Source organism: Lytechinus pictus, chromosome 9 (genome assembly GCF_037042905.1).
Source record: "Lytechinus pictus isolate F3 Inbred chromosome 9, Lp3.0, whole genome shotgun sequence".
Taxonomy (NCBI): Eukaryota; Metazoa; Echinodermata; class Echinoidea; order Temnopleuroida; family Toxopneustidae; genus Lytechinus; species Lytechinus pictus.
Genome location: NC_087253.1, coordinates 25722160 through 25794248, shown reverse-complemented (window position 1 = coordinate 25794248; position 72089 = coordinate 25722160). Strand labels below are relative to the sequence as shown.

At 36.8% G+C, this 72089-nt stretch overlaps 4 protein-coding genes across 4 annotated transcripts; all 4 read right to left on the bottom strand.

The window, feature by feature from the left end:
• Positions 1–13041: 13041 nt before the first annotated feature.
• On the bottom strand, positions 13042–14343 carry LOC135155454 (putative nuclease HARBI1). Its single transcript, XM_064104427.1, has one exon. The coding sequence runs from the start codon at positions 14341–14343 to the stop codon at positions 13042–13044; it is 1302 nt and encodes a 433-aa protein (XP_063960497.1).
• Positions 14344–37359: 23016 nt separating this feature from the next.
• On the bottom strand, positions 37360–43840 carry LOC129268489 (E3 ubiquitin-protein ligase TRIM45-like). The gene is made up of 3 exons (XM_064104426.1): positions 43805–43840; positions 38182–39273; positions 37360–38109 (listed from the first exon to the last, which is right to left on the bottom strand). The coding sequence occupies exons 1-3, from the start codon at positions 43838–43840 to the stop codon at positions 37360–37362; spliced, it is 1878 nt and encodes a 625-aa protein (XP_063960496.1).
• On the bottom strand, positions 43647–51663 carry LOC129268607 (E3 ubiquitin-protein ligase TRIM45-like). Its single transcript, XM_064104989.1, has 4 exons — positions 51526–51663; positions 49096–50184; positions 48492–49013; positions 43647–46797 (listed from the first exon to the last, which is right to left on the bottom strand). Exons 2-4 carry the CDS (start codon positions 50164–50166, stop codon positions 46558–46560), a joined length of 1833 nt encoding a protein of 610 aa, XP_063961059.1. The 5' UTR covers positions 50167–50184; positions 51526–51663; the 3' UTR covers positions 43647–46557.
• A 15714-nt stretch (positions 51664–67377) lies between these two features.
• LOC135155452 (E3 ubiquitin-protein ligase TRIM33-like) lies at positions 67378–68526 on the bottom strand. The gene has a single exon (XM_064104425.1). The coding sequence runs from the start codon at positions 68524–68526 to the stop codon at positions 67378–67380; it is 1149 nt and encodes a 382-aa protein (XP_063960495.1).
• Positions 68527–72089: the final 3563 nt, after the last annotated feature.

Sequence of the window (72089 nt, the reverse complement as noted above, 5' to 3'; positions counted from 1 at the left end):
ATATGTTCCAGTTCATACATAGAAATACAAGTATTCGCGCATAAACAGTATAGCATACGCTCTTTAATATTAATGGTAAAAATCTCACCGCCACCATGGCCATTAGTAGTCAAATATCACACACATGTATATGAACAAAGAATCATTTGATTTCTCATAATATATCTAATAACATTATGTCTAAAATACAAGAACAAAAGTTCCCCCAAACAGGATAAACATGATAAAGATAATGCTTGATAATTGGGAAGCTCAAAAATAAAAATTGAGATCCATTAAATAGGCTTTTTGTGCCATTTTCTGAAATGCAATATTTTTTTTTCTTATTCGAGTTATGTTCGATGGCGCTTTTTGGATAAACAGCATTTTGTGGCGGCTTTTCGAGAAAATCTACTAAAATTGCATTTTTTCAGCTCCCTTGATTCTCTGCACCTAACTAACTAGTAATTATGAATAACCAGACGAAGAAGGGTAAAAACGACTACAAGCTTCGGAGCAACCCTCGTCAAAATAAGCCAGGGAAAGAAGATTTTGTGAATCTGGGTGTGGCCGATGATTCTGACACGTCAGGCAAGGGTTCTCCCTACGGCTCACCACGGCCCGCTTCCGCGGAATCCAGCCCTTCCGCCGTACACCAGCGATCGGACCCACCACTCTCTATGCAGTTCGATGTCTTTAAGCACGAAATAAAAGGTATGCTTTCTTCTTTAAATAAGGACATGAATGATAGATTCGATCACGTTTTGAGGGAACTATCCGGTTTTAAGCATGAACTTGAATGTGTTAAGACATCTGTTGTCGATATTACGGCTAGTTTATCTGACACCTCTGAAAGAGTTGGTCAACTCGAATCTGACAAGATTCCTAAACTATATGAACAACTGAAGAAAACTGAAAAAGAAATTGATGAAAAGCTCTTAAAGCTTGAGATCCATGATCGCAAGCTAAATCTCTTGGTCTAGGATTAGCCCCTACACCCAATGAAAATGTGTTTGAAACCCTCACTACGGTTTTCATGAACCTGCTGAATATCTCGCGAGACGTGGCCCAAAAAATTCAACTGGTAAACGCTCATCGTCTCCCGTCATCCCGTAGTAGCAACGTAGTGGCCCCGCGTAGCAACGCACCGCCAGCTATTATCGTACGTTTCGTCAAGATGGCTGACCGTGACCGGGTCCTCCAAGCGTTTGAACAACCGCGCCATGCTAGCGAGAGACAGGATCGTGAATCTCCACCGCAACGCATCGCAATTAGATCGGATTTGCCACCCAGCATGAAACGTGAGCGGGGTCGTCTGGCAGCGGCTGCGTACACGCTCCGCAAGACACAGCATCTTGCCACAAGCATTCGAGTAGTTGGATCAAGAGTTGTTCTGGTTACCAGGAAACGAAGCAACAACGGCGAACCTCCTGCCAGATGGGTTGAGTGGAAAGAGTAACTTTGCTTCCGCCGGAAATCATGTCCACGTCAAGCCTATAGTGCCTGTGATGTCGTTATGATATTATTTAAGAAAAAAATGAAATGTTTTTGGAATCTACCTTGTTGTTTATTTCTACCTTCGCGAAAGCTGTGTTACATTCTCTACGTAGAATAAGTAATATCAGCTTATTCATGTTATTCATGCAAGGAAATTTTAGGGCCTCTGAAAATTCTAATCTGAATTTACGAAATGAAATCTACACTCTAAAAAAAGTCATACTCGGTTCGAAGCTCGAGCCTATATATATATGATGCTACACCACAAGACAGGAATATTGCTACAGAATATTTTCTTCTCAGTTGAAGCATGAAGTTGATCGCTGCTACAAAAATTACTTTGTTCTTTTGATAAAATGTTCTCTTCGCTATCATTACTGGCAGTGCACTTTACTTCATACTGCTTTTTTTACTGGCATTACACTTGAACTTTAATTAATCTTATGCCGCTGAAAATGTCTGGTGTAATAATATCTGACCATTTTCTTGGAAAACCTAGAAAAAGGAAAAAATAGATATTTCAGTAAGTTTTTACCTTTAAACTCAGAAATATTTAAAAACTGATGCTCTAAGCTTGAGTAAGAGTGTAATTGTAGCATTATTGTCTTTACACAAGAGAAGAAACTAATATGTTTTTTTTTTATAAGACCTCTGAATTACTGCAAATGTAAGATGATGCAACTTGTATCTGATATTCTTGCTAAGAGGAACATTTACTCCACTGTTTAGAATAAAAGGATTTTGTTTTTGCTTTTTTCTGTAAAATCTTATTGGTCACCTTCATGTCATTACTTCACATAATTAATATATTGATTTGATACTTGAAGTGGAATTCCACAGAACTAAGTTCACTTGATTTAACGAGTTATCTTTAATGTTTCTGCAATATTTTTTTTTCTTAGGAAACAAATATTCCCCAATGGATTTCCTGTGTGTAACTACCAAAATAGTTTTAGCCATTTTGTATTTCTTACCATCTTGATTCTATAACGCCAAACATAAACACGGAATGCTCATGATTATCTTAAAGGTAAATGCTAGTTTTGGTAACGATATCAAAATGAGTTCGTACAGAATCCAATGAAATGACCACCAAAGTGTCTGTTTGTATAAATAAAACGCATGTGCCAAAGGATTCTGGAAGAAATTGTGTAATTGCTGAGAAATCAGCAAATAAGCACAGGATTCGGGTAGAGCGTCGGGCCCGACGCTCAAAGCAATAATTATACGCTGTCCCACATGCGCTTATCTGTGTTGGGGAAGTTCAGTCTGAACATTTTTCAGCGTAGATTTCAAGATTTCATAAAGTCCAGTTTATGTAACTGTACCAGATCTAGATCCTCGATGATATACTGACAATTAAGCCTGGTTTTACAGACTTTCTCATGAAATCAGAGTTTACTGCAACTACTGGAATTTCTCTTTAACTGATAACTCTTGAAAACGGCGTTTGGTTTTGATAATTGTAGAATTTTTCTTTTGCAGATTTGTATGTTCACACGTAAAAAAACTTGTAAAATGATCCTTGACTTGGGTGTAAGCATGGAGGTTTTCTTGAAAGGAGTTTTTTTTTTGGTAATACCAACACCATATTTCAACAGGAGGGCCAATTTATTTTTTTAATTTTTTTTCATCAGCAATTAGGATTACGTGATACTATTGAAAATGAATTTTTCTTTCTTTCTTTATGAAAAAAATATTCACTTTCTGAGGCAACAAAAATGTATATTTGTAGCCGTAGCTGTTATGAATTATTTTTATAGACGGAATATACGATAATGTAAACATACTTTGTCCTTTTAATATTTTATAATGAAAATTATGTGTACTAACAACTTTCATTCGACTATAATAGTCTAGAGGATGATCAGGTAGAATTTTGCTACTGCATTTCTTTTTTAAACTTCACTTGACAGAATAATTCTAAACTGATGCTGAGGTTGAATTATAGACTGTATTTGTCCTCCTGTGATCATGGTGATATTACATCGACTATTTATATGCAGAAGGGGTCAAGCTGTCGTCATAGGCATTTGATCTTTTTTTTTGCCATACTTTGAATTAATATATAGCATTTTCCAGATGTTTCAATTAACTTCGAATTGAAGTGTTATAGTAAGACTGTATGTCATCCTGTAAACTATCAATTGATATTTAGGCCTATATATAAGGAGCTAAATTCTGGCCTGTGATATTCGTTTTCAGAAGTCTTGGAAATCAGTTTGCTTTATTTCCACTTGTGATCTAGCCTCAACTCTGGTCTAAAATGATTTTATGTGATATTATTAATATCATTTGATGGTGAATTGCTTTTTTTTTCTTGTTTTTTTAATCATGGCCGACATTCACCACAGTGAGTTGTTCTCATTAATGATCGCTTGTGAGATCATTCTCCCTGTTCTTTTTTTCTACTATTAGGCCCATTTCTTTAATATAAAGCATGGTGTATAAGCCCATTCAGTGCGCCTATCATCCGGGCCACATTCTGACCCTTTTCTAATTCAATCATTTTGCATATGGATTTTCATTTTGTTTGTTTCTCACGTATAGCATGGCAAATTCATGCGTAGCGTGTATCCATTACTCCGATTTTAACTACCATGCCTACTCAAGTTGGCCTACTACGATATAATTTCTCCCATATGACATGGAAACGAAATGGCTGTGTTGTACTGATGATTTTGATTTTATTTGGTATTGAGCATGCAGTGCTTCTAGCTGTGAGTGATTTTCTCTTCCCTATCATGATTCATGATTTTTTTTGTCAATTATCACTAATACCTACTTGGAATAGACTTTTACTTGGCATGTAGGACTCTTATAGCACATCCCAGAACTTGGATCACGAGGAAATATCATTGAGGAATTAGTTATGTGGGATTGATTTTTTGTGAATAACTTGCCTTACCCTGGTCTTCAGTCCCACCAACCCACTCCCATGCTGTATGTTTATACTGCATGCACCATAGCTCGCTACTACTAGCTACATGTAATATACACCGTATATAGTCTGTCCTTGTGAGGAATTCCCCATTGCTAAGGAATACAGTGTCTCATTGTTGTGTGTGGGCTTTGGTGAGATCTGTGTGTCGTAAATCTGTGGCTTAGTCATCTACTTTAGTCCTACTACTCATTCTCATCTTCAACATGGCTCCTAGGGGAAATAAAGAGAAAAAGGAAAATGAGGGATCCACCGCTTCTTTGGTGTCCCTGGTTTTAGCGGACCTTCTTGGAGATGGCAGGCTGGTGGAGCTAGTGGCTTCACATATCGACACCAAGCTTGCCAGACTACAAGAGGTCATTGACCGACAGGAGGCGAAAATTTTTGATTTGGAGAGTCACCGGGATGACCAGAAGATGGAAATTCGGTTGCTCAAAGAACGACTCGCCCGGAAGGATGATGAAGTATCAAACTTGAAAAGGGACATTAACACCCAAGAACAGTACTGCAGGCGGAATTCTCTGCGCGTCTTTGGGGTTCCAGAGCACACAGGAGAGACTGCTGAAGATTCGGTTATTAAGTTGGTAAAAGAAACACTACAAATTGACATCAACGGCCATGACATTGACAGATGTCATCGGCTTAAGTCAAGAGCACCAAAGAGAAACCGGCAGGGTGAGGTGATCCCTGACCCCATAATTGTGAGGTTTGTAACCTACAAAAAAAGATCTGAGGTTCTCTCCCAGCGTCGGAAGCTGGCCAATTCCAGGCGGTCCATTCAGGAGGATCTTACGGCAGCTAACGCCAAGCTCCTGAAGGACACCAGAGATCATCCACGTGTCAAGGATGCCTGGACCCGTGATGGCCGAATTACAGCCCTGATCCCAACCAATGACCCAAACAGAAAAATGAAGAAACTCATTAACTCTAAGACCGATCTTGACTCTATTTGAAGTGACTATGCTACTCCGCTTTCTATTTGTTAATCTCGTGTTCACTTTTCTTTTCCATACCCTGTTAAAATTCCATGTATCTGGATTGTGCATTGTATTATTATTTTTATCTTTTGTATCTTTTTGTCTATACTCTTTTTTTTTTCATCCTGCAGTAGTTTAGTATTTAGTTTTTTTAGTTTTTTATAGTTTGTATTCTAATATGAGTATGAATTTATTTGCCTATGATCGCGCTTGTGTGCTCATAATTCTCATGTTTTCTCTTTTTGTAATGAAAATTTATTTTTCACCATTTGTTTTCTGGTTTCCTTTTTACTATGTAGCACTATTTTTGCTCTATCATCTGTTCTTGTATCTCGATGACTCAAGTCCCAAGTGATATTGATGGCCAGGGAGAGAATGATATTGCTGATTTCCTTAATTCTACCATGGACTATTTCGTCTACACTGTTGATGATAATTTTGAAACTATATTGCCTTCGTCAGAGTACTTAACTATTGACAAATTTAAAAATGGCTTTGTTAATGACAATTCATTTTCATTGTTTCATCTGAATATTCGTAGTATTAATAAAAACTTTGATCACTTGAACATTTTATTGCAAGAATTGGTTACCAAATTTTCAGTTGTAGGCCTCTCTGAAACATGGCTCTCAGATAATAGTAACCTTTATTCTCTTCCTGGCTACCACAACCCAGTCGTCAACTGCAGGCACAACAAAACTGGCGGTGGAGTAGCATTGTTTATCTCCTCAACCTTAGAATATCGTGTTACACCTGATCTGAATGTAATGAATCAGTCTCTTGAAACAGTTTTTGTTGAAGTGGTTATCCCTGGTCAAAGTAATTTCATTGTCGGTGTTGTCTACAGACCACCCCAAAGTAGTGTTGAGAAATTTACAGATGAGCTACAAGATCTGCTGTCAAATCCTGTACTTAATGGCAAGAGGGTTTGCTTGTTAGGTGATTTCAATGTAAACCTTATGCAGTATGGTTCCAATGCATCAGTGAATGGTTTTTTAGATGCTCTTGCGTCTTTAAATCTTGTCCCGCTTATCAATAGACCTACGCGTGTAACCGAAAATACTTCAACATTAATAGACAACATTTTCTCTGTTGGTCAACCATCAATAAAATCATCGATCTTAATTTCTGATATTTCAGATCACTTTCCAGTAATTGCTTCTTTTCCATTAAGTATAAAAAACTCAAGGAATATGAATGAAAATATTTTTTCTCGTAATTTTGGCTTTGAAAATATGCAAAGATTCAAGTGTGATTTAAATGCAACCGATTTGAGTGTTGTCTTAAATGAGTCTGACGTTGAAATAGCTTACAACAAATTTCTTGAATTGTTGACAACTCTATATGAAAAGAATTTCCCTCTCCTAAGCAAGAAACAAAAAGATAGAAGAAAATATCCTCAGATGCCTTGGGTATCCAAATCTTTATTGAAATGTATCAACAAGAAAAATAAACTATTTTGTAAGTTTAAACTAAGGAGAACATTAGGAGCGAAGCAGAAATACTCTTGCTATAGGAGTATTTTAACATCTTTACTACGAGACGCTAAAAAATCATATTATGATGAAAAGTTTAAGTCAGTCTTCAAAGATATGAAGGGAACCTGGAAAATTATAAGACAAACGCTAAATTCAAAACAAAAGAGTCAGGGTCCCTCTAAACTTTTAGTAGATGGGGTTTTGACTGAAGATCATGTACAAATGAGTAACGCTTGTAATCAATTCTTCTCATCAATAGGAAATAAATTGTCATCTAGTCTTCCCACAAGTCAAAAACTCTTCCATGATTACCTTGGTAATCGACTTCCCTGTTCATGTTTCTTTACTCCTGTCGTTGAAAAGGAAGTGATTGACATTGTTCATAATTTGAAAACAAATAAGGCTGCTGGGTATGATGGCCTATCTAATAAGCTTATTAAAGAAGTTATTGATGTTATTGTTTCTCCTATTACTCATATATTCAATTTATCTATTGTATATGGAATCGTTCCCTTGAGTATGAAGATAGCCAAAGTTGTGCCGATTTACAAAAAGGGAAACCCTCAGGAAATTGGAAATTACCGGCCCATCTCTCTTCTTACATGTTTTTCAAAAAATCTTGAAAAGATAATTTCTGTTCGTGTTATGAAATTTTTGAAAATTAATAATATTCTCGCTCCTGAACAATTTGGTTTTCGTGAAAAACATACCACCTCTCATGCTCTGTTACATTTTATTGACAAAATTTCTTCCGCAAAAGATAATGGGCTACATACTGTCGGTATATTCCTAGACTACTCCAAAGCCTTCGACACAATTGACCATGACATCCTTTTGTATAAACTATCTTTCTATGGATTCCGGGGTAAGGTTTTGGAGTGGTTCAAGAGCTACCTCTCTGATAGAAAACAGTTTGTATCTTTAAATGGTGTTAAGTCTTCTATGCAGTCAATTACATGTGGAGTGCCACAAGGTTCACTCCTTGGACCTATCTTATTTCTCATATATATTAATGATTTCCCTCAGTCTTCAAAAATCCTTTCATTTATCCTGTTTGCAGATGACTCAAGCATATTTTTTTCTGAAAAGAACCCCTGCAATTTATTGCAAACTATCAATTCAGAATTGATTTATGTTAACGAATGGATCATTGCTAACAGGCTTTCCTTAAATCTTGTTAAAACAAACTACATGTTATTCAGCAACACCCTAGCAACATTGCCAGATAATATTACAATCAGTGATGTTCAGATTACTGAAGTCTTGAGTACAAAATTCCTTGGGGTACACATTGATAGTAAGCTGAATTGGAAAGTTCACATATCTTATTTATGTAAACTTCTTTCCAGAAATTCAGGAGTCATTAATTCATTGAAGAGTATATTCCCAAAAAATATTTTATGCATGTTGTACTCAACTCTCATTTTGCCTTACTTGAATTATTGCATCCTTGCCTGGGGTAACGCTGCTAAAGTTCATTTAGATGGGTTATTTAAAGTCCAGAAAAGGGTAATTAGACTAGTATGTGGAGTAAGTTCACGATCTCACACAAATATTTTGTTTTATGAAAACAAGTTCCTTAATTTACATGACATATTTGATCTCAACCTTGGTTGCATTATGTATCAATTAAATAAAAGAGAACTTCCACTTGCCCTTGATTCATTATGTGTTAGAAATGACCAAATCCATTCTTACTATACAAGACAAGTTTCTTTTCTCCACTTGCCATTGGTCAAAACTAGTTTTCGGCTAAATACATTCGTTTAATACAGGGCCAAAATTATGGAACTCCCTTCCTTCTTCATTGAAGAAAACAGTTAGCCTTAGTGTTTTTAGAAACAAGTTAAAGACCGATTTACTGAAGAAATACTTAAAGCAGTAAACGAATGCCTGCTTGTTATATCTCGTCTAACTTTATAAATTGTATTCTTCCCACAATTATCTATGCAAAAATAGAGCTCTGCCTATTTTCTTTATATTTTCGTCTTTTCTTTCTTCTTTTTGAATTTTAGATTCTTATACTTTAGGTCTAATAGAATGTTTGCATTCTGCATTTCACCTTTTTGTTACTTTTTAGTGTATCTTTTGTAAATATGTATATCTGTACTTTGGTTATTTACTCAAATTTTTTGTTTGCTTGTTCTATGATGTTTTAAAATGATTGCTAATATGATTTTTTTAACATTCTGGTGGCCTATGGCCCACAAGCTAAGCTTCTTAGTAGGTCACCACGTTTCATTTCCGTCTGTTCTCATGGGTGTTATTAATGTTCCATAAAAAGTAGTGCATGTATTATGTATATTATCCTGTAATTATTTACTATTGTTCTTTGCTATTTACTTGTATCCCAATAATCTACTGTTGTTATTGTTGTTGCTTGATATTGGAATTGAAACGAAATAAAGATTCATTCATTCATTCATTGTAGGGAGAGATGGACACACTGAATTTGCATACTGTGTAAACACTTCATGAGCCTGATGTCATGCAGCAAGCTCACGTTTATTTACTACAATTTTTTTACTTTTCATTAATGTTCAATATCTTGCAATAAAATCAAGATAGTGTCTAATACCCCCATTCCACAGAGAATTGGGCTCATCGGTCACTCATCGGAAGCAAAGTTTTTTTCTTCCGGTAACCCACCGAAGAGTATCGTATCACACTCCGATGAATCCGATTTGTGTTTGTCGACTATCAGGTCAGTGTCCGACGTGTCGGGCGTAATCCGATGAGGCGAAATCGTCCGATGAAGGAACTAAGCTCAGAGCTTAGTTCGCCATCGGACGCCATTTCCGGTCGCAAATCGAGTCAGCGTCGGATGAATGTCGAGTCAGTCCGATGTGTGTCAGAATCGTGTTGTGCAACTATCGGACCTGTCTAGCCGACGTCCGACGGCAATCTGATGAGTGTCCGATAATTTACTGTCATCTGACGCTCATCTGATTGCAATCGGCGGTCTGCCCGACGCGCCTGATAGCCGCCCATCACCAATTCGATTCTCATCGGCGGTTAACGTGATAATTAGTACCGTCCGATTGCTATCCGTCGTGACATCGGAGGGTAATCGCTCATTAACCAAACTGCCATCCGACACATATCGCATAGCAAGCGGCGACATCTGAAGGCCAACGGACTATGAAAGGAGGGCCAGCCGACGCTGACTTCACATATTTTCTCGGACACTACACAGCACCAAGATCTTAAATATGGCTCCAAGAAAAAACAGAAATGTTCGAGGACAGAAGGCTAAGAAGAGACCTCCCGACACTCCACAACAATCTCAAGTGGCAGAAGAATCCTCTGTGCCTTCTCCTGAGGATGCAGAGACGGAGGATAGGCCTATTCAGGCCCCAATCACTGCTCAGCCACACGACTCTCCTTGTGTTATTGGTAAGTACAGCTGAGTTAGGAATATCAAAGTGAGAAAAGCAAGTCAATATGTTTTTATAATGAATTGAATTGTAATTTTGAAATATTTGTAATCAATTCTTATCTAAATATTTGAAGAATTTTTGAGATGGAATGGAGTTTTATGTAGGCCTAAGTCATGTAAAGCTGTTTTTTCCATTATAAATTATCAGGCACCGTGAGGCCAGGCAGCACTGCTGCTACCACCAGCATCACCACCGTCATCACCACCACAAACATTACTGCAGGTTCCACATCCACTGCCTCCACAGCTGCTACTCCTGCTACTGCAGATGAAGATGACGATGAAGATGAGACAGAAAAAGGCAGGGACACTGATGGAGAAAATGCCCAGCCCCTGCAAAGAGAAGGCGTAAGGCCCCGAGGCCTCCTGTCGTCCTTTCCGAAGAAGAAATGGTGGAGGTAGCTGAATTCCTCAATGAGAACGATAGCCTGTATAACAAATCAAGAGACCTCTGGAGGGACACCCAGGCCAGAGCACGTCTGTGGGATCAGCAAGGACAGGCCATGGACAAGACGGGGTTGGAGCTGCAACAGTGGTACGAGAGTCTGAGGACAAAGCTTGGACGGCTAAAGAAGAAAGCACAAAAGAGTGGATCTGGAGCTGAGGTCCTTACTGATGCCAACAAGCGCCTGCTGCAGCTTTTTGACTTCCTCACCCCTCACATGTACGTTGTGCAAAGGAGGAACATAGTAAGTGTAAGTATACTTAACAACAACAAAAAACCAAAAAAAATTGTGAAATACATCATATCACGAAAAATTAAATAAAATTTAACACAAAATTATTTTGAATTATTTTACATTAACTTTGATTTATATCTTAACATTTCCTCATCTCAAAACATTCTTTGCTTTGTATCTTTTCAGCTACAGGAACGTATTGAGGCCAGAGGACCAGCACCTCGGGAGGAGGAGGAAGAAGAAGAGGACCAGGAGCGAGGGGTGGAAAGACAGGTAGAGCCAGCCCAGCCAGAAAACCAGGAGGAAGCTACCACTAATCAGCAGTCTTTAGATGGAGCCAGCAAGGAAAGCACTCCATTTCCCAGGGGCAGCAGGTACAACAAGGGTAAGGCACCACAAAAGTCCCCGAGACAGCAGGAGACGGATGTTCTGGATCATCTTATCAAGAACCAGCAAAACAGCGAGCTGCTGATGGCGCTTTCTGCCCAGGTGTTGCGTACACTTGACAGGCCCCAGTCACAGCATCCAGACCGTGAGCAGTTCACTAACTACGTCGGTTCGGTGCTGCAGCAACTCCCTGATGACTTGTATAGGAAGGCAAACAGACTGCTGAGCAACTTGCTCCTTGACATACAAGATGAAGCCAGCACCAGACGCCAAGACTCTCTGTTCATGCAGCATCGACACACATCACTGCAACCTCCCTCGGATCCTCCAATAGCAAGACCTGGTACAAGTTCAGGGGTCAGTCAACCCCCCTGCGGAGATGGATGGCAGTCCCCACCACACCTTTGGCCTACCAACCCAGTTTCCACCAGCGTTTGGCACTCCATGAAGCAGTCCTACATGGCGAACGTGATACCTGGGATGAACGACCATTCAACGCCCTCCTACACCACCATGCAGCCACGTTCCGCCAGCGCCCCTTCTCTCTCAGCAGGCAGAAGTTCTAGGGAGTCAAGTGACTTTAGTATGACAAGCTTCTTGGCAAGCCTGAATGATTCATCTCAGACGCCCCAGCAGCAGCAGACCCAGCAATGTTCACAGGAAGATTAGGGTCACCAAATGCAGAGCAAGGATGGCAAAAAAATGAAAAGAATAAAAGCAATTGTGTTTTTGTTTTCCGGCTTTGGACTTTTTTGTTTATCAGACTTGTCATTAATGAGGAATGAGCCAGGAAGACGATGTAGATTTTTTTTTGGATTAAACATGAGAACAATACTGAGAAGGAAACGAACATAAATCGGTCTTTGTTTTCATTGATTTAGTTTTTAGGAGTTAGACCCTTTATCATTTATAAGTTTTTTATCATTGACTTGTGTTTTGCTATGTTTGTAAAGATTGTTTTTGTTGAATAAAGTACGCACAGGTTGCATATTAATGTTTAGAATTATCTTGCGTATGATTTGTCATTCTTGAGTGAAACAAATCATTATTTCCCATCAATCTCTCTCTCTCTCTCTCTTAATGCTTTGGTTAAGAAATGAATACTTGTATTCGACTCCATTAATAAATTCAAATTTGAAGATTTGGAACGTAGAATGAATCAAGAAATAACAATTCAGAAAATTTACATTGTTCACTTTATTGAACACTATGCAACTCCCTTTTTAGATACATTGCCTTGGCTACAAGCTTCTTTGGCAATTCAAAAACACATCATATCCAAGTACAATAACTGATAATAATACTTGATGCAACTCTAATGTAGTACAAAATATTTTGGCAACTCAGTTACTCAGAAACACATCACTTTCATTAACTGATGTTTTTTTTTTTTTTTATTGATTGATTTTTTAAAATCAATAAGGTTTTTTGCAAATGCAACCTCACGGCATTTTGATTGATTTTTTTTTTACACACAAACATATTAGTCGCCGTTCAGACGACAAATCATGAACATTGCTTAATAATTATGACAATTAGTAATGTCAAGGCTCAACATCCATTGCAGTATTCTAACAAATGCTGGCAACAAAATAGTTAATCATAATAATTGTCATCTTTATCTATGTCCACTTCAGGTAACAAAAGTTTATACTCCGTTATCTCAAATCATCCTCTCATGCCAAGGAACTGCTCCTCCAAGAGGATTGTTGAAGTACAGTCTTAGGGTTTCACGCTGTGCTTTGGCCTCTGCTGTGTCGCGGAAGGGTCCTCTTGGAGTTGGTACTTCATGCATGGGAGCCATGTTCCTCCATTCTCCTGGTATGATGTTATGGTCGGTATCCTCTGTATCCAGCTGACCATGGTGCATGGCTGGGTGCCGTATTCCAATCAGGTTGTGGAGACAGACACATGTTTCTATGATGTTACGCACAACATCAGGTTGTTGCTGTAGTGTTCCTAGAAGACACTGGAATCTGGCTGCTAGTATTCCGAAGGCATTTTCCACTACTCTTCGGGCTCTACTTATGCGATAGTTGTATATCCGCTCTGTACGATTCAGGTTCTTTCTCGAGTAGGGCTTCATCATGTGGGTTCGCAAAGCAAAGGCGTCATCCCCGATCATGAAATATGGCATGTTCTGGTTGTCATTGGTCATTGGCTCAGGTGGGGGGAATCCTATTTGACCACTCTCCACTGTCTCTTTGAGCTCAGATGCATTGTATATCTGCGCGTCAGACATGTGTCCTTGAGCACCGGTGTCTATCCACAAGAACCGGTAGTTAGCATCAACAAGTGCCATGAGGACTACTGAGAAGAAATGTTTATAATTATGGTAGAGACTGCCGGAGTTCTCTGGTTTCCTGAGTGCCACGTGCTTGCCATCAAGTGCCCCCATTACATGTGGAACGTTCCAACGCCTCTCGTATTCTTCAGCAATTGCACGCCATTCTTGTTCAGTGGTGGGACACTGGATCACTTCATTAGCATACTCATCCACTATGGCTTGACAGACTTCGGGGATAAACTTGCAAATGGTTTTTCGAGCAACCCTGAAACTGTATGACAGTGACGGATACCGATCGCCAGCTGCAAGGTGCCTTATGGTACAGGCTAACTTGAGACCAGGTTCAAGTGCTCTCCTGGCATTGGTATCGTCCTTCGTGAGTCTTGGTGCGAGTCTCTGGAGTAGTTCATCAAAAAATTCTGGCGTAACTCTCAAGAAATTGAAAAATGCCGTTGTATCCTCCATTCTTAGTTCATTCAAGAGTCTGGTGTAGTGCCCATATAACAGCCTTCTCTCAGCTTGCAGCCATGGTCGAACCCAATAACGACGTGGTCTTCTTCGCCTTTTTCTCAGCCTCTTTCTCAGGACCTGAAGGGCTATTGCGTCTTGTTGCATAGTTTGTTGCTGGAGCATAAAAACACAGCCCAGGGCTGCAGCGTTGCGAAGAAGTTGATCCATGTCTAGTATTGTCAGGAGGTGCAGCCTGCTTTTATACTCGACTGCCGATTTTGGCGAAAATCCGACCAGTATTGGGTCAGTGTCCGATTACCCTCCGAACAGCAACCGATTTGTCGGGTTGATGTCGGGAGAGTGTTGGAAGTGTCAGATTAGTGTCAGGCCACCCTCGAATTACAATCCGACCACATTCGAATGCCGATGAAAATGGCGGACAGACATCGGGCCGCTACCAGTCCTTCATCCGATTACCCCGATCAATGTAGGATCTTTATAGGATTTTACGGAAAACAGGGACCAAAAAAAGTGGATGTCGGGTGAATTTTCATCGGAACTCATCGGAGCGCTGACATTTTTGCAAAATTGGGATCAGATTGGCGTCAGATCAGGTTCCGATGGTCAGTGGAATAACTTGTAACTGGTAATTTGTATCTATTTCACAAGCTAGTAAGATTTTGTTGGGAACCGCTCAACCGTGTTATATATTACTTTTTGGTCTCCACAGGAGGCCATCAACTTTAAAAGGACTCACGTGCAGTTTGTTTAGGTTCCCAATTGGATCTGATTGGTTTGTGTGTTTAATTCACAAGGGTTGCTGGCAAATGCCTGATTATTTTTGTTTGTGTGTGCTGCCATCTAATCATTTCCCGCCGACTCCAGATTTTCCTTTCTATTTTCGTCTGTTGTATTACGTGTTTCTGTGTTCGTTCACCCGTCTCTGTGTTTGTTTGTTATGTAACTGTTCTGCACATTCTTTTCATTTACAGATTCTTCCTTCTTTCTTTTTTTTAAGATGACTACAAACAACAATGCTCCTTTTCACAACTTGCATAATGATGAATTTTTTGACACTTTTCAGTCTGATCTAAATACCAATTTCAATGAAAACTCTAACAATTTTTTCATAGTTTTATTGCCCAGTCCATGAACTCCTTAAACAATAATCTTGATTCTGTTTCCGATCCAAATGACAGTACTTATCAGCATGCACCTTCTTTATATTACACTGAAAGCCAGATTGCAACTAAACAATTAAACAACACTAACGATTTTTTTATGTTACACTGCAACATTCGTAGTGCCAACAAAAATTTTGATTCATTGCGTTCCCTTCTCCTTAACTCGAAGCTTAACTGTTCGGTTATAGGTTTATCAGAAACCTGGTTCACTCCGGGTACTGAATTATCATTTTTTTCAATCCCTGGCTTTAATTTGATTACTAATAACAGGACAGACAAAACAGGTGGCGGTGTATGCATGTATATTTCTGAACGGTATGAGTATAAATTAAGACCTGATCTGAACCGCATGGATAATTCTATCGAAACTTTATTTATTGAAGTAATTGTTCCAAATGACAAGAACATTGTAGTTGGAGTTGTATACAGACCCCCTAACTGTCTACGTGATGACTTTTTTATCAATTTCAGTGAATTATTAAACCATCCCGTCATGCTTAATAAAAATTGTTTTTTACTAGGTGATTATAATGCAGACCTCTTAAAATATGATTCTGATTCATTTACTCAAAATTTCATGGATTTATTACTTACAGCAGGTTTTTTTACCAGCAATTACTAAACCTACCAGAATTTCTGGAAACTCAGCTACTTTGATTGATAATGTATTCACGAATGCACGGGGTGCGCTGTCATCTGGTATAATTCTTTCTGAATTATCAGACCATTTTCCTGTATTTTTACATTTTAATCTCAATACCAACCTTTGGGTGAACTTAAATTCTTGTATCTCACAACTTGATTTTTCTGAACATAATATGGGGCAATTCAAACAAGAGCTAGAAAACACAGACTGGTCGGGAATCTTCACTTTACAAAATGCTAACGATGCATTTGATTCCTTCATGAGTATTATTTCTTCTAAGATGGATCTTTGTGTTCCTTTGATACGGAAAAAAAGATCAAACTACAAAAAGATTCCAAGATCCCCATGGATCTCCAAGGGCATTTTACGATCCATTAATAGGAAAAATAATCTTTATTTAAAATCTATTGTTAAACCATGTGATAAGAATAAAAAAAGATACACAGACTACAAAAACATTCTTACTGGAATACTTAGGAAAAGTAAGAATATTTATTTTTGCAACCAGTTTCACTTATACAAAAATGATATACAAAATACCTGGAAAATAATCAAGGAAGTCTTGCAAGGTAAAACTAAAAAATCTACTGTTTCCAAAATAAATGTTGATGGTAATTTTATAAAAGATCCACATACATTGGCAAACACTTTTAATAATTATTTTTCTAGTATTGGCCCAAATCTTGCCAGAGGTATTCCTAACCCAAGAAAACACTTCAGAGATTTCCTTCGTGACCCCAACCCAAATTCAATTTATTTTATTCCTACAGATGAGGCGGAAATTGCGAACATAATTCATAACTTAAAAAATAAGCAAAGTCGTGGTCATGATGGTATTAATAATATCTTGTTAAAGAAGAATTGTGAGTTAATTGCTAAGCCCTTGACATATATTTATAATTTATGCATGTCTACCGGTGTTGTACCTTCATCACTGAAACTAGCTCGTGTTATTCCTGTATTTAAGAAAGGTGACAGTACGGTGTTAGGTAATTATCGACCAATATCCCTATTAACATGTTTGTCTAAAGTTCTTGAAAAACTTATATTTGTTCGCACATCGAAATTCTTTAATATGCATGATTTATTTTATCCTTTACAATTTGGCTTTCGTGAGAATCATAATACTACACATGCTTTATTAACTATAGTTGACAAGATTGCTAGGGGAATCGACAATTTTGAGCATACTGTTGGGGTGTTCCTGGACTTCTCCAAGGCTTTTGATACCATTAATCATGAAATATTATTATACAAACTTAATTATTATGGAGTCAGAGGAATAGCCTTGGAGTGGTTCAGGAACTACCTAGACAATAGAAAACAATTTGTCTCTATCGAAAATACTATCTCCGAAACAAAAATGGTTAACTGTGGTGTTCCGCAGGGCTCTATCTTGGGTCCCCTACTTTTCCTTATATATATTAATGATTTTTGCAAGTCTTCCAATATTTTATCTTTTACATTGTTTGCTGACGACTCTAATATTTTTTTCTCCCACAATGATCCACGCCATTTACTTGCCACCATTAATCATGAACTCGAACAGGTTTCAGAATGGATCAAAGCCAATAAATTATCACTTAATCTTCAAAAAACAAACTATATGCTCTTCAGTAATATTATAGATGATCTTCCAGGCAATGTTATTTTTGAAAATACTAGCATGCAAAGAGTTAACAGTACTAAGTTTCTTGGTATAACTATTGGCAGCAATTTATCATGGAAGGAACACGTAGATAACATTTGTAAAATAATTTCGAGAAATATTGGTATTATAAATAAAGTAAATTTTTTCTTCCCAACCCATATATTATTTAATTTGTATTCAACTTTGATTCTGCCGCACTTAAACTATGGCATAATAGCTTGGGGGAATTGTGCTGACTACCTCGTCAACAGAATTCTACTTTTACAGAAAAAGGCTTTGCGTATTATTTGTCATACAGATTTTCGTGCACACACTGATGTACTTTTCTACAATCATAATATTTTGAAGGTCGGTGATTTATATAGTTATAATCTTGGAAAGCTTATGTATACTTTAGATAGAAATGAACTACCAAATATTTTTTATTCCATGTTCACTAAAAATGTCAATATTCATCATTATCCAACAAGGTCCGCCGGACTTTTTCACCCACCAAGAGCTAGAACCATCCTTCTGAATAAAACATTTATTTTTACCGGTACACAACTTTGGAACTCTCTTTTGGAATCCGTGCGCAATAAACCGACACATTTTAGTTTCAGTAATGGGTTAAATAAAATTCTTCTCCACAAATATAAACCGCAGATATCCAACGTCTCTACTTAAGCAGCATTCTCTTTTTGTTTTTATTTTTTTCTTATTTTTTATTCCCCTCTCCTCACATTTTCATCTTCTCTTTCTATTCTTGATGTGCAGATGTCTTGTTTGTTTTGTCTGTTCTGGTCTTTTGGCTTGTTATCTGTAGTGTTTTTTTTTTTTTTTTTTTTCTCTGTCCTGTTTTGTCCTGTCTTGTCCTCTTCGGTACACTGTCTTTGTTTTGTTTTGTGTTTTTTTTTCTCTGTTAATATTCCCGCTTGTCTTGTTATATTTATCTTACATACAGTGCCGGCCGCAGGAAACGTCACGCCCGAGCACGCAAACACCCTAGGGGGCTTTTGCGTCTAACCGAGGGTATTCAAGGGGAGCCCCCTAGGGTGTTTAGCCGCGCCCGCAGTTTCCTGCGTGCTATATAATATTGGCCGTGCCCGCACTTATCCTCGGGTACCCTAGGGTACGTACATTGCATTATGTTTACATGTGCATGTACTTTGGTTATGTTGTGATAGACCGTTATATTTTTAAACTAGCGTGATCAGAATCTATTCTAGATTTTTTTTTTTAGATGTTATGTGTTTTCTTTTCTTTCATTTTTTCATTTCTGTTTTCCCTTTTAATTCTTTTCCCCTATTCCCTCTTTCCTTTCTTCCTTCCTTCATGTTTTCTTCTGTCTTTGTTTCTTTCAAATAATGAAGGAATTATTTTTCTTTCTTTCTTTCTTTCTTTCTTTCTCTTTTCCTCCATTTTTCTTACTTTTCTCTTTTTTCTCCTTATGTTTTTGCTTTCACACATTTATTCATCTTCCCTTCCTTTATATTAATTCTTTCTTTCTTTATTCATTTCAAGTAATGACGGAAACTGTTATCTGTCTTTTATTCTTTCTTTCATCCTTTTATTCAAACTTTTTTCCTTTTAATTTTTCCTTATTTTTTCTTTCCTCTCAATTCATTTCTTGTTTCCTAATTTTTTTCTCTTTTGTTTCTTCCGCTCACCCTCCCTTCCCCTTTCTTAATATATTTTGTTAACAAGTTTAACATTGTGTAGCCTTTTTGTTGATTTCTTGGCCTGGCTCGGTCGATCCGATAGTACATAGTACTTTGTCGATTGTCCCGTATTTAATTTTGTGAAATCTGGTCACCCTTGCTGGAACATCGAATTTATTGTTTTTCATTTACCGCAATGAATCTAATCAATTAATCTAATTTGATGCATTAGGTAAACTTATTTTCCTTACGCCTTACGTGGGAGGCATACATGTATCATACAAACTTGTAAAAAAAAATAGGACACAATTGTGATTTAATGTCATGGAGATCAATTCTTTATCTTTTGTGATAAGTTTTTTTTTCTCTCCAAACGTACCCATTCCTCTCCCTTCAGCGTGAACTTTACACCTAATCCCATCTCCTTATTATGAACAGTGTAAGAACTAGAAAACATTTGAAATATTTTTCCTTGAGTTTTAACGGGGTGCACAGGGTGGAATCAGGAAAGAAGAAAGAAAGGCATATCAACAACAAAAAATAATTAAAATAGACAAAAGACATTAATAAGCAGACATGATTTTTTTTGTAAATCAAAATTGACAAGTTATTAACAGAGTGAATGTTAACAAACATTAATGACAAACTTAAAATAAAACAAAATTATGAATATCAAGGGCATTTGCGAATTCTCATTATGTTAAAACAAACGTGCGGTCAATATTGGGATCGTCAATTCGTTGACATGGTTGATAAAACCCTAATAAAGGGAATGAAAGGTACGTGAAAACGAATACTAGTATGACCAAGATCATACAGAGTAGACGTGCAAAAAGCGAACACCAGCAAAACTGGTTGTGCTCATCGATTTGTTATTTGGTTCTTTTGTTATTGTCAACGGTCTGGTAGAGTCTTGCTCCCCGCCCACACCTTTGATCTCCTTTGATCACATCCGCTTCCCAATTTATGACAGGATGTTCGTAGAAATGGGGGGGGGGATTAATTTGTTGATGCGTTAACAACAATAAATGAGGATGTTCTTTTCATTTCGGTTCAAATCGGGTCTCTAAAACCCTCACCCTATAAAAAGTATAAATTTACCTAAATGGAACAGATTTATCTTTTTGCTAAAACATCTGATTACATTACCTGCACTCTATTGCGGTTTTTAAGTTACATTGGTAGATATTCGAATTGGGAAGAGATGAAAGTGGTGGAAATAATAAATGAGAAGAAGGAAGAAATATACTTTGTTATATGAATTGGAAATGATAAAACCAAGTCGCAACTTGGTATAATACAGAATTCAGTGTTATATGGCAGCTAAAACTAATAATACATGGCATTTGTAAAGCGCACTTTCCATCTTGATTGGATGCTCAATGCGCTTCAGAGCAAAGCAACCAAAACTATTTACATAATGTAACTATTTAAAAAAATTCTAGCGCATTTAGCTTCAATGTTTAAACACATACCCTAGTAAAAGTATGTTTTCGAAAGCTACTATGAAGTAGTGTGTGGAATGGGTACTTAACGAGTTAATTATCACTTGCCGACAAAGCAAGAATGGAGCAGCTATACAAAGCATTCTTTTCTTTTCTTAAGAGTTTTGGTGGGTGCTCACGCAAACGCTAACTATCAAACCTAACAATTCTTTTGGGGGAACAAAGGAGTCAGTCAAGCCAAGTTAAAGAATGAAAGCCCCGTCCCGGTTCACCTTTATATAGTCGTAAATCCTTTTAATCATCACGCGTGAGCATTACTGAGTAAAACAAGTTTTATAACTAAGTACTGCAGAACTATATGGTATCCATATTATTATGAAACAATAAGCCCCCTCTATTTTCTCTTTCTCCCCTTTCCCCTTCGTTTCTTCGCTCCCTTCTGCTTCTCTCACTTTTTCTATTTCCTTCTCATTTTCCCTCCATCCCTTCCTATTTGCCTTTTTCTTTCTTCTTTCTTGAATGAGCGGATGTTAATTCGGGACAAGTTTTTAATTGATGCAACGAGAGCAGGAAATTGTGAGCATGGTGAGAGAAAATAATTACAAGATTGAGCGCAATAATGTTCAATACTTGTCATCAGCGTAAAAATGGGAATATGCGAGTTACTAACGTATTTTCTGACATGAAAATCTGGACAAATTCCCAAATTTTTCTTCCCACTTTCTCTCTTTTCCTCTACTTTTTCTTAAGTCCCACTTCTATTGTCCCCTGTACTTCTTACCTTTTCCTGCGCCCTTCCTTCTCTTCCCTTTTTCGCTTTTTTACTCCATTTTATTATGTCTCCCTTCTTCATTTTATTTAATTTCCCCCTCCTTATCATTCTCTCTTTCTCATTCTGTCCTTCCTTTTCTTCCTTTGTCTCTTCTTCTCCCCTTCGATTTTCAATCTATTTTCCTTTTCTCCTTCTCCCTCTTTTCTTTCTGCCTCACCTTCCCTTTTTTATCCCCTCTGTTTCTCTTTCTTCCCTTTCCCCTTCTCTCACTTTTTCTATTTCTCTTAACTCTTTCCTTCTCGTCTTCAATCCATCCCTTCATTTTCGCCTTTTCTTTCATGTTTGCTTTCTTCTTCTCCCTTTTATCTGCATCTCGTAGATCCGCGCATGAAAGGCATGTCAGGGTATATAAAAAAGGATGACCATGTAGGGAAAGAATAGAGTAAATAGTTCTAGGACGACCTCTGGAATGTAGGGTCAACATCGACAAATACCTGCTCCTTCGTCAGAAACTCATTTACGATCACGACTAACCATGTCAGTGAATGAAATAACGGACAACCCAAAATTTGTAATTTTCATAACAGATTTTATCCACGATAAATTATCGAAAACTTATGCTTGATATGAGATAAAAATCACATGCAGTCTTGAACGAATGTGTCAAATCAGACCTCCTCTTTCGACCAAGAATGCACGGCTGAACATCCTAGGGAAACACCCTAGGATAGACGCGGGCATTATCCTCGGGCGCTCCCCTAGGGCACTCATGTCCTAGGGGAGCGGACGCGGGCGTCTTCCCTCGTCCGCTCCCCTCAAATGTCCGCTACGGGCTACCGCGTTCGCCCTAGGGGGCACTGTGACGTTTCCCGCGGCCGGCACTGTACAATATTTGAATCGTTATCTTGTATATATATATATATTTGTATACCATGGGTATGAATATATTGTCTTGATTGTATTAATTTTTGTATATTGCATAAACATACGAAGCTTGACCCCATTAGTAGTCTTCAAATATTTTATTGAACATTGTTAATTTATATTTTATTTGATAAATTTTAATCAGTTATTTATTTCAGGGGACTCACATAAACAAGCGAAGCTTTCCAGTGAGTTCCCTTTTTTTCATTTCTGTTATTCATATTGTGTTTTGTTCCTACTTACTTTGTCAATTTGTTTGAAATGAAGAAAAAAATAAATTCAATCAATCAGTCAATCAATCAATGTATGAAGAGAGAGACATTTTTTTTCTTTCAATCTTTATTGATAAAAAAATAATCACAGTACAAATCAAACAAATCAAAAAGATATTTACATGATTAAACAGAGCAGCATTTACGTACATGTAGGTATATACTTGTCAAGACAGATACATAGAACAAATTAGATATCAAATCTCCACTTTTTAAAATGTACAGGTAATTTACCATTTTTCTTTGCCAAAACATATTCAATATCCTTAATACCTTTGATACGAGCTTTGAATTCCAACATATTGGGGGTTTTGTTATTAAATTTACAAAAGTGAACATAATATTTAAAAGCAAGGAAAATGAATGTTAGAAAATTATCACCTTGAATACCAAAAATCTTTACAAAGGGGGAAAGGATAATATTCGAATGTTGTTTTTGGTTTATTATAGATAAAAGATCGTCCCATACAATGTTAACCACCGGACAATCACAAAATATATGTACAATTGTTTCAGGGTCTCTTTTACAGAATGAACAGTTTGGGGAATATTTTCTCTTGATTTTAGATAAAAAAGCATTAAGGGCAATTGTCTTATGAAACACCTTGAAATAAAATGATCTGAGGCGGCTATCAATAGTACTCTTAAAATTCAGCATATGTATTTTCGGGGACATCCCGATAGACCGCGGGTCCGATAGACCGCGGGTCCGTTAGACCGCGGGTCCGATAGACCGCGGGTCCGATAGACCGCGGGTCCGTTAGACCGCGGGTCCGATAGACCGCGGGTCCGATAGTCCGCGGGTCCGATAGACCGCGGTGTGTGTAAAATTATGATCAGGATCTATTGAATTCCAATGTCATCAAGAGGTCCAAAGGTCAAATCATACGAGGCCATGGGGTTCTATCAGGTGCGGATCCATGGGGGGCCGAGGGGGAACTGCCTCACCCCCAGCTCAAAAAAGAGGGGGTAGAGGGGAAAAGGGAGAGAATAAAAAAGAAAGAGGAAGATGGGAAAAGAAGAGAATAGAAAAGAGAGTAAGAAGGAGAAAGGAAGAGAAGAAAAAAAAGAGAAGAAAAAGGGGAAAGGAAAGACATAGAAAAAGGGAAAAGAAAAGGGGAAAGAAGAGAAAAAAGAGAGGGGGGAAAAGGAAGAGAAGAAAAGAAAGGAGAAAGGAAAAGGAGGAAAAAGAAAAAAAAGAGGAAGGAAGAGAAGAATATTTAAATAGAGAGGAAGATGGGAAGAAAGATAAGAAAAAATAGAGATAGAGGAAGAGGCCGGGGAAAAGAAGAAAGAGAGAGAGGGAGGAAGGGGTGGGAGAGAAGAACAAAAATATTAAAAGAGAAAAAAGGGGAAAGGGAAGAAAAAAAAGGGAGAAGTAAAGGGGGAAAGAGAAAAAAAGTGGAAGAGGGAAAAGAAAGAAAAGAACGGAGTAAGGAAAAGGGGAAAAAGAAGAAAAACAGAGGGAGGAAGAGAATAATATTTAAAGAGAGAGGAAGATGGGAAGAAAGATAAGAAAAGAGAGAGAGAGAGGAAAAGAGAAGAAAAAAAGAGAGAGTAAGGGGGAAGAGAGGAAAAAACGAGAAAATAGAGAGGAAAAGAGGGAAAGAAAAGACAGAAAAAAGAGAAGAAAAGGGGGAAAGAAAAGAGGGGGAAAAAGAGAAGAAAAGGGGGAAAGAAAGAGGGGAAAGAAAGAGAGAAAGAATGAGGATAAGAGAAAGAAAAGGAGATGGGAAACGGAAGAGGGAGATATTGACCTGGACGTCGATTTGATGGCGCCAAAATGACGTTCGAACTATGGGGCGCCGAACTGATGTTTGAACTGGGAGGGGGGCGCCAAATTGATGTTCGAACTATGGGAGCGCTAATTTGAATTTTGACAATAATGCGACAAATACATGTTTCAGAGAGGGGAGGGAGGGCAAAGTTATATTTCACATGGGGGCGCCAAGTTTATGTTCAACCGAGGGCTAGAGGGCTTCATGCAAATTCATTTTCGACCGGGGCTCAACATTGCTCGTATTGCCTGTTTATACTGAAATATATGTCCTGCCCAAAAAACTTAAATTAATGCGGCTGAATTAAAATATCCCGTTTTTACAAAAAAGGGCTATTATCAAATTCAGCTCGCGCTACGCGCTCGCAATATTTGATTAATGAGGTATGCATCCTCTGCTTCAATCCCACATGTAATTGTTAGTGTTTTTCAAGTCAACATACATAGGCCGATCCAGGGGGCAAAGATTTTGCCCCCCCCCCCCATGGTGGCGCAAAAAAGGGGTAAGAAACAGAAAAAAAGAAGAGAAAAGGGACAGGCAATTAGAATAGGAATTATACCTTAGTCCTTCTTAAGTCAGTATATAAAAAAATTGAGCTCGCGCTTCGAGCTGGCATCAATAAAATTGTTTAGTTATATACGCATCCCGACCTTACAGATTTTTATGCTAACGAGAAGCACAAGCTGAAAATATTTGATATTCTAACCTGACAACTGAAAATGTATTTTTCATTTAATCATTATAAAAGTTTTCAGCTAGCACTTCGCGGTCGCATTCATTTCTTAATAGATATGCATCGTGTTCATCATAACAACTACTAACATAGGCGGATCGAGGCCAACCTCCCCCCTATTGACAGAGCAAATAAATTGGGAAAAACGGTAAAAGAAAAAAAGGGGAAAGAAAGGAAAAACAAGAAGACGAAACATAAAAGGAGGAAGACGAGTGAATAAAATAAGGTCAGGAGAAGACTTGGAAAACAATTTTTGAAAATATTTAATGTCACTATATTAAAGCTTCGCTCGCGCATCGCGCTCGCAATGCCTGTTCGATGAGATACATATCTTGCTCAATAGGCTGATATGTCTATATTTTATATCAATATACAAAACATAATTCAGCTCGGACATCGATCTTTCATTTTGTTTTATTTACCAATTTATGTTTTTAAGTGCTCTGGAAAATGTCCGTTTTATGGTTTGAATCAACATTTGCAACATTTTGTGCGCTCGCACTATTTGCCAAGTAGGCCTACCTATTGTATTTTTGTTTTTCATATAAGATTATCTAAATATACCTTTTCAGGTGTCTCGATCGTAAAAAATAATAAAGGCCTATGAGCTAGCGCTGCCTATATATTAATTCTATAACAAACTACTCAAATCCCCTCATTAAAACATTCCGGATCGCGATTTGCGCTCGCATTATGTGCTAAAATTATATCAACCAAAGAATCCTATTCATGATTACAAAAATACTTAAAATATCCAGTTTTCAGGCCAAATGCACTGTCAACAAATTTCACACACTCATTAGGCTTAATATGAAATAAAATTTGTATGAATTCATAACAACTAAATTGTCCCTTTTTCAGAAATAAATATTAACAAGTTTTAGGAAAAGAAATAGAAGATAGTCATCATTCTTATATGATGACAAAATGTCCTTAGGCCTAAAATGTCTCGATCCTAGGTCAAAATAATAATAAAATATCAGCTCGCGCTTCGCGCTCGCATTATTTATATAGTTCTATCAAATTTTCCTATATACACAGTGTTGTAAACAGTGCTTAAATTGACCCTTTTCATATCGGAGTTTCAAATATTATTTTCAGCTCGGGCTCTGCGCTCGCATGATTGATTTTTATGATGAAAAATGAAATGTATTCAGATTGCCAGGATTCTGTCTAACTCTAAAACACGCACACGCATGTTTTTTGAGATACAAAGCTTGATCTTATTCAAAACGTGCTAAAATTATCCAGTTTCGAATCAGAATATCAAAAATTTTCAGCTCTCGCTTTGTCCTCGCATTATTATTGTAGGAAGATACCAAAAATTACCCATCCTTTTTCATGATTGACAAACATGAATCGAATGTCCCATTGGGGATTTGAAATCTCATCTTTTTAGGTTGGAATATAAAAAATGTTCAGCTCGCGCTTCGCGCTCGCATTATGTTGCTTATAAAGTTAATTTAGGAAATGACTGTTAGGACATGGGCGTTTTGCCCTCCCCCCAAAAAAAGAGAGAATCAAGACTAAGAAAAAATAGAGAGAAAAGGAAAGGGACTAGGATAAAATATAATATTATTTTCCAAATATTATGTCAAAATCTATCACAACCTTGTATTCTTGTAATAGAAATGTCAACATATTTGCTTGCTCGCTTCGCTCACTGGCAACTTCTTATCAATTTTATGCGATACGCCATATTTGGTATTGAGGGAGAGTGGAAATACTCTCATTTATTTCTGTCAATAATATATACATGTAAAAACATACAAATATCATACATTATTATACATTATTTTGAACATAAATATACAAATATAATCATGAAACATTAAGATAAGATTTGAAGAAAAAAATAATGAAAGAAAAAGGTATCCCAAAAAGCCTCAAAGGCTTGCAAAAAGGGAAACCAAGAATAAAAACATAAGAATGGTTATAAAAATGATTTACAAATAGAATATAGTACCGGAATGCGTCGCCACAACAGTAATATTAGAGTTTGATTGCAATGATCGGCAGGCACGTCGTCAGTATTTTCTTTCAAACCAAAACACTGACGACATGCCAGCCGGTCACTAAGTGAATCATTAAGAAAAAAACAAAAATGAATACTGCTGCGACGCCACATTCCGGCCCTCTAAAATGCCGAGTGGAAAACTGTTTAACGGTTATTTAGGTTGGAGAGGAAGAATTTTTCGAGCCCCCTCGAAATTGTTGGCTCATTACGGCACTGGGACAACCCCTCTCAAAGAAAAAAAAATCAACTTTAAGCGGCCGATCGGGGAAAATATGGGTGAAAAAAATGGCCCCTCCCCACCCCCCCCCCCCCCTATAGGCGGGAGCTTGGTCCGCCCCTGACTTAGGCTTTCAGGAAAAAATACAGGAAAAATAAAAAAAAATCACATCGCGCTTCGCGTTCTCATTATTTATTTAGGCCTTGTGAGATACCTCAATGTGTTTTTAAGAATAAAATCTAATATTTTCTTTAACGTCTACCCCCTTTCCATTTAATTTATTTTTTATCTTGGTGCCCTCGCCCCCCCCCCCCCCCCCCCCCCGTGCACCCATGCTGAATAAATACGCCACTGATGAGGATAATTAGTCGAGATTGCATTATTCCCAAGAGGTTATCATTAATATTATTGAAGGGTATACTAAAACAACAGTACAGAAACTATACAGCTCCCGTTCACACAATATTCTAGTAGTGCCTATACATTGGTGAGTAGTTAAACCAAATTGAAAGCCCCCAAAATCGCTCTTGCTTCGCGCTCCCATTGATATTACATTATATATTCATGGATTTTTTTTCAAGAACACAGTTAAAAGTGGTCTTTATTTTTTTTTAAATGTGATTATAAGATAATTCAAAATCCATTTAAGGCACTTAGGATAGCCTGGCCGGGAGGGAGTGGGCGCCATTTTTCGAAAAGTACACATGGACGCCAAAAATCAGGTAAAATTTGCCCCCCCCCCCCCCCCCCCACGAAATCCTGGATCCGCGCCTGGGTTCTATAACAATAACCCAATTAGGTCAATCACCCCCTGACAACTACTTCAAGGAAAATTTCATCCCCATATTTTTACCGCCGGGGACTGTTACCCCCCCCCCCCGGAAATTTACCCTCCAGACAATTATCCCGGATAATTACCCCTAGTACGGAGCCGTAAAAATGCCATCAACGTGACGACATGGCGTGGTACTTTGTCTTACCATGTCTTAATTAATCATTGGCGGCGGAAGGCAAACATTTACGGGGTCCACCTGAAATTTTGGGATGGACACAGATAAAAATTTGACAAGCAAATCAGCCAAACTTTTAGTAGGGACCACCAAAAAAAAATGACAAGCAAAAAAAAGGTTCTCAACTAAAAATTTAGGGGGGACCGTCCCCCAACTCAAATTTAGGGGGAAATGTCTCTCCCCCCCCCCCCCCCGCTTCCGCCGCCTAAGAAATTAATAAGCTTATTATTTCGACACAGCGATATATTCAATCTTGTCAAGTCGATATGTCCACATGGCGAGATGTGTACAAGTCCCGGCAAGAAACCCGACATATCGCCATGTTGACATGTAACTTATTTAAGTCGACTTGGCAAGATAAAATATCTCACCATGATGACATATAACTTTTTAGAAGTGGACTGACTTGGCAGGATAACGTATCTCGCCATGCGGACATAATATGCTTATTTAGTCGACATGGCAAGATAAAGTATCTCGCCATGTCGCCAAGTCGATGGCATTTTAGAGGCTCCGTATGGCGTCTAGAGGGTGAATTTCCGGAGGGGGGTAACAATCCCCGACGATAAAAATATGGGGATTATATTTTCCTTGAAGTAGATGTCAGGGGGCGATTGTCCTGTGGGTCATCGTTATAGAACCCCATGGACTCGTATCATCGACCTTTTGACCTCTTGATGACATTGGAATTCAATAGATCCTGATCATAATTTTACACACACCGCGGTCTATCGGACCCGCGGACTATCGGACCCGCGGTCTATCGGACCCGCGGTCTATCGGACCCGCGGTCTAACGGACCCGCGGTCTATCGGGCTGTAACCCATAAAAATTACAACATAATGAAAAACGGGAATTAGAAACACAATCAAATACGTGAAAAAATAATCACATGCCTGAGGTAAATAATACATACATACGTTATTGCGAAATCAATCATCATTGTAATACAATCATTCTATATCTATTTATTATTTGATTCATTATCATAATTAATCTAAGATTTTATTATTGTATTTTTATCATTACTATTAATATCATATTACTATCGTTTTATTATTCACATTATCATCATAAGAAATTAATTATTGCACATAGAGAAACATTGACGCTTTGTATTACACTCATAAAAAAAAAGATGTTCGTTCATAGTCTACCAGTTTACATATTGTTACAATGTGAGTAGTTATAGGTCAAAGTAACTGGAAAATTAATTCTATAATTGTGTATGAAGGCTAACAGATGTATTTGAGTTACGGAAGGCTTGACAATAAAAAAAAAACGTTGTGAGAACTCATACATTATTAGATATATAAGACCGATTAGCAAACGTGCGTTAATGCAGTTGTTATGAACATTTTAAAAAAATTAAACGACAGAGAGAGAAAAAAAAATCTAAGCTCAGTTCGGTGTGGGAAAAGTAATTATCTAAAGGCAAAGTAATCAAAATCTTAACAAAAATTATGAGAATTTTCAGTTACATAGAATTCAATAAGTCGATAAGGTAAGGGATGGCACTTTGTCGAAGTCTTTGAGTCCTACATCTCAATTGTTGCCTGACCTTACTGTTTCTTAGGGTTCTGCCGACACCAATCGGCTTAGGAATCAGGTGTGAGTCTTTCATTCTTTTCCAGTTTCTGTGCAAAGAAAAGACATAAATCTTTCCTTCGATCTGCAAGAGACTTTAAGTGAAGTGATTCTAGTGCAGAGTCATAAGACGTGAAGCGGGGACCTAGAATAATTCTTACAGTTCTCCTCTGAATTCGTTCTAGGGAAGCAATCTGTTGTTTTGTGAGTCCGCCGTTCCACACAGGGCACGCATATTCCAGGAGGGGTCTTAAGTAACCCACGTAGATTGTACACAGATCATCCACACAAAGACCGTGGCTCCTCAATATCCTGATCTTGTACATTCTCCCATTCGCTCGCTGGAGCATGTAGTCTACATGACACTGCCACTTAAGATCACTTTGAAGTCTCACTCCAAGAACTTTAACAGTGTCCAGAGTTTTCAATGACTGGCCATTAATTCTGAACACTGGGGGGTCAGGAGGATACTTCATGAAACATATTTGCATTGCTTCACATTTGACTGGGTTGAGGGTCATTCCGTTAAGGTGGGACCTATCTTGTAACTTCCGTAATGCATTCACGGTGAGCTCCGGGGATTCATACGCAAATCTTGTGTTAATGATACTCATATCATCTACATACTTCCAGTGTAATAGATGGTCACCTTCACAAGCATCGTTGATGACAGCAAGGAACAGTATCGGCCCCAACAATGTTCCTTGAGGTACACCAGTGTGTAGGGTAGTCCAATCTGAGACAAAGCCCTTGTAGCGAACACACTGCTTCCGATTGGTTAGAAAATCCATGACCCATTGCACAAGATCAGGAGCTACTCCGTAGGCTATTAACTTCTGTAACGCTATGGTGGGATCAATTCGATCGAATGCCTTACTGAAGTCTGATGTTGTTTGAAGGTTTGCATGGTGGTATGTACAATCGCTTATGTGGTTTACGGTACACCATGTGAAGTGTTATATAAACAGTGGATAGAAGAAGAGAAGAAATGGATAGGCGAGAAAGTGGAGATTTGAGAGTAGAGTATTCTTTCTTGAAAGTAGTCCTGAAAAGGACTGTAAACCAGGAAAGATTGATGAGTTGAGAACAGCTTGAGTAGTAGAGCTAATGAGGAGATGCTGGCTTGAGTCGGCGAGTAGAGATGATGAGTAGTAGAGAGACTCGACGTTTCGGGCAGGTTGACTTTCCGTCTTCAGGAGGTTGACTGCCCGTCCACAGGCCATAGGCCAGTTACAAGAAGACCGCACTTTGTTGCTGGGGATGGAATTACTTGGATGAGAGGGCAGCTGATCGCTGGTAGCTGTGGGCATGCCATAGGGTACCCAAGGACACAGGCATGTTGGCTAAATAATAAGAATTATAACTAGAATGGTGTTGTAGATGGCAAATCATAGTTAAGCACTAATATAATTTGGGGGCTAGTCTGATCCTCTGAGAATTGGACCCATTAGCCATGGGTCGGGACGGTAATGAGAAACATCCAATTTGAATTTGTTTCTTTAGCCGAAATGTCACATTTTTTATTGATTGATGAAATTCGGAATTGGAGGTTTTGGGGTGTGTCCCATCAACAGTGCGGTCCAAATTAACAACTTCTCTTGAGTAAGCTTAGCTAAAAGAAACCTTATTTACTTTGACTACAATTAGATAAACAGGATTCGGTCGGATGAAACGTCCGACATGGCCTTTCATGAGACATTCCTTGAGGTATCCATTTCATTTTTAAAATGGCTGTTCTGTAACCCAATTTGCCATTCACAGAACCAACCATAACTCTAGCAAGAGATAGCATTTATTTGTTTGAATAAAGGTCAGATATCATAATTTGAATCTCTGTAAGGCCTCGAATGTGGTCATAGAATTGGTACATATAATATAGTTCAGAATAGAGATCATTTGCAAAATACACAAGTGCAATATAGTGAATCCGATTATTCCCCGGGTAGGACAGTGGTCTGTGGTTTGGTGGTGGAGCAAGTATCGGTCGCACCTACCATAACACAGGTGGGCCATAAGGGAATTTCTCCAGCATAACCCATTCAAGTGAGGAGGCACTGTCATTGCGTCCTGTTGGTTTTTGCCCTTATCTCCTCCGTGCCCCAGTGCCACGTGTGACAATTGTCCGCCGATTCCACTACTTTCCATGATATTGGGGATGCACCTAATGTGATTACCACCCTATCCTAGGATAAATCAAGCAAGTATGTCTTAACCCGAATGTCCACTAACCACTGGATATTACCAGTGAAATGAAAAAAATGAAGAAAAAAAAAACAGAATCAGAAGTCGCAAGGCGCCGCTGTCCCTGTGGTGACATGCATAATTTAAAAATAAAGAAAAAGTGGACTTCTACTAAGACAGGAAAACAAAATACACTGTTTTTGGACATACCTTTTGTGAGGATACTGATTTTCTTGGAAGAATCTCGCTCCTAAAGGCTGCATGAAAACGATTGTGAATGGTGTGTTAAGCCTTTTCCAAGCTATTTTGTTCGGTTCCTCCAAATGTACTACATGTATTTAATCCTGAGATAATTGTATCAGGTGGAATTTGTTAATGTTGTTGTTGTTGTTGTTGTTGTTTTAGCTTACACGGCGCGTGTCATTCAGTAGTGAATATTTGCGCCAGCATAATTTGCGGTAATTTTATTTATAACTTTTCTGGACTTGAATCAATTCAGTAAAAGAGAGGTACAGCGCTGCATTATTCGCGCAATTTTGGAGAATCACAACAGACTGTCATCACAAATCACTTAACCACTTTAGATGTATTTTCTGGCCAAGCCCGGATCGGTACATTGATCAGGTTTCTCAGCTACTGCATGATGCGTATGCGTAGCCTTAGGCCCCCCCCCCCCCCCCAATACCAGTCAAGGCTGTGTGATGTCTGTTGACGAAATGATCTCCTTCATCCGATTTTCGAAATTCAAAGTTAGTACAAATGGTTAGGTTCGAGTAAAACAAACATTCTGAGTCTCGTGCAGTTATCATGCATTGGGTTGATTTTCACATCTCATAGTTTGTTCAATAAATCAAATATTTACAAATTAATAAGATCGTACAAAAGACATATATGTAATGCATTCATATCAACACGTATATAATTATTTTTTCCCAACATGGGTTTATAAGAGTCATCAAACATGAGATTCTTATATGAATGGAACTAAATACAACGTTCAATTATTTTAATTAACAATATGTTAAAACGACTCAAATATACTAAGTGAATATTTGGGTCCTTCTTACGAAGGATACCAAAGCTTTTTGATGCGAGTACTCTGCTGAATTGAGAATTCTCTTTATATCCAATTCACTTTTATTTATTTCTAGTAAGAGCTTTTCCCTTTCTTGTGAGTATTCGGGACATTTTGTGAGATAGTGGAAAGTTGTTTCCGGCACAGCACAGAATGAGCATATAGACCTGTTTCATGGTTGTTAAAAAGCCGTCTATTCTCGTTAAGATCAATATTGTTCATTCGGAGACAATGTATAATAGATGTACTATATATCTGGTTTAAAACACATTTGAAAGTTTTCGAAACTGATTTTTGAATGTCCTTCAAAGGGGATAATGTTTCATCCCATTTTTGTTGCCATATTTGTGTAAAGTACGTTTTAAGAATGCAGTTTGATTCATGCTAACTAATTTTGTTATTTACATCAATTTGGCTGTGCCGTAATTGTTTGCCTTAGTCTAGTTCTAGACGATTTTAATCGAATCTATTTTCACCGATAAATACGTATACTACCCCGTGCGTACGCCCAGCCGAGTGTGCGCGCAAAACCGAGAACCTGTACTCCGAGGAGATATCCACCACCTCATTGTTCCTGATATCACAATGACCTGGGATCCATTCAAAATACACTGTTATTCCTTTATTATACAATTGTGTATACATTAACAGAATTTCATTCACAAAGTTAGTTTCTTTTTTAGTTTTAATTGCCTCTAATGCGCTGAGTGAATCACAAAATACTACCGCTCCTGTATAAAGACCGGGTAATTGGTTCAACCAATTTAATGCTAGTATGATCGATGCAAGCTCTGATCTATAAGACGATGTATTATCTTGGAGTCTCATTGAATGCATATATTTGTAATAGGGTACATGAAATGCTGCTGCTGCTTTTCCAGTTTCAGGAGACTTCGAACCATCAGTGAAGATGTGTAAGAAGTTATACCACTTCTTGTGTATTAATTCAAAACTTATTTGTTTCTGTAATGTTAAATTGTCACTTTTCGATATATAATCGGATATCTCTATGGATATTATTGGTGACCGATAATGCCAATAAGGTATAAAAGTATACAAGTACATATCCTCAATTTCATATTGGAGAGGCTCGGGTAATTTCGATATTCTTTCCGAAAGGCTTCCTCGTGTTCTTGTCAGAGTAAAACTGAATCTGCCAACAGTCTTGAAGATCTTGTTTCAATGGATGATTTGGTATACTATCTATGCGTTTCTTGAGTCTTACGCTCAGCATTTCACGTCGTATATCTAGGGGCATTTCTCCAAGTTCTACTTGAAGAGTTCGAAGGGAAGTGCCCCTTTTTGCTCCCGCGCATATGTTAAATTAGATGGAATGTTCTCTTACAAGCCGTTTGCATTAATGCATAGGGCACTCCTGTAAATTTATGTCTGGATACGGGGAGCTGGGAATAAGCAACTCCATGCCATTATATTGGGCAGCTTTATTTGCAAACATGACAAAATGATGTATGCCTCAAATTCCTGAAACATACAAAGGGGAAAACATATTGGGTGGAAGGTTTGTGTTCAGAAACAAATTGTTTGAAACCTGACAGATCACCAATATTAATATCAAAGTACATGCTCCAAAGATGTTGATTACCAAGATTTAGGGGAAATACCCGTGGGAACTACTATCCTGCGGGTGGGTCACGTGATCAACAGCCCAAAGGGAGGAGTTACTACCCTCCTGGTGTTCACGTGACCATATCTTTCAGTATACCACAGTTCTAATGCATATGTAGTCTTTTGTTACGTCTGACATTATTCAGATTGTGTTGATGTTCAATACCTTTTATGTTATTTAGGCATATTGCCTATGTGTTTTGATGCCTCGTATGGAATTAAATGGCAAGCAATGGCAAATTATTTGTACACTTGCTTTCTTCTCAAAAGAGAATTTCTGCTAAAATAAGTATACCTGTAGAAAATACAACTACTTATGATATTACAGTTTCATTTTTTTCCACGGTAATAGCAAGTCATATCTGACGTGATCTTCTATCGAATTGAATCCTTTTTAAAAGGCAAAATCCGAAGCAGAAATTTGAAATTATAATATTCAATAATTTTCTAAACCTAGATAGAGTGTAACAATTTGATTGAGTTATACACGTATTGTTCTTTCCTCAAGATTTTCACGACCAAGGGGAAAAGAAGAAAAGTAAATGAAACTTAAAGGCTGAACATATCATTGTCTGAATATTATATAGATTTAATATAGTGATGGACCAATGAAAAGTTCGTCAGACTTCTATGGATGGCAGATATCGACATCCATTGACTCATTACAACTGCGCTTTTACTATACATTTCATGCCATTGCCTGCAATACAATAAGCTATTCTCCGTAAAGCTATTCTATTCCACGTTCGGGTTATTCCATATAATTGCATTTTCAAATTAAATTTCTTCGAATATATCAAAGTAGTGTACTTCCCATCGGTTCTATATCAAATACAGGTAAACAAATAAAAATACACATTATAAGCATGTTCTATAACGGAGAACGTTGTTTTTTACCATAAAGATCATGATTTTGGTTCATATCTACCTGATCAATGCATAAAATATATATTACAATTACATACATACATAGTACAGCATACCATCTTTAAAATGAATGGTAAATATTACACTTCCACCATGGTTAATACTACGTAGTTAAATTAAATACATGTTTATGAATAGAGAATCATTTGATTTCTCATGATATATCTAATAACATTATGTCTAAAACACAAGAACTAGATATTTCCCCACACAGGATAAACATGATGAAGATGATGCTTGATAATAGCAAAGCTGAAAATAAAAATTGAAATCCATTGACGTTGCTTTTCATTCATTTTCGTGCTATTTTCTTAAAAGCCGGCAATATTTGTTTGTTTTGTTTCACATTCAAGTAATCATAAATAATTGCATTTTGAAATTGAAATACTTCGAAAAATATTAAAGAGCGTAGATCAGACCATTTCCATGAAGATAATATTTATATATTTACACAGTGTAATCATGTCTAGACAGAATAATATCATAGATTAACGACATATTCCAATTTATGCATAAAACCATAAACAGTATAGCATACACTCATTAATATCAATGGTAAATATCACATTGCCACGATAGTCATTGCTGGACAAATATTATATACATGCATATGACATAGAGAAACATTTGGTTTCCAATGAAATATGTGTTTCAAGTTGTGGTTAGGTTGTTAAGTGGTTTTACTTGACTCGAACATCAGAGAGTAGTTAGAGATTTCTTGCAGGTAGAAAGGGGTAGTTTATTACTTAGCAAGAGTGCGCCCTCTAACTGAATAAACATTATAGGTTATCAGTTGAACAAATCACATAAACAGGATACTGTTACAATATGTATATTTAACATTATGTCTTATATTTAAGCACGAGAAATTCCCTCACATAGGATACACATGATAAAGATGATGCTTGATAAGTGGAAAGCTGAAAATAAAAATTGAGATCCATTGACTATATGCTGTTTTATGCATTTTTCGTGCAATTTTCAAAAATGAAAGAATTTTTTTTTAGTGTTTTACACTTCGAAAAATATCGAAGAGTGATGATCAGACCATCTCCATGAAGATAATATTTATATATTCACAAGTTATAATAATGTCCAGATTCACAGCATAGAATCACGATATCTTCCAATTTATGAATAAACTTTCAAGTATACACGCATGAACAGTAATACCATACACGTTTTAATATCAATGGTAAAAATTTTACGGCCACAATAGTCATTACTAGTCAAATATTATGTACAGTTATGTATATAAATAGAGAAACATTTGGTTTGTCATAAAATATTTAATAACATAATGTAATAAAATAACATAGTACCAGAATTTCCCCACACAGAGGATAAACATGATAAAGATGATAGTCGATACATGCAAAGATGAAAACAAAAAGTTGTAAGCAGCGAAATACTTTTTTTATGAGTGAGAGACGAGAAATAAATTATCCAAAAACTGTTTCATGTAGAATGTAGAAATACATTACTCAGTGGGTACCCCCCCCCGCCATCTTCTGCTCTATTGTGATATCATATATCAATTTTCATGTCATCAATTATTTTCAGCGGAATATATAGAGACTATCCCGAGTGCAGAAAGCGATCTCTCCTGATCGGTACTGCTGGAGGTAATAATATAACAAATGCTTCTTAATCTTGTAATCATTAACAAGATTTCGGATATGCCTTAGTTCATTTGTATACTCGTCAATGCTCATCAAACCTTCACCCCGCTTCACCTTGGCTATCAGAATTGTATTCCATTGAGATATGGCAGCGTACAGTTTGCTACCCGGTTTCTTTACAGCACCCTGTTTGTCTATCAATCTGATAGCATCCCCCGATGAAGTGATAAGAGAACCTTGGTTACTAGTGATTTGCCGAGGTTCATACCCGTTGCATGGTATCTCCCTGACTGCTTGCCCACCTGATGTTTGAAATACCAGGATCTTGCTGGCATCCAAGTAGCTCACATAGATCAGATAGATCTGATCATCACCATCAACAGTGAGATCAGAAAACACACCTTTATATCGACTCAGAGTCTTAAACATTACATTCAATTGTGTGTACTCTGGTGTGTACAGTGTGATGTTGTTTGAATTATCCATCACAACACATCGACTATCAGAGAGGAACCCTACCCCATCAATCTTAACATCCTTCAGAACTGTCTGCTGAAGCTGACCATCAGGAGAGAAGATGGAGATGCCACCTGTACTATATCCTACTGCCATTCTACCGTCTGGTGTAATAACCATGGCATGCATGCTTCTCTTAGCTGGCAAAGCAACGTTCTTTACATTAAAAATCTTATCAGTGTACAAAGAAACGTCCTTTAAATCAAAGGTTTTATTAGTGGGTAAGGCGACGTTTCTTTCAACTACATTAACAATCTTTCCAAGGCCTAGCTCATCAACTCCAACATTTCTCTTGAACCTGACACTTTTCCCCTTTATGCCCGATTTCTTCGGCTGCTCGTAGTCAGGATCCTTTTGATCAAAAACCTCTCGTAACTCTTCACACAGAGTGTCGTGTGCAGCCAAAGTATCCATATCTAATGGAATCTTTGTTTTGTTAATCACCATTTCAGCCATGGTCGTTAACTGATTGATGTGCTTCTGAGCCGTGGTCTTCATGCTTTCCAGTTCTTTCTCTACTCCTTCGGTCGTTTCCTTGACTTCTCTTAGTAGACTTTCTCTCTTCTCTGTCAACTGCCGGACCGCATCATCATATGCTTTGTTGATGTCACTTGTACACTGTTTCTTAGCATTGTCAACACTCTTCCTCTGCTCATCAATGAAATCAATGTACTTCTGAAAGCATGACTGTTGCTTGTCAACCTTTGATTTCAGGTCTTCGATGTTCTTCATGTGTTTGTCCTCGTAAGCTGCTCCCTCGATGACCTTGTGTCCTTCCCCCGTATGTTCCATAACAACACACCTGAAGCATGTGAATCTCCTGCAGCTGGAACAGAAGCAACCCTCATCTTTTTTTGGATGTTTCCTGCATTTACGGTATTTACGAACTGAAACCTTTCCTGACGAGATCTCACTCATGGCAATGACTTCATGATCGATAAAGTCTTCCCATTGAGAGTGCGTATTAAGACAAGATGTGCAGAGATACTTGCCACAGTCTTGGCAGTAGACATCAGCATTGGGCTTGTCATTGGATTTACAATTTGTGCAAATCTGAGGATGGCCCTCCATATCCTCTATCAGACTCTTCAAAGCAAGATTTACCTGTAGTTTGCCGACATCTTGGTTTGGGACCTGTGTCACAGCTCTGCAGACAGGGCATCGGATCTGGCAGTTGCATTGGCACTCTAAGAGGTTGTCCAGGCAAGTCTTGCAGAAAGTGTGAGAACAAGACAGGATCTTGTCATCGGTGAATGTAGAAAGACACACTGGACACTCTGTACTCTGGGAGATGACAGTCTTTAATGCTTCAGCCGTGGTTGGGTTTATAGAAGACTGAAAAATAATTATTACAAAACAAGATGCAGAATAATCAACACGTAAGGACCATAGAATCTGCCATTTGACTTACATCACTGAGTCATAAAAGGATCACCTGGGGTTTTGGAATAGGGAAAGGAAGGGGAGGAGGAAGGGGAAATTGGGAATGATAAAATGAGGGGGGAGAGGAGAAAGGGGAATGGGAAGAGGAGCTTGGGATGATGGGAATAAATTGGGAAGGTGAAATGAAAGGAGTGAAAAGAAAAGAAGAGTATTAGGAATTATATTGCTTTAAAAAGAATATTATTTTTATAAGTTTATTTCAAATTAGTCTAATGTCATTTCGTCCAATTACCAAACTCCTTTACTATCATTTGGTCTAACATAAGCTAATCCACTATCCACATGGTCTAATTGCAATTTCTTTCACTCACCACTTTATATAATAACCAGTTGGGCTAATAGCAATTAAGTCTAAAATCTGGTCTAACTGGACTTAGTGTTAATTGGACAAAATAAATAAAAATGAAATGGACATTTATTTAGACCAACTGGTTATGAGACGAAATGGTAATAGACGAACTGGTGATTAGACGAAGTGATGATTGGACCAAATGGTTTTTAGACGAAATGTGTTTTTTTTTCTCAGGGTTTCATTGGGTTTTCATAATTTTTTATAACAAATCACATATAATTAATACGAGTAATTTAAAATATAACAGAATAAACAAATAAGAAAAGAAAAACAGGCAGCATACACATTATTACTTTATATTAAATTAAGTATTTTGAATGTGTAAAATATATACAGAATATCATTGGAAAATACATACATTATTCAATATACTTACATCAAAGTGCTTATGTCCATTATAAACGATATGTTTCTCAATTTGATTGAAGCAATAATATTATACGGGGTCTCATAGCAGCAGTATTAGATATTTAGGCTACATCAATTCACAATGGTGGTGCGTACTGAATCGTGTGTAAATTTACAGTTGTTTACGAATTCTAGTTCAATATCAAACTATTGTTAGTGATTTAGAATTCCCAGTAACCTTTGACATGTTTCAAATGTGCATTCATGTACTTCAATTCAGCGTAACGGTTGATTCACGGGTTTTCTTTTTACCTGATTGAAAATAATCGAAATGTTTGTAGTATATTATTGACTTGTTTAGAGAGAAAAATGAAAAGAACGAAAAAAACATTGAGACAGAAGAAAATAAAGAAAATAATGGAAGGAAAGTAGAAAATAATGAAATAAATGGTAGGGAAGAAAATTTACATTAAGAAGAAAGGGAGGAAGGAAGAAAGAAAGGATTCAATAAAAATACAAAAAGAAAGAAAGAAAAAGAAGGAAAGAATGAATGAAAGAGAGGAGGGAAGAAAATAAAAGAAAAGGGAAGGAATGAATAAAATGAATATATAAAGAAAGAAAGAAATGAAGAAAGAAATAAAAAAAGAAATGAATAACGAAAGGGAGGAAGAAAGAAAGGAAAAAGAAAGAAAAGGAAAAGGAAAAAATGAATGAAAAAGGAATGAATGACAGAAAGAAAGAAAGAAAGAAAGAAAGAAAGAAAGAAAGAAAAAAGGAAAGAAAGACAGGAACAAAGAAAGAAAAAAGATAGAAAGGAATAATAAAAAGAAGATGGAAAGAAGATAATACAGGAACAATGAGAATATGAAAAAGGAAGAAACAAAGTAAACATTGAAAAAAGAAAATAGGATTGGAAAAGAAGAATGACATGAGAAAAAAAAGGGAAGAGAAAAGAACAAACGATCTAAGTAAGAAAAACGTAATAGTAAAAAAAGGAAAAGTGAGAGATAAAAAGAGAAAAGAGGAAAACAATGGGCAAAAGATGGAGGAGGAAATATAAGAAAGAAGAAGAATAGAAGAAGAAAAGAAAAGAGAAATGAAAAAGCAGAAATTGATCTTACTTGGCTGGAGGCAAATCCTGATTCGACATCTCGTCTTTTCAAGGTGATATTATCAGGGGCGAATCCCGGGAATTTTTAAATGGGGGGGGGGGGCGTAACACGCACCAAAGGTACGTCCTGTTGGGGGGGATCTACCTGGGGGCCCTCCTCAAGAAAATTTTATGAAAATTAAACCCTTCATCGTATTCGATTTCAGCGTTCTGAGGTCATTCACTCTATGTCCAAAATTATCGATATCCTTAGTAAAAAAGCGTATTGATGACCTAAAGTTGACACTAGGGACCTGATGACATCGTGGCACTAGCCACAAATAAATGGTCAGTTGTGACTAGTCAGGCCCGCCCCCCCCCCCCTGACGAGTCAAAACTGACCAATAATTTTGTTTTTTTTTTGCTTGTCAATTTTTTTCCGGTGCGAAATGCCCTTTATTTCATGTTGAGGACCTTTTTTATTTTTTTATTTTTTTTTTTTTTTTTTTGCTTGTCAATTTTTTTTTGTTACGAAGTCCTTTTATTTGTGGTTGAAGACCTTTTTCTTCTTGTCAATTTTTTTTGCGGACGATTTTGTCCCCCCCCCCCCCCCCCCCCTCCCTGTGGAAAATCCTGCGTGTTGGCTCAGTTGGTAGAGCGTCCGTCTCACAACCGGGAAGTCGGGGGTTCAAACCCCGGCCGCGTCAGACAAAAATACGTTAAAAGATGGGAGTTGCTGCTACCCTGTTTGGCGTTCAACGATTAAAGGGATAGAGCCTCGTCGATCTGGCGCTGCACAGTGGCTGCCGGGCCAAGTTTTCCTTTTTTACATTCATGCATGCTGTCAACCAATGAAATATTCCAATGTAATAAATCCAATATTGTCATGTCATATATAATGTCACTAATTCTAAAAAAATACGTTTTTAGTGATGAGTAAGTTGTGTTTTATATTAGCTAAAACGTGTCCGGTAGCGTGGTTTGCGTTCATGTGAATGGGGTACCACTGCAAGTAGGCCTAAGGGGGTCGGGCCGGCCGTTACGAGGCCGTGGGTATGTAACCTCCTTTTTACTTTTCTTTAAGCATTTCTCTCTAGTTAAAAGGACACCTTTTTCTGTAGGTTTCCCCCAAATAGGGGGGCTGGGGCTGGGCCCCTTCCCCTTGGATCCGCCCCTGATCAACTAAAGGCTACAAAATACTTTAAAGTTCTTAAAGGGGTGATACTCTAGGATTGAAATACAATGATTAGAAGGTAAATTAGACAAAAGAACATAATGAAAATCTTACCAAAAACGTACAAGGAAATACAATGTTATGACATTTTAAAGTCTGTAGTATTTCGGTGAAACAGTTTATTTATGCATGTCGCCTTGTGCAATGAGCAAGCCGATGATATAATCTTTCCGCTTTTGTGTATTTTTTCAATATATGAAATCTTTTATGTTTTAATCCAAGAATGTTTATAAAAATTAGATTGAATCCTGATTTAGGTTTACTTTGTAAGATAGCCAGGGTAGTAGTAGTAAAGATAGTAAGTGGAGAGAGATAGAGGAGTAACAAACAAAGAGAAAACAAAGTAAAGACTGAAGAGGGAAAGATGAATAGGAGGGAAGAGGTAAAACACAAAGGGATTAAGTAAAAAAGGATAAAATAAGTGAGAAAAAGGCAAGAAATAGAAACTAAAGAGAGAGAGAGAGAAAGATGATATAAAAGAAGGAAAACACTAAGTAAAGCAAATCAAACTATATTTGTAAGAAGAAATGCCATTGGACATGTTGGATTGGAGAAAGACGAGTAAGCAAATAAGGCGTTCATCCTTCTCTCTGGCGCGCCTGATTAGGGCATTCTCTCTATCACTTCACAGCCGCTTTCTATAACACAAAGAATCTTTTGACCATAGCTCTTCATAACAAAACAGCCTTTGTCGAAAATCGGTGAATCAAATCAACAGTGTCGTCCTAGACTCTGACTAGACAAACGACACATTAGTTATATTTCATCCGGTCCGAGTCTTAAGACGATGTAGGCCTACTATCACGGTCCACCAACTTTCGACAATGACCTCTAGTCTGTCCATTGTAATTTAAACAGGCATTTTCAATAGATTATCAACGTTCAAGAAAGCGTTTCCTCCTTTCCATATTTATCTATTGAAAAATATCCATCCTTCTTTCCTTCATTCCTTTCTTCCTCCCTTTTCTTCTTAATATATGCCTTTCTTTTCTTCTCTCTTTCTCTCTTTTTTCTGTTCTTTTTTTCTGAACAAGTCAATACTATACCAGTGACATACAGATTACTATTTTTTAAAACTTTTATTGATTAATCAACTGTATACGAAGAATTTGTCTTCTCGTCATCAAAGTATTTTGTTTCATTAAATCGCTAAAAGGAAAAAAAAAATACAATAATAATATCAGCCAAATTACAGCAAATATGAATTATGATATTCTATTATTATTATATTATTACTCTTTTACAGATTTTTAAATTACATTTCCTTTATTCACTTTCCAACGTTGACATTATAATGTTTGGTTTCGTACACTTTAAGAAGATTTCTAAAAATTATTATGTATACTATGATCAAATTGATTTTTATAATTCCTGAAAATGAAGAGCATAATTGATTTACCTTTTGATAAACTGATTCTACTTGTAAACTTGACATATCGTATTGTAGAGCTGTATAATGTGAACTTGGTTCTTAAATACTTAAATGTTATTATATTTATACATTTGCACATCACTGTTCTCGATCATATTTGTGCAAATATAAACAATTGCATTCATAGTGATCATACTATCCTTCTCAATTGTATAATTAATTAATGACGTTTTCTCTTCATTCTGGATATACTGCATGATTCTTAATGAAAGAGAATTTCTGCTAAAATAAGTATACCTGTAGAAAATACAACTACTTATGATATTATAGTTTCATTTTTTCCACGGTAATAGAAAGTCATATCTGACGTCATCTTCTATCGAATTGAATCCTTTTTAAAAGGCAAAATTCGAAGCAGAAATCTGAAATTATATTATTGAATAATTTTCCAAACTTAGATAGAATGTAACATTTTGATTGAGTAATACACGTATTGTTCTTTTCTCAAGATTTTCACGACCAAGGGGAAAAGAAGAAAAGTAAATGAAACTAAAAGGCTGAACATATCATTGTCTGAATATTATGTCGAGATCTATCACAAAATTAGATGTTTGCACTGTTTTGCTCGCTCCCAGCTTTTTAGGAATTTTGCCCCCTCAAAAATTTTAATTTCGCTCCATTTGATTTCGTTTATTTTTACAGAATTATAATATATGCAAAACAATATATAAATATAGATTTAATATAGTGATTGACCAATGAAAAGTTCGTCAGACTTCCATGGATGGCAAATATCTACATCCATTGACTCATTACAACTGCGATTTTACTATACATTTCGTGCTTTTGCCTGAAATACAATAAGCTATTCTCCGTAAAGCTATTCTATTTCACGTTCGAGTTATTCCATATAATTGCATTTTCAAATTAAATTTCTTCGAATATATCGAAGTAGTGTACTTCACATCGGTTATAAATCAAATACAGGTAAAAAAAAAATTAATAAAATACACGGTATAAGCGTGTTCTATAACGTTGTTTTTACCGTAAAAATCATGATCTCACTTCCTATCTACCTGATCAATGCATAAAAATATACATTACAAGTAAATACATACATAGTATAGCATACCATCTTGAAAATGAATGGTAAATATTACACTTCCACCATGGTTATTACTACGTAGTTAAATTAAATACATTTCTATGAATAGATAATTATTTGATTTCTCATGATATATCTAATAACATTATGTCTAAAATACAAGAATTAGAAAGTTTCACACTCCGAAAAATATTAAAGAGCGTAGATCAGACCATTTCCATGAAGATAATATTTATATATTTACACAGTGTAATCATGTCTATATAGAATAAAAGCATAGAATAACGATGTATTCCAATTTATGCATAAAACCATAAACAGTATAGCATACACTCATTAATATCAATAGTAAATATTACACTTCTACCATGGTCATTACTATATGTAGTTAAATTAAATACATGTTTATGAATAGAGAATCATTTTGATTTCTCATGATATATCTAATGACATTATGTCTAAAATACAAGAACTAAAAATTTCCCCACACAGGATAAACATAATGAAGATGATGCTTGATGATTGCAAAGCTCAAAATAAAAATTGAAATCCATTGACGTTGCTTTTTATGCATTTTCGTGCCATTTTCTTAAATGCCGGTAATATTTGTTTGTTTTGTTTCACATTCAAGTTATCATATATAATTGCATTTTGAAATTGAAATACTTCGAAAAATATCAAAGAGCGTAGATCAGACCATTTCCATGAAGATAATATTTATATATTTACACAGTGTAATCATGTCTAGATAGAATACTAGCATAGAATAACGACATATTCCAATTTATCATAAAATCATAAACAGTATAGCAAACACTCATTAATATCAATGGTAAATATCACATTGCCACGATAGTCATTGCTAGACAAATATTATATACATGCATATGACATCGAGAAACATTTGGTTTCCCATAAAATATGTGTTTCAAGTTGTGGTTGGGTTGTTAAGTGGTTTTACTTGACTCGAACATCAGAGAGTAGTAAGAGATTTCTTACAGGTAGAAAGGGGTACTTTATCACTTAGCAAGAGTGCACCCTCTAACTGAATAAACATTATGGGTTATCAGTTGAACAAATCACATAAACAGGATACTGTTACAATATGTATATTTAACATTATGTCTAATATTTAAGCACGAGAAATTCCCTCACATAGGATACACATGATAAAGATGATGCTTGATAAGTGGAAAGCTGAAACTAAAAATTGAGATCCATTGACTATATGCTGTTTTATGCATTTTTCGTGATATTTTCCTAAATGAAATAAGTTCTTTTTAAGTGTTTCACATTCCGAAAAATATCGAAGAGTAATGATCAGACCATCTCCATAAAAATAATATTCATATGTTCACACGTTATAATAATGTCTAGATTCACAGCATATAATCACGATATCTTCCAATTTATGAAAACATGCAAGTATAGTCTAGAATTTCCCCACACAGAGGATAAACATGATAAATATGATGGTTGGTACATGCAAAGTTGAAAACAAAAAGTTGTGAGCAGCGAAATGCTTTTTATGGGTGAGAAACGAGAAAGAAATGATCCAACAATTGTTTCATGTATTTCTACATTATAGCAGCTTACTTTAGCAGAAAATGGCAACTCAGTGGGTCTCACCCCCCCCCCATCTTATGCGATAATAATTATGATATCATGGCATCAATTATTTCAAGCGGAATATATAGAGTCTATCCGAAGTGCAGAAAGCGATCTCTCCTGATCGGTACTGCTGGAGATAATACCAATATCTCCAATGCTTCTCAACCTTGTAATCATTAACAAGGTTTCGGATGTGCCTTAGTTCATTTGTATACTCGTCAATGCTCACCAAACCTTCATCAGGCTTCACCTTGGCTATCAGGATTGTATTCCATTGAGATACAGCAGCGAAACTATTAGGTTTCTTTAATTTATGTTGTACAGCACCCTGTTTGTCTATCAATCTGACCAATGCATAAAATATACATTACAAGTAAATACATACATAGTATAGCATACCATCTTTAAAATGAATGGTAAATATTACACTTCCACCATGGTTATTACTACGTAGCTAAATTAAATAAATGTTTATGAATATAGAATTATTTGATTTCTCATGATATATCTAATAACATTATGTCTAAAATACAAGAACTAGAAATTTCCCCACACAGGATAAACATAATGAAGATGATGCTTGATAATAGCAAAGCTCAAAATAAAAATTGAAATCCATTGGCGTTGCTTTTCATGCATTTTCGTGCTATTTTCTTTAAATGCCGGCAATATTTGTTTGTTTTGTTTCACATTCAAGTTATCATATATAATTGCATTTTGAAATTGAAATACTTCGAAAAATATTAAAGAGCGTAGATCAGACCGTTTCCATGAAGATAATATTTATATATTTATACAGTGTAATCATGTCTAGATAGAATAATAACATAGAATAACGACATATTCCAATGTATGCATAAAACCATAAACAGTATAGCACACACTCATTAATATCAATGGTAAATATCACATTGCCACGATAGTCATTGCTATACAAATATTATATACATGCATATGACATAGAGAAACATTTTGTTTCCCATAAAATATGTGTTTCAAGTTGTGGTTGGTTTGTTAAGTGGTTTTACTTGACTCGAACATCAGAGAGTAGTTAGAGATTTCTTACAGGTAGAAAGGGGTACTTTATTAATTAGCAAGAGTGCGCCCTCTAACTGAATAAACATTATAGGTTATCAGTTGAACAAATCACATAAACAGGATACTGTTACAATATGTATATTTAACATTATGTCTAATATTTTACGACGAGAAATTCCCTCACATAGGATACACATGATAAAGATGATGCTTGATATTAAGTGGAAAGCTGAAAATAAAAATTGAGATTCATTGACTATATGCTGTTTTATGCATTTTTCGTGCAATTTTCATAAATGAAATTAAAAAAAATTAAGTGTTTCACACTCCGAAAAATATCGAAGAGTGATGACCAGACCATGCATCTCCATGAAGATAATATTTATATATTCACACGTTATAATAATGTCTAGATTCACAGCATAGAATCACGATATCTTCCAATTTATGAAAACATACAAGTATAGTCTAGAATTTCCCCACACAGAGGATAAACATGATAAATATTATGGTTGGTACATGCAAAGTTGAAAACAAAAAGTTGTAAGCAGCGAAATGCTTTTTTATGGGTAAGAAACGAGAAAGAAATGATCCAACAATTGTTTTATGTATTTCTACATTATAGCAGCTTACTTTAGCAGAAAATGGCAACTCATTGGGTCTCACATCCCCCCCCCCCCCTCATCTTCTGCGATAATAATTATGATATCATGTCATCAATTATTTTCAGCGGAATATATAGAGACTATCCCGAGTGCAGACAGCGATCTCTCCTGATCGGTACTGCTGAAGGTAATACCAATATTTCCAAGTCTTCTCAATCTTGTAATCATTAACAAGGTTTCGAATGTGCCTTAGTTCATATGTATACTCGTCAATGCTCACCAAACTTTCACCCCGCTTCACCTTGGCTATCAAAATTGTATTCCATTGAGATACAGCAGGGTAAAGTTTGCTAACCGGTTCCGTTAATTCATGTTGTACAGCACCCTGTTTGTCTATCAATCTGATAGCATCAAATGATGAAGTGATCAGAGAACCATGGTAACTAGTGATTCGCCGAGGTACATACCCGTTGCATGGTATCTCCCTGATCGCTTGCCCACCTGATGCTGGAAATACCTGGATCTTGCAGGCATTCCTGTAGCCCACATAGATCTGATCATCACCATCAACAGTGAGATCAGAATCCCCACCTTCAAATCGACTCAGAGTCTTAAACATTACATTCAATTGTGTGTACTCTGGTGTGTACAGTGTGATGTTGTTTGAAGTATCAATCACAACACATCGACCATCAGAGAGGAACCCTACCCCACCAATCTTAACATCCTTAAGAATTGTCTGCTGAAGCTGACCATCAGGAGAGAAGATGGAGATACCACCTGTACTACATCCTACTGCCATCCTACCGTCTGGTGTACTAACCATGGCCTCCATGATATTCTTAGCTGGCAAAGCAACGTTCTTTACATTAACAATCTTATTAGTCATCAGAGTCATCAGAGTAATCAAATATGAGATCAAAGGTTTTATAAGTGTGTAAGGCGACGTTTCTTTCAACATTAACAATCTTTCCAAGGCCTAGCTCATCCACTCCAGCATTTCTCTCGAAATTGACACTTTTCCCCTTTATGCCCGATTTCTTCGGCTGCTCGTAGTCAGGATCCTTTTGATCAAAGACCTCTCGTAACTCTTCACACAGAGTGTCGTGTGCAGCCAAAGTATCCATATCTAATGGAATCTTTGTTTTGTTAGTTACCATTTCAGCCATGGTCGTCAGCTGATTGATGTACTTCTTAGCCGTGGTCTTCATGCTTTCCAGTTCTTTCTCTACTCCTTCAGTCGTTTCCTTGACTTCTCTTAGCAAGCTTTCTCTCTTCTCTGACAACTGCCGGACTGCATCATCATATGCTTTGTTGATGTCACTTGTACACTGTTTCTTGGCATTGTCAACACTCTTGGTCTCTTCATCTATGAAATCAATGTACTTCTGAAAGCATGATTGTTTCTTGTCCACCTTTGATTTCAGGTCTTCGATGTTCTTCACGTGTTTGTCCTCATAAGCAGCTCCCTCGATGACCTTGTGTCCTTCGTCTTTATGTTCCATAACAACACACCTGAAGCATGTGAATCTCCTGCAGCTGGAACAGAAGCAACCCTCTTCTTCTTTTGGATGTTTCCTGCATTTCCGGTATTTACGAACTGAAACCTTTCCTGAAGAGATCTCACTCATGGCAATGACTTCATGATCGATAAAGCCTTCCCATTGAGAGTGCTTATTAAGACAAGATGTGCAGAGATAGTTGCCACAGTCTTGGCAGTAGACAACAGCATCGGGTTTTTCATCGGATTTACAATTTGTGCAAATCTGAGGATGACCCTCCATATCCTCTATCAGACTCTTCAAAGCAAGATTTACCTGTAGTTTGCCAACATCTTGGTTTGGGACCTGGGTCACAGCTCTGCAGACAGGGCATCGGATCTGGCAGTTACCTTGGCACTCTAAGAGGTTGTCCAGGCAAGTCTTGCAGAAAGTGTGAGAACAAGACAGGATCTTGGGATCGTTGAATGTAGAAAGACATACTGGACACTCTGTACTCTGGGAGATGACAGTCTTTAATGCTTCAGCCATGGCTGGGGTTATAGAAGACTGAAAAATAATTATTACAAAACAAGATAAAGAATAATAAACATGCAAGGACCATAGAATCTGCCATTTGACTTGCATCACGGAGTAATAAAAGGATCACGTTGGGTTTTGGAATAGGGGAAGGAGGGGGAGGAGCAAGGGGAAATTGGGAATTATAAAATGAGGGAGAGAGGAGAAAGGGGAATGGGAAGAGGAGCTTGGTACGATGAGAATAAATTTGGAAGGTGAAAGGAAAGGAGTGAAAAGAAAAGAAGAGTATCAGGAATTATATTGCTTTAAAAAGAGTATTATTTTATAAGGTTATTTTCAATTAGTCTAATGCCATTTCGTTCAATTACCAAACTCCTTTACTTTTATTTGGTCTAACATAAGCTAATCCACTATCCACATGGTCTAATTGCAATTTCTTTCACTCACCAGTTTATATAATAACCAGTTGGGTTAATGGCAATCAAATCCAAAATTTGACAAAATAAATAGAAATGAAATGGATATTTATTTAGACCAACTGGTTTTGAGACGAAATGGTAATAGACGAACTGGTGATTAGACGAAGTGATGATTGGACCAAATGGTTTTTAGACGAAATGTTTTTATTTCTTAAGTTTTTATTGGGTTTTTATAATTTTGTATAACAAATCACATTTAATTTATACGAGTAATTTGAGATGTAACAGAATAAACAAATTAGAAAAGAAAAACAGGCAGCATACACATTATTAGTTTACATTAGAAAAGTACAGCTTATCAACAGATAATACTTGATAAACATGTAGTAAAAACAGTGACTTTGTCTCTTCTCTGCATTCCTCATCCCCTATATAGTATAGTAAAGTCAAGAACAGAGGAATACAATCATTTGATTCACCTATTATTAAAAATTAACAAATTCCATCCTTAAAAGGCATATTAAGTTTTCTTCAGTTACAAAAATTGATGTTGATGGACCGAATGGCATTAGACTAAATTAAGGTAGACCATGTGGTGAGTGGAAATATTGGCATTAGACGAATAGGCAATTTACCTTTTCATTTTCCACATTACTTCCGGGTTGGAAAATAAGTCTGATCACCCCTAAACAACGATCTTTATATATATAATTTAATTGTTTCGATCCCGTCTGTTTAAAGATGGTGATGTTACAATATCTCACTGGTAACAATCGCTTATTATTAAAGAAAAATGGCAATCCAATAATATTAAAGATACAATCATTAAACAAGCCATATCAATCAGAGTGTGTCTTCAAATTCGACATGTTTCTGATACATATGGCATTTGAATGTGTAAAATAGATACAGAATATATTTTGAAAATACATGAATTATTCAATATACTTACATCAGACTGCTTATGTCCATTATTTGTCCATTATAAACGATATGTTTCTCAGTTTGATCAAAGCAATGATATTATACGGGGTCTAGTAGCAGCAGTATAGATATTTAGTCTACATCAATTCACAATGGTGGTGCGTACTGAATCGTGTGCAAATTTACAGTTGTTTACGAATTCTAGTTCAATATCAAACTATTTTTAGTGATTGGGAATTCCCAGTAACCTTTGACATGTTTCAAATGTGCATTCATGTACTTCAATTCAGCGTAACGGTTGATTCACGGGTTTTCTTTTTACCTGATTGAAAATCATCGAAATGTCTGTAGTATATTATTGACTTGTTTAGAGAGAAACATGAAAAGAACGAAAAAAAAAGATAGAGAAAATAAAGAAATAAAGAAAGAAATGGTAGGAAGGAAAGTAGGAAATAATGAAATAAATGGTAGAAAGGAAAAGGGGGCTCGGTGTAAAAATGGCAGAGGTAAAAGTGGCAGAGGTATCCAGTCTAAAACCCCCATGTCGAAAATTCCAAAAGGCCCTCCATGTAGAGTAGATTAAATAAGAAAGGTTCTGAGAAGAAAGTAAAAAAAAATATAATGTTGGACTAATGGAAAGGGTATTTTAAATCATACATGGACTTAAGATCTTCTGCAACAAATTGATAACACTTGAGTTGGTATTTTCTTATTTTTTTCCTGGACTTACACTCAGAGCATTCTTATGTCACATCGCTCTTCTAATATTCAAATTTTGTACTTAATTTGTACTTAATTTATTAAAGGGAAAAACACTTTGACATAAAGTTTATTGTAAAAATAACAGGAAATTATTAAAATGATACTGATAAAGCTTTTAGGAAATCCATCAAATCTGGGGATTCTGAATACATTTAATTTTTATCATAAAAGTCAATGCCAGAGCTAATATTTTTACTATTATTTTGGCCTATAGGACCTGGGAATTCTAGGCCTAAGGACATTTTGTGATGATGATGATGACTATCTTCCTAGTCCTAAGCGCGATATGAATCTTGTCAATATTAATTTTGGAAAAAGGGACAATTTGGTTATAAGGAATTCCTGAAAATTTATTCTCATATTTATTAATGTAATAAGCCTAATGATTGAGTAATTGAGTTGATATTTCAACAATTAATGAGAGCGCAAATCGCGAGACGAATTTTTTTATGAACTGTCATAAAAGGGGGATTTTAAGTAGTTTGTCATTATCTTATGAACTAAACACAGACAATATGTAGGTCTACTTGGCAAATCACATAATGCGAGCGCACAGCACAGAAAACTTCAAATGATATTCACACCATAAAACGGACATATTTTACAGAGCACTTAAAAAAATCAATTTGTAATTCAAACAAAATCATGGAAGTTCGATGTCCGAGCTGAAATATGTTTTGTATATTGACTTCAAAACTTGATATTTTAAGCTACATATCAGCCTACTGAGCAAGATATGTATCTAGTCGAACAAGCTATGCGAGCGCAAAGTGCGACCGGAAATTTAATAAAGTGACATGAAATGTTTTTTTTTAATCATTTTTTCCAAGTCTTTCCCTGACCTAATTATTCCCTCGTCTCTCTTTTTTTTTCCTTTTCCATTTCCGTTTTTCCCCTTTTTTTCTTTTGCTCTTTCTTCCCCCTTTTTCATTTTTTTTTTGGGGGGGCCGCCAATAGCGGGGGGGGGGGGCCCACCCCCTGGATCCGCCTACGCCATATACTTATCATATTAATATCTATTCGGATCCACTATTATGTTAAAAAGGGAAAAGTGTCTTTTATTACAAAACGTTTTGTTATTTTTCTGTTATAAAAGTATATGCAAGTGGTTCGAAGAAATCCCGGAATTGTATATTTCAGCGTGTAAATGGTAGCGCACATTAGTTTGCTATGTATGTGATGAACTGCGGTTCTACTACGAACTGGCCAAGATAAATCATTTTATCACTCACTAATTGAAATCATCATATCAACGATAAAGTATAGACCTAAAATGATGAAAAAATCCAAATAATATCTAATCAGTTCATAATACTCAATTCGACGATATTTAATTTAAATGGGGGGGGGGGCGTAACACGCACCAAAGGTACGTCCTGTCGGGGGAATAATATAGACATGTCATACATAATATCACTAATTTTGTGAAAATTATGCCCCTCATCGTATTCGATTTCAGTGTTCTGTGGTCATTCACTCTATGTAAAAAATTTTGATTTCATAAGTATAAGGGCGTTATGATATAAAGTTGACGCTAGGGGCTTGGTGACTGAAATAGAAAAATTCAGATTGTGGTACGCATTAATCAATGTAGATATGGTAGAATATGCGTGACTTATCAATTCTTCTTCTTTACATCAGATGGATGCTGTCAACCAATAAAATATTCCAACGCAATAAATACAATATAGACATGTCATATATAATGTCACTAATTCTAAACAAAAACACGCTTTCGGTGATGAGTAAGTTGTGTTTGTACATCAGCTAAAATGTGTACTAGGTTTGCATTCATGTAAACCATCTGAATGTGGTCCCATTGCGAGTAGGCCTGTGGGGTCGGGCGGGGCGTTACGAGGTCGTAAACTAAACATGGGTATGGGTATGACATCTCATTCTTCTGTTTTAAACGTTTCTCTCTACTTAAAAAGGACACCTTTTTCTACAGGTTTCCCCAAAATAGGGGGCTCAGGCTGGCTGCCCCCCCCCCCCCACCCGTTCTCGACCAAAAAATTAGAAGGAACATGTACGTGCCGCGGGCGAGACAAAAAACGGGGGCCTAATTGGAGCGGGCTTATTGTAAAAAGGAGGGTCCTCGGAGCGGGCTTCAGAACTACAAATATTTGTGAAAACGGGGGTCATTGGAACGGGTCGCCTGCGTGTGAGTGCGTATTTATCCCTCTGGAACGTGCATGCAGCTAGCCCGGTGGCAGGGGCGCCGGGTGCAGAGGCAATGTTCGGACAGCGACCACTTTTCACCAAAATTGCGGCTCATTGTAGCAGATCAACGCGACCGGAACGGCATAACGGAAACATGCAAAGCTTTTGGAACAGATTTCTTCTTTTTTATCGATGATAAGAAACTGCTATGCTTTGGAGGGGCTTTCTTTGTTCTTTTTCTCAATAAGACAAAATTGCAATGCCTTGGAACAGAAATTTGAGTGTGAAAAAGGGGGTCGCGGGACATACCCACTATGAGTGCCCCCCCGGGCTTGGCATCCTCCCCTTGGATTCACCCCTGATTAACTGATGACTACAACATATTTCAAATTTCTAAAAGGAGGAGATACTCCAGAACTGACATATAATTATTAGAACAAATAATATTAATGGAACTTTTTTGACAAAGAACATGCATGCTGGAAATCTCATCAAAAACATAAAAGGACAAACAATGTTATGACATTTTAGATTCTGCAGTATTTCGGTCAGTGGCGCATGGGGGGGCACGTGCCCCCCCCCCCCCCCATCGGCTGACAAAAAAAATCAAGCAAACGGGGAAAAGGAGAAAAAGAGGGAGAAGGAAGAGAAACGTAGTAGGAAAGAAGAAATTATTATTCATTATAATGTTATATCATATTGTAATCGTGTTATGTTACATTACATAATAAACATTCTATCATAACTTTATGAAACATGATTTGCTCAGGGCCTATGTCTTCAGTGTTCCTGGTGCTAGCATTGTCTGTTTAGCGAAATATATAATCCTGTTGTACTAAAACCTCCCATTTCAAGTCAATATACACCAAATATATTTCCTCGCACTTCGAGTTATTGTTTTATGTAGTGACATATGCTTCTTTTTCATGACTAGTTAAAGTGATTGCCCATATTAAGGTCTTAATATAAAACATTTTCTGTCCGTGATTACGTTCGCATTAATGGATAGGTCTACTCTCCATGCATGAATTCCTAAAATCAGTCCTTAAAATGTCCCCTTTTCTGATCTGAATATCAAAAGTTTCGGCTCGCGCTTCGCGCTCGCATCATTTTTGTTAGTGAAATAAGTATGGTCTTAGTGAATTCCTACAAGCATGCCCTAGAATGCCCCACTCCAGGTCTGAATTCGCGCTCGCAACATTTGTTTAGTGAGATGCGTATGATAATTATGATTACAATGACTACAAAAAGTGCTTCATGTGTTTAGATGTAATTCTAACAAAATCAGCAAGCACTTGGCACTGGCATTAGATAACTGGTGAGATATGTATACTCTTAATGGATTCAGAAATTATAGTCCTTAAAATCTCCCTGTTTGAGGTCAATAAATACCAAAATGTCAGCTCGCACTTCACGCTTGCGTTGTTTAGCGAGACAGATATACGTATCATGATTACACAAATTTGATTATAATGTCCCTTTTTAGGTCTGTATATAAAAAATTTTCAGATCGCGCTTCGCGCTCGCATTAGTTGACCAATGAGATACATGTATCCGTTCAATGGCACTGTCCTTAAAATGTCTCTATTAGGTCAGTATACATGGCAACTGAGCTAAGCGACTCAAAATTTTTGCTGGTGACCCACGGTACGCCACTGATTTCGGTGAAACAGGTTTTTCAATTTAATACATGTCGTCTTGCGCAAAGAGAAGCCGATGATATCGTCTTTCCGCTTTTGTGTATTTTTTTCAAATATAAGAAAGATTATATTTTTTAATCCAAGGGATGTTAAAAATTAGATTAGGCTTATTTTGTAAAATAGCCAGGGTAGTAAGGATAGTAAGTGGATAGAGATAGCGGAGTAACAAACAAATAGAAAATAAAGAAAAGACTAAAGAGGAAAGGATGATAGGAGGGAAGAAGTAAAACAGAAAGGGGTAAAGTAGAACAGGAGAAAATGAGTGAGAAAAAAACAAGAAATAGAAACTAAAGAGAGAGAGAGAGAGATGATAAAAGAAGAAAAGATGGAAAACAAAAAAAGCAAATAATAATATGTTTATCCTTCTTCTCCCTGGCGCGCCTGATAGGGCATTCTCCCCCGGGGGGGCACTTCCATTGACAAGTGGATACCATGCGCGACCATGGGGTCTCGAAAGCACCCTAAACACGTATTTTCTATATCATGAAAATGCACCCCTTAACAGGTATTGGCGGCTCAGACCCTACCCTTAACAAGTATTGAAAACAAAACGATACTCTTGGCAAGTAAGAAATGAATCCCTAAACAAGTACAGCGATGTATTGTTGTCACGGATCCGTCAGTCGTCGGTTTACCTTTTATACCCCTTTTCCACTAGGGCCATGACAGCGTCAGGACAAGGCGCGGAATTTAATAATGGCAATCCGCGACCCTTCCGCAACCTGTCTGGACATTCCTGGGAGTGTCCGCACGCTGTCCTAAACCCTTCCTGGTGTTCGGGAAATCAAAATCTGTCCGCATCCACGCGGATATTGAATTCCTGACACCTTCGGGACCTTGTCCTAAAGATGTCCTGATGATGTCACGCCCTAAACCCTTCCGCGTCTTCCAGAAACCATCCGCGATCAGGTCAGCTTCAGGTAGCAAAGAAGAAGTCATGCGGAATGTTTCAGGAACGTGCGGATAGGAATAAGAAGGCAAGCGGACATTTTCAGGAACGTGCGGACAGGAATAAGAAGGCAAGCGGATTGTTTCAGGAACGTTCGGACTGGAATAGGAAGGCAAGCGGAGTGATTAAGGAATGTGTGGATCCAATGCTAATATGCAGTGGCGTAACTACGGGGGGCATGGGGGGCACGTGCCCCCCCCCCCCCCCAATCATCTGGCCAAAAAAAAAACGGGGAAAAGGAGAAAAAGAGGGAGAAAAGAAGAGAAACGTAGTGGGAAAGGAGAAATTATTGTCCATTATAATGCTATATTATATTATATTATAAATATGTTATGTTATATTTATACACAAGAAACATCTTTTTCATAACTATATGAAACATTATTTTGCTCAGGTCCTATGTCTTCATTTTTTCTGGTGCTTGCATAGACTGTTTAACGAGATATATAATTCAGTTGTACTAAATCCTCCCGTTTTCAAGTCAATATACACCAAATATATTTCCTCGCAATTCGATTTATTGTTTTTGTAATAACATACAGCTGTATGCTTCTTCTTCATAACTACTTAAAGTGATTGCACCATTTTAAGGTCTTAGTATAAAACATTTCCTGTCCGTGCTTACGTTCGCATTAGTGGATTGGTGAGATGTCTGCTCTTCATGAATTACTAAAATCAGTCCTTAAAATGTGCATTTTTTTCTGATCTGAATACCACAATTTTCAGCTCGCGCTTTGCGCTCGCATTATTTGGTTAGTGAAATACATGCGGTCTTAGTGAATTCTTACAAACAAGCCTTAGAATGCCTCTCTTCAGGTCTGATTTTCCTAAATTTTAAGCTCGCGCTTCACGCTCGCAGTATTTGATAAGTGAGATGCGTATAATCATGATTACAATGACTTCAAAAAGTGTTTCATGTGTTTAGATGTAATTCTAACAAAATCAGCAAGCACTTGGCACTCGCGTTAGATGACTATGGGGAGATATGTATACTCTTAATGGAGTCCTAAAAAGGGTTCTTAAAATATCCATGTTTGTGGTCAATATATACACAAATTTCAGCTCGCGCTACGCACTCGCATCATTTGGTTAGCGAAATACGTATGGTCTTCATTAATTCCAACAAACAGCCCTCAAAACGCTGGTCTGAATTTCCTAAATTTTCAACTAGCGCTCGCAATAATTGATTAGTGAGATGCGTATGTTAATCATGATTACAATGACTTCATGTATTTAGATGTAATTCTAGCCAAATCAGCCAAGCATGACACTAGCATTATATGACTATGTTGAGATATTTATACTCTTCATATATTCCTAAAATATAGTCCTTAAAATGTCCCTGTTTGGGGTCAATATATACAAAATTTTCAGCTCGCGCTTCGCGCTCGCATTTTTGTTTAGCGAGACAGGTACGTATCATGACTACAAAAAACTTGCTTATAATGTCCCCTTTTTTGGTCTGAATATCAAAAATTTTCAGCTCGCGCTTTGCGCTCGCATTATTTAACCAGTGAAATACATATCCGTTTAATGGCACTGGATGTCCGTAAAATGTCTCTATTATGTCAGTTTACCTGGCAAGCGCGCTCACTAAGTGACTCTAATTCTTTGCTGGTGCCCCCCCCCCCCCATGCCGTGACCCACGGTACGCCACTGCTAATATGTATGGAACGAGTTCACAAGTAGCAATTTAAGCATTCTGTGGTCAGTGCGCTAGATGGGGCAACGGTATAATACAAGCAAGACAATTACAAACAGTAACGAAGTACGGGGTCAAGGGGCATAATTAGTATATCACTAAACAAACCTGAGAACTTAATATTTCAAGCAGTGTTTTAAACATATTACGCGAGCGCGAAGCACGAGCTGATATTAAAAAAAAAAAATATTTTATCTTATTTTATAATTTTTTTTTTTTTTTTTTGGGGGGGTTACACCCTTGAACGAGGAATATTTCAAGCATTTTCTACTGAATCGAAAAGTGGACTTTTCAAATATTTCTTGCAATAGTTAAGCTGGCAATGATGCGAGCAGATTATTTTGTTCTGGACTGAACATAAAAAGACGTTTCATGCAACATTTGATTATGAACTAGATTATTTGAATGTACTCGACTGAAAAAAAGACCTTATAGGCAGCGCTTGACTTTACGAATAGGACAAATATCATAACAAAATTAATAATACAGGTATAGATTTCAAACTGAAATTCAACTTTATATTCATATCGCATTTTAATCACTTTGTTTGATCGTAAATGAGATGTCATGAATAAGAAATAATAATAAAAAATAATAGCAAGTTTATAAATATCGCTTTTCTCAGAATAGCTCAAAACGATTTACAGCATATTATTACCCCAGTCAATTATTACCCCAGGATTCATTTTAATCCCGCATGAAAAGTGCACAATGTCCAGACCCTGGGAAGCATTCCTTGCATTCATCGCAGCCTCATAATGGTGCTGGCAAATTCAAGCATACAATAACTTTCGCATACAACCGGGTACCGATTTAGCACCTGGGTCGAGAGTGGCAAGGTGTGCAATACGTCTTGCCAAAGGACGGTATATAGACCGAGGTGGGAATCGAACACACGACTCTCCGTTTACAAGGCGGGAGTCAGAACCACTACACCACGACTCTAAAAAAGGCCTTCCTGAAAAAAAGTCGTGCACAGAACATGTTTCTCATAAACATAAAATACGAGCGCGAAGCGCGAACTCATTTTTATCAAACATCAAGGACGAAAAAGAACAACCTAAGTATTTTTCGTAAAAATGAACAGCTTGCACAATCTCCTTAATAAACTATTGAAAGTGTGAAGAGCGAAACTAACCATTAATTTTAACCTAGCTGAAACGCTGATATTCTCCCCGCCTGTCAATTTATTCACTCTTCTTCCTCTTTCCCCCTCTTCTTTGGTTATTCCATTTTCCTTTTTTTACGCAGCCAATTGGGCGTAGCGATCGCATTCGGCCTCCTGGAATTGCCATTTACATTTTCTTTCCTAGTCTATTTTAATTGGTACAAGAGGAGGCAAAGGCGATTAGACACTGGATTCACAATTTTTTATAAAAATTAAAACTGATATGTTTAATCTTACACATTCATTATCTCGGCCAATTATTTTCTGTTCATTATTTTCTTACTTGATTCTATTTCACCTCATTTCATTCATCTCCTTTGTTTATTCCTATTTCTTTTATGCTGTTTGTATATCTCTTTAATACTGGGAGGGGTAAGCCAGCAGCACGGAGAGGAGGGCCGTATCAGCACAGCATCCCGCTTGTTTTTCTTTTCCACCATATCATTTTTTAGTTTCCCTTTCCATTTCACTTATTTTTCTTCTGTTTGTACTTTTTTTAAAGGGGGACGTAAGACCACCTCGCCCCTTGATCCGCATGTGCCTGTCGAATGCAATTTGCATCCTAAATTCCTCTTTTCTTCCTCTTTTGTAATATATATATATTAATTTGTGGAAAAAAAATATTAGAAAATAATGTTATAAAGAGAGCCCCGACTTTGCTATGAACATATGCAGTCTTTTTAAAGTTACCTTAGTTGAAAAAAATCAAGATCCGAGATTATTTATTGTCATGTATAAAAATACCAGAATCTGTTTTCAAAAAGTGAATACTACATAACACCGACAAACACACTTTCCTTTAGCCTACATATTTCAACATTCAAATAATGCGAGCGCGAAGCGCGAGCTGAAATTTTTTTACATTCCGACCTTAATACTGGGCATTCTAAGCACCTTAAAATCATGAACAGGATAGGGGTATGACTATACACTTGATGTGAGCGCGAAGCGCGAGCCGAAACGAAATTCGACATCTCACGTTTTGCAAATCAGGAAAAGGATGGATAATTGGATAAATGGATAATAGTCCTACATTAATAATTTGATAATCTGATCTGAAACTGGAACAAGATTCGTATCTAAATAAACATGTGTGCGTGTGTTTAGATTCAGACCTAGAATTTGGACATTCTAATTACATTCTTTATTATAATATCAATAATAAGAGCGCGATGCGCGAGCTAAAGATTTTCTGATCTAAAAAAAATGAATGACGAAGCGCAAGTTGATATTTTTATCATTACATATATTTTAGTTGCGACCGGGACATTTTTGTCTTCATATGACTATGATGACTATCTTCCTAAGCGAGAGATGAAACTTGTCGATATTCCATTCTGAAAAAACAGACAGTGATTATTCGGAAATCATGAACATATTGTTATCTTACTTATCAATCAAATAAGCCCAATGAATATGTTTTTAACAAAAATAATGCAAGCGCAAATTGTGAGCCGAAAATTTTGATAAACTGTCATGAAAGAGGAATTCAAAATAATTTGTTACAATTTATATATGTATACATAACTCCCCCATCAAAATGCAAGTGCGCAGCTTTAGCTGATACTATTTACAATTAGACCAGCCTAAAAAGGGATATTTTTTAAAAGAAACAAAGAATACATAAAGAGATTAGTTACTTGACAAATCAAATAATGCTAGCGCGCAGCGCGAGCGGAAAATGTTGATATATAGACCGTAAAATATAGTCATTTTACAGAAAACTATAAAATCTATTTGTAAATCAAACAAATTTGAAAACTCAATGTCTGAGAAATGTTTTGTATATTAACTTCAAAACTTGATATTTAAAACTCAATATAAGTCTATTAAGCAAGATATGTATCTCATAGATTAGGCAATGCGAGCACAAAGCGTGGGCGAAAATTTAACGTAGGGACATGAAACCCCCCCCCCCTCATCTTATTTTATTAACTCGTCTTTCCCCTCTTATTTTTCCTTTTCATTTTCTTTTCTATTTTCCCTTCTTTTTCTTTAGTCCTCTCTTTCCATTTTTTTCATTTTGCTCGTTCCAAAAATGGGGGGGGGGGGGGGGCATTTGATATCAAATGCCCCCCTTTCCAAAAATTGAGGGGACGCGTCCCCCTGTCCCTCTGGGATTTCCACCAATTTGATTTGAAATAAAAGAAAGTCCTATATAGTCTTTGTAGTCGAAAAAATGTTTCAAAATAGAGTACTTTCATGACCAATTACTTTATTCTCGCCTGCTCCCATATCGGATTTAATAACAAAATCAAGGTTTCTTAAAAAAACGCACCGCAAACCCCAAATAAAACCCCTAAATTCATAAAAAAATATATGAACGACAATTTTCTTGGAGTATTCGCAAGTTGTCCGAAAAGTATCCTGATTGTCCTAGTCCTTGAATTTACCACTCGTGACGTTGTCCTAAATGTCTCCGGTTCTGTCCTCATACGATCTGCATGCTGTCAGCGCCGATCGCCGACAAATTTATTTAGATAATCTTGTCCTAGGACAGTCCCGGGGATGTCCTACGACAATACACAGACAGATCTGGTCGTGTCCTAGGACAAGATCATTTGCATAATCTTTTACGGAATTTGGTTGCGGACAGCATGCCGAAATGAGAAAAGTTGCTTCCGCAACCCTTCCTGGTGTTGTCCGCGCCCTAGTGGAAAACCGCCTTATTAATTTTGGTTTCGTACGGCCCCACCTTCCACACCTCGCGCAAATCGGACTCTAAACACGTAGTGTTGGGGCAAAAAGGACATCCTTTATAAAACATTTTAATTTTGTTTTATCATCCCAGAAAATTTGACCCTAAACACGTAGCTTTCCTAGTGAAATAGATATCCTTTTTTCATTATTTCTTTTGGTTTTTGACACCCTTATCACGTTACGTACGTAACATGCCCTATCGTGAAAAAGACATCCTTTTTACGTGTTTTTGGGGTGGCGCATGGTATCCACTCGTCAATGTAAGTCCCCTGGCATTCTCGCGATCATTTCACAGACGCTTTCTATACACATAGAATCTTTTGACCATACATGTAGCTCTTCATAACAAAACAGTCTTTGTCGAAAATTTGTGAATCAAATCAACAGTGTCGTCCTGGACTCTGACTAGGCAAACGACACATTAGTTATATTTCATCCGATCCGAGTCTCAAGACGATGTAGGCCTACTATCACGGTTCACCAACTTTCGACAATGACCTCTAGTCTGTCCTTTGTAATTTGACAGGCATTTTTAATAGATTCCCAATGTTCCAGAAAGCCTTTCCTCCTTTCCATATTTATCTATTGAAAAATCTCCATCCTTCTTTCCTTCATTTCTTTCTTCCTCCCTTTATTTCTCTATATATGCCTTTCCTTCCTTCTATCTTTCTCCCTTTTTTGTTATATTCTTTTTTCTGAACAAGTCAATACTATATCAGTGACAAACAGATTACTTTTTTTTTTTTTTTTATTGATTACTCAACTATAAACGAAGAATTTGTCTTGCCGTCATCAAAGTATTTTGTTTCATTAAATCACTAAAAGAAAAAAAAACAATAACAGTTCTAATATTAGCCAAATTATATACAGCAAATATGAATTATGATATTATATTATTATCATATCATTACTCTTTTACAGATTTTGAAATTGCATTTCCTTTATTCACTTTCCAACGTTTACATTATAATATTTGGTTTCGTACATTTTTAGAAAATTTCTAAAAGTTATTATGTATACTTTGATCAAATTGATGATCAAATCTTGTATAGTTCCTGAAAATGAAGAGCATAATTGATTTGATTTACCTATTAATAAACTGATTCTATATGTAAACTCGACATATTGTATTGAAGAGCTATATAGTGTGAACTTGGTTTTTAAATTCTTAAATGATGTTATATTTATACATTTGCACATCACTGTTCTCGATCATATTTGTGCAAATATAAACAATTGCATTCATAGTGATCATACTATCCTTCTCAATTGTATAATTAATTAATGACGTTTTCTCTTCATTCTGGATATACTGCATGATTATTGATGAAAGAGAATTTCTGCTAATTTAAATTATGTATACCTGTAGAAAATACAAGTACTTGTGATATTAAAGTTTCATTTTTTTCCACGGTAATAGCAAGTCTTATCTGACGTGATCTTCTATCGAATTGATTTCTTTTTAAAAGGCAAAATCCGAAGCAGAAATTTGAAATTATATTATTGAATAATTTTCCAAACTTAGATAGAATGTAACAATTTGATTGAGTTATACACGTATTGTTCTTTCCTCAAGATTTTCACGACCAAGGGGAAAAGAAGAAAAGTAAATTAAACTAAAAGGCTGAACATATCATTGTCTGAATATTATGTCGAAATCTATCACAAAATTAGATGTTTGCACTGTTTTGCTAGCTCCCGGCTTTTTGGGAAATTGCCCCCTTAAAAAAATTCATTTCGCTCCATTTGATTTCGTTTATTTTTACAAAGTTATAATATATGCAAAACAATATATAAATATAGATTTAATATAGTGATGGACCAATGAAAAGTTCGTCAGACTTCTATGGATGGCAGATATCTACATCCATTGACTCATTACAGCTGCGCTTTTACTATACATTTCGTGCCATTGCCGGAAATACGATAAGCTATTCTCCGTAAAGCTATTCTATTTCACGTTCGAGTTATTCCATATAATTCCATTTTCAAATTAAATTTCTTCGAATATATCAAAGTAGTGTACTTCACATCGGTTCTATATCAAATACAGGTGAACAATAAAAATACACAGTATAAGCATGTTCTATAACGGAGAACGTTGTTTTTTACCGTAAAGATCATGATCTCACTTTCTATCTACCTGATCAATGAATACAAATATACATTACAAGTAAATACATACTTAGTATAGCATACCATCTTTAAAATGAATGGTAAATATTACACTTCCACCATGGTTATTACTATATGTAGTTAAATTAAATACATGTTTATGAATAGAGAATCATTTTGATTTCTCATGATATATCTAATAACATTATGTCTAAAATACAAGAACTAGAAATTTCCTCACTTAGGATGAACATAATGAAGATGATGCTTGATAATAGCAAAGCTCAAAATAAAAATGAAATACTTGACGTTGATTTTTATGCATTTTCGTGCCATTTTCTTAAATGCCGGCAATATTTGTTTGTTTTGTTTCACATTCAAGTAATCATATATAATTGCATTTTGAAATTGAAATACTTCGAAAAATATTAAAGAGCGTAGATCAGACCATTTCCATGAAGATAATATTTATATATTTACACAGTGTAATCATGTCTAGACAGAATAATAGCATAGAATAACGACATATTCCAATTTATGCATAAAATCATAAACAGTATAGCATTCACTCTTTAATACCAATGGTAAATATCACATTGCCACGATAGCCATTGCTAGACAAATATTATATACATGCATATGATATAGAGAAACATTTGGTGTCCCATAAAATATGTGTTTCAAGTTGTGGTTGGGTTGTTAAGTGGTTTTACTTGACTCGAACATCAGAGAGTAGTTAGAGATCTCTTACAGGAGGAAAGGGGTACTTTATTACTTAGCAAGAGTGCGCCCTCTAACTGAATAAACATTATAGGTTATCAGTTGAACAAATCACATAAACAGGATACTGTTACAATATGTATATTTAACATTATGTCTTATATTTAAGCACGAGAAATTCCCTCACGTAGGATACACATGATAAAGATGATGCTGGATATTAAGTGGAAAGCTGAAATTAAAAATTGAGATCCATTTACTACTGTACTATATGCTGTTTTATGCATTTTTCGTGCAATTTTCATAAATGAAATAATTTTTTTAAGTGTTTCACACTCCGAAAAATATCGAAGAGTGATGATCAGACCATCTCCATGAAAATAATATTTATACATTCACACGTTATAATAATGTCTAGTTTCACAGCATAGAATTACGATATCTTCCTATTTATGAAAACATACAAGTAAAGTCTAGAATTTCCCCACACAGAGGATAAACATGATAAATATGATGGTTGGTACATGCAAAGTTGAAAACAAAAAGTTGTAAGCAGCGAAATGTTTTTTTATGGGTGAGAAACGAGAAAGAAATGATCCAACAACTGTTTCATGTATTTCTACATTATTGCAGCTTATTATTATTATTATTATTATTATTATTATTACTTATCATTTGTACTGCACTTTTCCCATTAGGCCCAAAGCGCTTACAATGAATTAATAAGATGTAATATTTTAAAAACTACAAAGTATGACAGAGATGAGTTTTTAATGACTTTTTGAAGATTGCTAATGATGGAGACTGTCTAATTATTAGTGGCAGGTTGTTCCAGGATTTTGAAGCCGACACCGTAAAAGTTCTGTCACCAGCTAATGTACGAGTTAATGAATATGTGAGGCAAAGGTGATCACTGGACGATCTAAGAGCTCTAGTTGGTGTATACAGATTCAAGCAGTTGCTTAAATACTGTGGAGCCTGTTTATTCAATGTTTTGTATACAATCAAGAGTAATTTGAATGTAATTCTCTGTTTAAAAGGAAGCCAGTGAAGAAACTTAAAGAGTGGTTGGGAATACAGCAACTCAGTGGGTATCACTCTCCCCCCCCCCCATCTTCTGCGATAATGATTATTTTATCATGTCATCAATTATTTCGAGCGGAATATATAGAGTCTATATAAAGTGCAGAAAGCGATCTCTCCTGCTGGAGGTAACATCAATATATCCCAGTCTCCTCAATCTTGTAATAATTAACAAGGTTTCGGATGTGCCTTAGTTCATTTGTATACTCGTCAATGCTCACCAAACCTTCATCATGCTTCACCTTGGCTATCAGGATTGTATTCCATTGAGATACAGCAGCGTAAAGTTTGCTACCCGGTTTCTTTAATTCATGTTGTACAGCACCCTGTTTGTCTATCAATCTGATAGCATCCCATGATGAAATTATCAGAGATCCATGGTAATAGTGATTTGCTCTGGTTCATACTCGTTGCAAGGTATCTCCCTGACTGCTTGCCCACCTGCTGTTGGAAATACCAAGATCTTATTGGCGTACCAGTAGCTCACTTAGATCAGATCATCACCATCAACAGTGAGATCAGAAAATCCACCTTCAACTCGATTCAGAGTCTTAAACATGACATTCAATTGTGTGTACTACGGCGTGTACAGTGTAATATCGTTAGAATTGTCAGTCATAACAAATTGACCATCAGAGAGGAACCCTGCCTCATCAATCTTAACATCCTTCAGAACTGTCTGCTGAAGCTTACCATCAGGAGAGAAGATGGAGATGCCACCTGTATTATATTATACTGCCATCCTACCGTCTGGTGTACTAACCATGGCATTCATGCTTCTCTTAACTGGCAAAGCAACGTTCTTTACATTAACAATCTTATTAGTCATCAGAGTCATCAGAGTAATCAAATATGAGATCAAAGGTTTTATAAGTGTGTAAGGCGACGTTTCTTTCAACATTAACAATCTTTCCAAGGCCTAGCTCATCCACTCCAACATTTCTCTTGAACCTAACCCTTTTCCCCTTTATGCCCGATTTATTCGGCTTCTCGTAGTCAGGATCATTTTGATCAATGACCTCTCTTAACTCTTCACACAGAGTGTCGTGTGCAGCCAAAGTATCAATATCTAATGGAATCTTTATTTTGTTAGTTACCATTTCAGCCATGGTCGTCAACTGATTGATGTACTTCTTAGCCGTGGTCTTCATGCTTTCCAGTTCTTTCTCTGCTCCTTCGGTCGTTTCATTGACTTCTCTTAGCAAGCTTTCTCTCTTCTCTCTCAACTGCCGGACCGCATCATCATATGATTTGTTGATGTCACCTGTACACTGTTTCTTGGCATTGTCAACACTCTTCCTCTGCTCATCAATGAAATCAATGTACTTCTGAAAGCATGACTGTTGATTTTCAACCTTTGATTTCAGGTCTTCGATGTTCTTCACGTGTTTGTCCTCATAAGCAGCTCCCTCGACGACCTGGTGTCCCTCGTCTTTATGTTCCATCACACCGCATCTGAAGCATGTGAATCTCCTGCAGGTGGAACAGAAGTAATCCTCATCTTCTTTCGGGTGTTTCCTGCATTTCCGGTATCTACGTACAGACACCTTTCCTGATGAGATCTCACTCATGGCAATGACTTCATGATCGATAAAGCCTTCCCATTGAGAGTGGGTATTAAGACAAGATGTGCAGAGATACTTGCCACAGTCTTGGCAGTAGACAACAGCATGGGGCTTGTCATTTGATTTACAATTTGTGCAAATCTGAGGATGGCCCTTCATATCCTCTATTAGACTTTTCAAAGCAAGATTTACCTGTAGTTTGCCGACATCTTCGTTTGGGACCTGGGTCACAGCTCTGCAGACAGGGCATCGGATCTGGCAGTTACCTTGGCACTCCAATAGGTTGTCCAGGCAAGTCTTGCAGAAAGTGTGAGAACAAGACAGGATCTTGGGATCGGTGAATGTAGAAAGACACACTCGACACTCTGTACTCTGGGAGATGACAGTCTTTAATGCTTCAACCATGGTTGGGTTTATAGAAGACTGAAAAAATAATTATTACAAAACACAATGAAGAATAATATAAATGAATGAACCATGGAATCTGTCATTTGACTTACATCACTAAGTAATAAAAGGATCACCTGGGAACATATTAAAACTGATTTCCGTACATTCCATTCATCTCCCTATAGGCCTGTTGCAGAAAAGGTATGAACTTACGCAACTCAAAGTATCAATCACAGTTTGATTGTCAACCAATAGATTCAGCGTATTGGGTATTTACGATTATTTGGGGGGGGAGGGTCGGAGGGGATGTGGGAATGGGGAAAAGGAGCTACGGGAGATGAAAGAAAGTGTGAAAGTGAAAGAATAGGAAAGAAAGGAGATGAAGTGGAGTAAGAGGGGAGAAAAGAAATAGGAATATTATTGCTTCTAAAAACAAGTAGGGGAAGGCGGGGTAAGTTGTGACACTTTTTGCTGTTTGCATGCTAGAATTGATATGATTAATGATCTTGTATAAAAAAAAAATACCTGGTCTTAAAATCTAATTCTTCTAAAATATTTTTCACCTATATATAACGTTCTACCCCTACACTAAAAGTCACTTTGAAAAAAGAGATGTCAAACGGCTCAACTTGCCCCATCTGTGGGTAAGGTGAGCCACCTTCTGGGGTAAGTTGAGCCACACAAAACTATGTACAAAATGTATGGGGGCAGAACCAGCGTGTCAATTTTTGTCTCACCTGCATAGCAGAGTGAGACTATAGGCGCCGCTTTTCCGACGGCGGCGGCGGCGGCGCACAGTGGGCCAGAATGAACCCAAAGTGCGCCAAAACCCATTATTCACACATTTGTATGATTAAATTTGGTAGATAGGGGTGATTTCACCCGTAGAATTCAATAAAAGTATTTTCAAATATTGATGACATCGTTAAAATACTGTTTTCTGATTGGCTGTTAACATTTGAGCAGAAATTACATGTTTCTAATTCTACAATAAGTTTCAAATTTTCAGAAACTAGTTTTAGATAAATTTCAGCAATAATTAAGCATATCAGCAAACAGCAAACACACAAACATGCAACCAAACCAGAAAAGTCTGTGCTCGGGGTACAAATAATTCAATTGGTGACCTGAGTATCGCTTAAAGAGGGCGTCCTACCATGAATCCGGAATTGTAAAATTCAAAGTGAAATTGTAAAAAAAAAAATGAAAAGGAGTATTTTTATTCCCTGTCTACAATGATTAACCACACCTACATGAATTAAAATGGATTGATACCAGAAGTGGACAGTGAAATCTTTAAAATAATGATTCCAGTGATTAGAGGCCGGGTCCTCTGCAGGTTAATCAGTACAAGGCCCTACAAGGCCTACCAAGAACGGCGTATACAAAGTTATTCCGAATCAGAGTCTCTCTCTACTATCTCAACAACTATTGTGCCTTTGGTGAGAAGATCTTTTTAGCATACTTTGAACATCAGGGGGAAGAGGCTGTGATTGTTGTACTCTTAAAAACTTGCTCCTAATCACAATGTCACCTGTTACCATTAGCATGTGGAATACATATAAAGTCAATGAGAATCATAAACCAAACAATCATTGAAATAATAATATACACTTTCTTCTTGATCGATACCAACAATTATAGCAAATTTAGAATGAGCCAAGAGATAAACGAATTCATACGTGTATGTGAAGTTACAAACCCTTTTGGGGGATAAATACTAATAATGATAATGCAATTTATACATGTAATAGAGGCCACGTATATCCCATCTGTGTCCTATGCACATTTTCATATTTTGTCAGAAAACTGCGAGAGACCTATCACATCCCTAGTCATGTGTGTTATAGCCTCTACTTGGTTTATGAACAACAAACCAAATATATAATCTTACCCGGGAATCTTACCTTAAGAATTAATCTTCTCAGTATGACAGCATATCAAATTATGGAACACGGGATGGAACAGTTTGGCATCAAAATGAAGTTGCGTTACATGTATTATTATATAGTTAGTGGAATTGGAAATGAAAGCTTGCCTTTACGTATGTTTAACGAAAATATTTTAAAGGTAGACACCAGTCACAAAAGCCACACACTTGAGCCAGCTAGACACCCCCCCCCCCCCCCTCTCTCTCTCTTTCCCAGAACGCGACGGGGAGTTTGATGTTTAATGTCACCCGCAACGTTCGGCATGCACGCGCATATAATGGGACAGGAACTTGGACCGATTTTTGTGATAAATACGGCGAACATGTGGTTGAAAAATTGGTTATATCTCCAGAAATTGCACGTATATGCAGCTAAATTTGGTATCAGTGTAAAGCATGAACTATAACAAAGACCGCCATGGTATTTACAGCGCAGCAATCGGCAGAAATTTATAAAACAAATGCTCATGAAAAAAAAAATGCTAAACACCCCCATTGTCAAATGGTTTCGTCCAAAATTGCCTCTGAAGGGATTATCATTTTATCTTGAAAATCGTTGATTACTTAAAACAATTATTCATCAAAGAGCACCGTGAATTAAAATAAATTAAGCAATCCGTTTTGTCAAAACAGTGAAATATCTAAAACGTGTCATTTACACATGCGGTAGCCGTAAAGAGTCATTTTCCGGTAACATTGAATAAAAATGGGCAACTAATATTCAATTTAATGGAGAAATATTGTACGGAGGCATTCTACAGGTTCTTATCTTTGCTTAGAACATGAAAAAAACAAAATTTGTTTCATGACCAAAAACCAGTTTTGGCGCACTTTTGCTCTCTCCTGGCCCACTGTGCGGCGGCGTCAACATCAAATCTTAACCTGAGGTTAAGTTTTTGAAATATCATCATAACTTAGACAATATATAGACCTAGTTCATGAAACTTAGCCATAAAGTTATTCAAGTATTACTAAACATTCTGCCTGAGTTTCATGTCACATGATCGAGGTCAAAGGTCATTTAGGGTCAATGAACTTTGGCCGGATTGGGGGTATCTGTTGAATTACCATCATAACTTTGAAAGTTTATGAATCTGATTCATGAAACTTGGACATAATAGTAATCAAGTATTACTTAACATCCTGTGCAAGTTTCAGGTCACATGATCAAGGTCAAAGGTCATTTAGGGTCAATGAACTATGGCCAAATTGGGGTATTTGTTGAATTACCATCATAACTTTGAAAGTGTGTTGGTCTAGTTCATAAAACTTGGACATAAGAGTATTAACAAGTATCACTGAACATCCTGTGTGCATTCTAGGTCACATGACCAAGGTCAAAGGTCAATGAACTCTGACCATAATGGGGTATCTGTTGAATTACCATCATATCTCTGTAAGTGTATTGGTCTAGTTCATAAAACGTGGAAATAAGAGTAACCAAGTATCACTGAACATCTTGCGCGAGTTATAGTAGTTTTCAAAATCAGCACTGCTGCTATATTGAATCGCGTGATGCAGGTGAGACCGCCAGAGGCATTCCACTTGTTAATGTTTTTTTTTTATTTTAAGTCTTTTTAACTCGCAAATTCTCTATAAATACCAACATCCTCTAAAAGGATGAGAACAGTCATGTAAATTTGCTCCT

Coding starts and splice junctions, on each gene's coding strand:
- LOC135155454 (XM_064104427.1), bottom strand. CDS start 14,343: ATGGATCAACTTCTTCGCAACGCTGCAGCCCTGGGCTGTGTTTTTATG.
- LOC129268489 (XM_064104426.1), bottom strand. CDS start 43,840: ATGTCAAGTTTACAAGTAGAATCAGTTTATCAAAAG. Junction 39,274..43,804: donor TAGAATCAGTTTATCAAAAG/GTAAATCAATTA, acceptor ATTATTTTTCAG/TCTTCTATAAACCCAACCAC. Junction 38,110..38,181: donor TTGGAAAGATTGTTAATGTA/GTTGAAAGAAAC, acceptor TACACTGATAAG/ATTTTTAATGTAAAGAACGT.
- LOC129268607 (XM_064104989.1), bottom strand. CDS start 50,166: ATGGCTGAAGCATTAAAGACTGTCATCTCCCAGAGTACAGAGTGTCCA. Junction 49,014..49,095: donor GCCTTGGAAAGATTGTTAAT/GTTGAAAGAAAC, acceptor ATGACTAATAAG/ATTGTTAATGTAAAGAACGT. Junction 46,798..48,491: donor AACATGAATTAACGGAACCG/GTTAGCAAACTT, acceptor CATAAATTAAAG/AAACCTAATAGTTTCGCTGC.
- LOC135155452 (XM_064104425.1), bottom strand. CDS start 68,526: ATGGTTGAAGCATTAAAGACTGTCATCTCCCAGAGTACAGAGTGTCGA.